Source organism: Hoplias malabaricus, chromosome 6, assembly GCF_029633855.1.
Source record: "Hoplias malabaricus isolate fHopMal1 chromosome 6, fHopMal1.hap1, whole genome shotgun sequence".
Taxonomy (NCBI): Eukaryota; Metazoa; Chordata; class Actinopteri; order Characiformes; family Erythrinidae; genus Hoplias; species Hoplias malabaricus.
The window spans coordinates 23864595-23936683 of NC_089805.1; the positions used below are offsets into that span (position 1 = coordinate 23864595).

The 72089-nt window shown below is 38.4% G+C and overlaps 1 protein-coding gene across 2 annotated transcripts; it reads right to left on the reverse strand.

Annotated features, from left to right (window-relative positions):
- Positions 1-752: 752 nt before the first annotated feature.
- nedd9 (neural precursor cell expressed, developmentally down-regulated 9) lies at positions 753-33879 on the reverse strand. 2 transcript variants are annotated; one of them, XM_066674566.1, is made up of 7 exons: positions 33682-33879; positions 16852-17250; positions 6795-6893; positions 6572-6703; positions 4701-5771; positions 2770-2859; positions 753-1698 (listed from the first exon to the last, which is right to left on the reverse strand). In XM_066674566.1, the coding sequence occupies exons 1-7, from the start codon at positions 33691-33693 to the stop codon at positions 1147-1149; spliced, it is 2355 nt and encodes a 784-aa protein (XP_066530663.1). In that variant the 5' UTR covers positions 33694-33879; the 3' UTR covers positions 753-1146. The 2 variants fall into 2 exon arrangements, with proteins under 2 accessions (XP_066530663.1, XP_066530664.1); XM_066674567.1 differs by lacking the exon at positions 33682-33879 and adding an exon at positions 18354-18372.
- Positions 33880-72089: the final 38210 nt, after the last annotated feature.

A 72089-nucleotide genomic window follows, 5' to 3' on the forward strand; every position in this document is an offset into this window, starting at 1 on the left:
TTTCCAAACCACAGGTGAAATGTTGTAAGCGCTCATGAGTGTGCACCAGGACCAGTATTAGAGGGTCATTAATTTGTCAGTGCCCTGCCAACCAATAATCATGCCCCAATAAACCCACTTTATTTTTTTTAACACAGCCTTCTCTATTGGGTTTGTGGTTTCACTCAAAATACCAACAGTACATTTCTTGCCCAAAGTTTTACTTAGCGGCATTCATTCTCAGATATGAAGTGCCCCATCGGACTGCCTTGTAATTCACACTCGTGTTTAAGGATTGCACCAAAAGGGGCACTATTTCTCACATGCTCGCTTACATTCAGGGACGTATGTTTAAATACAGTGACTGTGTCCTATGTGGATCACTAAGCAACATACCAAAATGTACTCACTTCATATCGTCAGATTATGATCTAAGAGGTAAATAAGGTGCTAGAAAGTAGTGAGAACAGTAGATCTAGGTTTTTTTCTGAACCTTGTCTAGGGGTGTCTTTCAGATGTCTGTGCTCATAGCTGGAGGAGGCACTAGTAAGTTGTTCCCACCCCCAACCTTCCTGTTTGCTACAATTTTTAGAATTTCAGCACAATGTTCACTGTAATCTTTAAAAGAACAAAGCACAGAAAAAATGCATCTAAGTCGTTACAAATGTGGCTTTGTGAGTTGGCTCACTGTCACTGCCACTGTATGCTTAGAGTCTGAACCCAACATTGTTATATAAATGAGAATGAAGAGTAAGTCATGGTCAAGAACAGTATTTTACTTTTATAACCACATTGACTGCAGAACAAAATGCAGCAGAATGCAAGAAATGAAAAGATCTACTTTGATTTCCAGCAGTGGTTGCAGCATTTATCTACAGGTCATGATAACAAACTTATGGGCAATGTATAAGGTGCTCATCAACAAAAGAAGGGAATGTTAACATACTGTTCTTACAAGCAATTTCATGTTCATATATATATATATATATATATTCATAATAGTCTTAATATATAAAACCAATCTAAACAAAAATAGAGCCGAATATTTACAGAGGAGGAGGAAACGGTACTTATTTACAGAACACAGTTTCAGTTGATGTGCCTTACACATATAAATATACACATTTCATAAGGTCTTTGTAAGTTGTTTGGCTCACACTGTTGAGATCACAGTGCTGCCATTTGCAAGAGCTGAGCTTTAAACTGTTGTGCTCGGTGCGAGAGGTCCGTGACGCGATCCACCATTTCCTGCACGGCTGCTGTGTTTGGGTAATGGAGGGCGGCCATCTTGGTGGAGCCCACCACCGTCTTGAGCATATCACAGAGGACGTTACTGGAGTCCATCACTCTGTTGGCCACATCGGGCACAGAGGCCTGGCGTGAAAGAGTGTCCCCGATAAACACCAGCTTGTGTGCGCTGAGGATGACGAACTTGGCGTGAGCCACGAAGATCCGAGGAGGCTGTCCTGCTGCCACGCAGCCAAAAAATGCATCCACGGCATTCAGCAAAGTCACAAAGTGCTGCTCGCACTGATCAGCGTAGAAGCCCAGTAGCTGCCGGTCACGTCCACATGGCGGAGCCCCACCACCCACCGAGGATGTGGAGGAGGAGTCTGAAGGAGAGGAGGAGCCTGTGGAATGCTGATGGGAGATCCACTGTGTGATGTCGTTTTCAACAGGTTTGATCACCTCCTGCTCCAGCTGCTTGAACTGGTTCAACTGTGAGAGAAAGAAGACGAGGAGAATCACATAAATGCAACTCGTACTGATTTTATCAGGTTATCATTGGCAAAAAACACTATGGGCTCTGTAGAATTGTAATATTGTTAAAATATATATAAAAGCATGAATATACACTGAAATCCAAAAGACCCAACTATCATCTAGAGTATTCGTAAACACTCAATGATGGGCAGGTCAGCTGCTGCATACTGTTCAGATTTAAAACATTGACAGTGTATTTTAACAGTAAACCTACACAGTTATCAGATCTCCACATTTTTATAACACCGCTGTGTTTTGCATGACCGTATATCGTCCCTGTCAAAACATGTATCTCCAAAACAGTAACAGGAGAAAAAACCTATAAATGGAAGTCAATATAAAAAAGATTTAATTCCAAGTGATTTTAGAGCATTTTTATTGATCCATTCTTCATGAATCTGTATTTAAATGATGCAGTGAACTTAACACTAACATAAATCTAGATGCGTTTTTCTTTAGACAGCGATGATATATAAAGTTGTAATGATTTTCACAAATATAGAAAACCTAAGTTGGTGTGTATCCTGAGATTGAATATTTGTATTCAACGCTTAGTGACAATGGAAAATGACATTGTGATATTTCACAGCAAAACTGTAACAATATGCATAGTGGAAATTTGAAAATGCATTTTGTAGAATTTCATTATAATCATGCTGTTTGTGCACTGTTTGAACATTAAAGTTTACAAATGCTGAGCACCAATCAACAGCGTACTCCAGTGCTCCTTTAGAGAGCAGTGCAAGCCACATTATTGTAATCATCCTAATATTTATCAAACTGTGGGCAAAAGGTCAGGATACACAATCGTGAGAACCCTGGCATATTCTACAGAGATCACATTAATAACTTGGTTAAGGAAACAGATGTGTCTTTGATGTCTTTACAAACAGCTTCCACCAAATTGAAAGCCATACGTTTCAAAGCCTCTAAAATGACCCCTCTGATGTTATGGTAAAATCGTGTAATGGACAGTTTTACTGTTTTCAACACTCCCTGTGTGTAACAGAGTGTAATGTCATGTACCTGTTCCTGTCCCAGTTGGACTTTGCTCTGCTTCATGATGTTTTCCTTTTCTAAAAGCTCCTTCTGCTGACGCTCGAACTCCTCTTTACCCTTTGAAATAATAACAATGGAAAAAAGTGTCAGCTGGTTAACACATGGAGGGAAACTCTGCAAGATGCAAGCTACTGAAGCATGCGCTGGACATTCAGACAAATCATTTCATATTTTATTAGAAATCCAAGAATAAAATATACTCCAAATAGAGTTTGATGAGTTGTTTTTGTGTGATAAAAAACAATTTTATAAACTGAACGGCACTAAATTCAATTTAACAGAACTAATTAGGTTTTTTCTTTGCAATGAAACATGCAGTGGATCTGGACTAGATTTCCAGCTATCAAGAACCAGCTGGCAGGAACACTGTGATATGTAAGATCCCTTGGGCAAGACTCCTCCTATCGCATTAGCCTATATCTGTAACATGATTAAATCTGTAAGTCACACTGGATAAAATAATGTAAAATCTAAACAGCACTGATGAGCATTTATAAGAACATGTCACTGTTGATTTATAAATGCAAAAAATAATAATTAAACCTATGTGTTTCTTAATGACACTTTTTTAATAATGCAAGTCCAAAGACAATTCATTATTTTTATTTAACTTCCTGTTTCAAACAGCTATGAGAATGAGTCATTGCCCTTTAAACCCAAAAGAATGGCAGTATAAAAAGTTAATATGTGGGTCCTTATCCCCTTAATCTTTGCCTTGAAGTTACACAACTGGAAGGAGAAGTAGGCAGAATGCAGTTAGAGAAAAAAAATGACATTGCAATTTTTTTTGTTTCTGCAATATATATTACAATGTTAAAACATGCACAAACTCCCCTCAGCCCTGTAGATACCCTGCACGCTCACGTAATTTCCGTGTTGTTGTGTGGGGGTGGGATGGGGGTTGTTTGGATTAATACACATTCCGAAACTGCCCTGAACTCCTACGTTCAGCCTATAATGACATGGTCTGTACTAGCAAACTTACGTTTTATGCAATTATTTAAATAAAAAGCAGGTGTGTTTTAGCGGTTTAGCCCTGCAATGCACTGTTCAGGCTGTAGAACAGGAATCTGTAGATTCAGACTTTTTTTTTTACTTTTTCTCAATAAGTCAAGTTGTCTTATGCACACTGAAAAATCATTCATTTATTCACTGTCTGAAACTGCTTATCCAATTCCGGGTCACAGTGGGTCCAGAGCTTACCCAGAATCACTGGGCGCAAGGCACACACATTATATATATATATATATATATATATATATATATATATATATAAATATATATATATATATATATATATATATATATATATATATATATATAAAAGTGCCATGGAATTTAAAGCCGTTCCACAGAAGATGTGAGCAAATCTGCTTACAGTTCTTACTGTAACGTTGCATTTTAATGACTATTTCACTCATGCCGAAGCCTATTCTTCTCTGAGTCTCAAAGATAATTGGGTATGGGTGCTGCAATTCTGAACTGTCACGTGTGCAAACACTGAAATATGAGAATTAACTACATATACTGTGATATTACTGTGAGACCTTATTAACAGAATCTCAAGTTTAGTTAATCAAGTGGCAAGTATTTCAATGTAATAACAAAAGGGATAAGAAGCTGACTGATAGGAAAAAAATCAGTAAACTTTGCGGTATTTGTCACAAATTAGTCAAATACATTCTCTCCCCTTTTTGGCTAGTGATCTCCCTATAGCATTTGTCTATTAATGTAAATCTCTGGTTACATTTGCATTCTTGAGTTTCTGGCTGGTAGTTAAGATGAAGACTAGCAAATAAAATTTGTGTGTTTTCCACCCATTCAGAAGCTGATAATTCCTGAATAAAGCTAGTCAGCAGCTGTTTGAAAAGGAAAACTAAGATTAAACCCATTCTCACCTGCAAATGAACGTAATCGTAATCCTCCATCCAGCTTTTTACGCATTTCTCACTGTCTTGTGGCACAGGGAAAGGTTTTGTCTGACAGCTGTGGTTATCCTCTTCTGCTGGGGAGCAGGTGAAAGGGTGAACAACGCTCTCTACTGGCCCCCTCCGGAACAGCATTTCTGCACTGCCCCCTATCGTCGATGCTAATTGTTTGGCATCGTCTGGCACTGTCCGCGCCACCATAACAAATCGATCGAGCTCATCACTTTTGCCTGGCTGCCTTCCCCCTGCTGCCAGGACATTAAGTGCCCAGCCGCTGTTTTCTAGACTCTGATGAGTCTGCTGCAGGATCTGCTGTGAATCTTCTAGCCTCTGCAGCTGCCGGCGTAGTTTTGAATGCAGCCCCGGGTCGGACAGGGCTGTGGCGTTTGCTGCTGCCCCTCGTCCAAAAGCCAGGATTTCGGCCAGAGTACTACGTACACGCTCCAATATCAGACGCACTTCATTGCCATGGCGTTCCATAAAGCCGTATGTCCGCCAGTTGGGCGAAACCACGAGACTCTGGAGGGCACAGACAGAAGTATCTAAGCCTTGCTGTAATCGTCCAAGTCTCTGCAAGGCTGTGTCCAGGTCCAAAGCTAGACGTCCCTCGGCCGGCGACCCTGCTGAGGAGGAAGAAGTGGACATGCTGCTGCGTGTGCTTCCAGTGCTGGAAAACGAAAGACGGTTCATGCCGTCTGTCACATCAGCCATTGGGCGTGAATCTGTAGGCGGTACGTCGTAGATGCCCTTGTTGCGTTCTCTCTGTGGCAGCCCCTGTGGTATGTCGTAGAGATCCCGGGGTCCTGCCATGGCTTGTTGGCTAGCAGGGACATCGTAGATGCTGTTGTCATTGCTGGCAACCATGCGGTGTTCTGAGACTGGAGGGAAGTCATAATTAGACTGGGAGCACTGGGTAGATTTGGAGATGAAAGATGGTGGAACGTCATATACGCCCTCTGGCTTGTGTTTGTGAGGTTGGGGAAAGTCGTAGTTGCCCTCGTCTTGTTGAGTGTTACTCCTGCAAGGTGGTACTGAATACACCTGCAAGAACATGAGCAACAATAAAACTTTCATTCCCTTAAAAAAATGCAGCAAAAAAAAAATATTATCTGAATTTCAGTCTCCACTTAGCATCTAAAATGTCTTGCTGACAGACTAATATCTACAATCTGATATTTTATATTCTCCCACAAAGCGGATTTGGAATTTTTACAGAATATTTTGACAACCAAGCATTTGAAAACCACTAGACCATTTTGAGCATGCAGTATGCGTCCTGACGTACATGCTGCATACCGTGAGCACACACATCAACCAATAAAAGGCGCATGCTTTAAGTGATTTCTATCAGGCTTGAAATCTGTCTTTTACAGCAAGTTAAATTTTTGCAAACCCATAATTAAATGTGATGTAAATAACAGGTTGCCAGCATACTTTAATTCATTACAAACAAACTCAGATCACTGGACTGTACTGCACACTGTAAAGCAGTGAAATATAAGAGGGCCCTGAAAGTAGTTATTTTAGCCTTTCACATCCCTCACTGCAGAGTTCAGGGCACAGTTCTGGGTCTGACTTGATCTCTCCTGGCAGGCAAAGCTTTAATTAAGTAACCAGGGGAAACTAATAAAAATGACATTATTTATTTTCTGCTACTTGTGACCGTGCAGTTGAAGGAAAAAGTAGCACTGGAGTACAAAGGAGGCATTCAGACATGTTTTCTTCTAAATTGCCAAGCAAAAGCGCACACATGCATTTAACTTAGTTGTTTCTGAATGGAAAACATTTCTAATGAATTTACTTGCATTTCTGAATATGGAGTTAACATGACTACAGCATACCCCTTGTGAAGGTGGGGGGATGTCATACACCCCTTGATTCCTTGTATCCTGAGTTGGAGGAATGTCATATAGTCCCTGGCCATGGGGGCTGATGTGCTTTCCTTTCTGTTTCCCAGGTGGAATATCATAGACCTGTCAAGACAAAACCATAAAACACAGTGTAAGTTCAGAATCCCTCACTGTTTATACTTCATTAAATATGTACATCTAAAAACAAGCCTACCCCCTGCTGTCGTATTGGAGGCACATCATAGAGGTCTTGAGAACTGCTGGGGACAGGGCTGTAGGCATATGACTGACCAACTCGTGTCGGGGTCAGCACCTGGCCAACACATGGAGAGAAAACAAATCCATTAGAGCTTCCAGACCAGAGCCTGTTCAAAGCAATATCCAAATCTCTTTATTGTGGACTTGCTTTAGAGCATCTGTGCAACATGTTTATCTCTGTAATATTCTGAAACAAAAGTGCTAGTGTGCATATAGTAACATCTTAAAGTATTTTCTGTATGTATAGTGAGTTAAAGAACAATTTCTTTGCATAAGGGTGAGATTAATATTGCCATATATCATATATTCATGATGTTGTAATGGCTGTATGTGGCACAAAAATATGCAGAAAAGAAAGATTGCTAGTACCCTAATAATCACCTAAGATAAAAAAAAAAAAAAGCAAATCAGCTAAACACACTGCAGCACACTTGGCGCCAGTGAGAATCTAATATCTTTCCCCAGTGCCATTCTAACTTCATTAAGGGAGCTGCTGGGACCTGCTGCATGTTTGTTTCAGTCCCCGTGTGACCCGGCTCTTTTCTGTTCATCTACAGCTCAAGCATTTCAGACAAACTAGTCCTGACAGAAGTGACGTCTTTGTGTCTCTACAATGCTTTGGCCTGCCTCCGGGTGGGATGGCTTCCAGACTGAGGGAGCATCCTGGGGAAATATGGGGCATGAGACTGCCAATGGAGAGGAGATTGAGCTGGGAGTCTGGGGCTGGGAGATTGGGTCTGGCAATAGTTACGCTGTGACACTCAGGAAGAGTGACAAGTTTGACACCGACAGTGTCAAACTTGATAGTGGGGGAATGTGCTGAGAGAGACACAGAGAATCTGCACTGAGACGTGATGGATGACATGGGTTTGGTTTTCCTTCATTTAAACAAGGCATTTAACTCAGTTGGACCAAATGTGCAGCATTTCCACTTGAATGAGATACATTACATCAACAACAAAACACATTAGTGAGTTTAAACATAAAAATATTTCCTTGCATTTATCTATGAATTTCCATGTTTAAAATAAATTACAGTGGAGTCTGGAAGCAAAAGTCATGTATGTGTTTGTTGGAGTGGTGGGGATCAAAAATGTTCTCAAAATCACCATTATTTGAATGGAAAAGGCCCGTTAGCTCAATATTTACAATCTATCCTGGTTTTCTGTGTTTCTCACTGTGTTGAGCCCTCTGCTGTGTCAGACAGACAGAAGAATGCTCGGAATTCTCCCCCACTCGTTCCCCCTTCTCTCTCTCTCTCTCTCTCTCTCTCTCTCTCTCTCTCTCTCTCTCTCTCTCTCGCTCTCCAACAACACACTACACACACCACTATCACACATACTGGAACAGTCTAGGTTCCATGACAGTGCCTGCAAATTTGAACCATACGTCTGATTTCCTGTCTTCAGCAGAAAATATGTACTCCTCTCTTTCTCTAGATATAATATCAGTAACAAAAGCTTCTTAACTGAGGTTGAAAACTGAGTGCTCATTGATAAATGGCATTGTGTAACGGTACACGCAAAACGGCATATTCTCTATCCTTCTTTCTCAGACACAGCAGTGCAGTAGAGATGAGCTGTCCAGATGGTATTAATAAACTTCATTGTCATGCTCTTGCCTTCGCTGTGTGTGTTTAGGTGCACATCAATGGCATTCCTACATATAAATCATCACTGGGGAATGGCAGGGTCAACACGGATCATCAACAGGCCAAAGCCCCAGGCCTGTTCCCAGAACTCTTAAATCACTCGGTGCCTCTGAGACGGAACCAGGGCGGGACAAAACAAAAACAGTAGACGTCGGAGCTCCGTTCACACCCAAACCTGTGGAGGGATGACTGATCCTACATCTATTCTTAGCGCCATCTTTTCAAATGTTTCATGAACATTATATTCAGCCTTGTGCATCATTTATAATAGCAAGACCAGAGTAGCTCATTGAAAGAACAAATATAAAAAAAAGGCAGAAATTGATTGCTGAATGCAGACAGACAGAAGGCGCTGTTATTAAGACATATATCTTTAATCTCTATTATTATTTATTAAGTAACCTACAATTAATTATTCAGTAAATGCTACAAAACAAAATTTGTGATGTAGTTGTGAAAGTGAGGAACCTACGTGTGGACCCACAAAAGCCCTTAGGGTTTAAGGGGTCAAATCAATAAAAAAAAAGGTCAGTGCTTGTAAACGAGTGGCCACTGATGCAGTAGCATATATTGAAAGAGACAGGAGCTGGCCAGTGAGAAGAGAGAAAGAAAATAAGTGTTTCACTTTGGTTCTCATGGTCTTAAGAAGGTACTGGTCAAAACCACTCAAGCTTTTGTCTGCTGTGCATTCGCTAGGTGCTATGCACAAGTTTAGAGTTGCTACATGACACACACACACACACACGCACGCACGCACGCACGCACACACGCACACACGCACACACACATACACACGATACATATATATAAATTACTGGGGTGGTTTCTCAGACAGAAGCCTAGTCCTGAACTACACAGCATTTTAAATTGTAATCTTCCATTGAATTGTGATCTTCCATTGAAACAAGGATATAGTCCAGGACTAGGCTTAATCCCTGTCTGGGGAACCACCCCATCATAAGAAGTTTTAAGCCTAAACCCAACCTTAAGCCTGGTAACTATTTTTTTTCTATTCCTGAAATTGTGGGGAAGCTCTTCTTTTCTGTTTTACTACAAAGTCATTATTGGCCTAATATTTTTAGCCAAACAACACACTCACAAATACAGACACAATATAAACACACACAAGCACACCAGTCTCTTCACAGGTCTAAGTCCCTTTATTTACCCTGCTTTAGCACGTCTCTGCTATTTGACACTTCTAATAATAAGGGTGGGTAAATATTGACCAGGCTGATGGAGCTGCTGACTGTCGCCGCATTGCGATTAGGAAGTCTGAGCTCAGAGCAGCAGAGGGGACTGTGCAAACCTTCGCCTCCCCTCAGGGGCTGGTGCCACATAAAGCTTTTACTCTGGATGAGGGTGACTAAGAGGAAAGTCAGACTCTGAAGTGAATTGCTGAAGGTGTTGTTTTTTGTGAAAACTAAGTTGACAGGCATTAAATGACTCAAGTTCATTATATTTCATCAGACATTCTTTAGCATATTCAGTTCAGGCTCTTTAAAAGCAGTGATTCAGAAAATGCCCTGAAACACATAACAGCTTGACATAAGGACATACCGTATGACTGTATATTATACAACAGACAGGAGTGCCATTAAATACTAGACCCACAGCTTTATATTAATGATACATGCAAAAATATCAGCTACTGGTCTCAACGCACAATTCTCAAACAGGTGCACTGCTACACAAAATAAATTAAAAATAATATGTAGTGCAGGACTATTCAACAGTAACATATCTCATGTTACAATGGGGCACATCCATCCTCACATCTTTAGTGGTTCAAAATGTAGTAGTAGGTTACATGTGCGAATGAGAAGCTAAACAATTTCTGCTCCTCATGATGCAGACCACAATGCAGTAATTCAAAAGCTCTTTCCAAGGAATGAGTATAAGCTGTGGCTTTGATTCAAGGGAAGTGTGGTTAACGAATGGGATGTGATCACTATATTTGTCTGAAGCTCATTCAAACCTAACAGGCCTCTCTTTTAGTGAAATGGATTAAAACAATAGCTGCTTAATCATTAAAGCCTTTTCTCAGTCAATGAATTCAACTGCTTTGTTGACTGTGTGGTAGGATGAAATTAGACCATGTTAGGCTTTCATGTCCATCCTCACTACCCCTTTTAACACTCACTGTCCTAAATGATGACATGACCACAGGGTTTCCTGGGCAAACCAAATGAATTAATTAGTCCTGATTTAGTTGGAAACTATCTGGTGTCCACCACATCCATTTCGGAAATTAGCCAGAACACTGAGGACACTGATGATTTCGGTGAAGCAGAAATAATTTCTGAAATATTTATAATGAAATATACGAGCTTTTAATCAACATGAATTAATTATAATAATGCTTACTGGTCCTCAAAAGCAGTCATGTTTACTCAACTGTGGTCTTAGTAATACAACCTAAATCCAATATTGAACAATCTTTTAATGGCTACCTAAACCCCCACTGAAAATCAAGTTTGGTCCATAATGAGACCGTTATGAAGAATTCACCAGACAAGGCTTGCACCAGACAATGTAATTATGTGGGTTATTGAAATTTTGTTTATCACTGGATTTTAATATATTCTGCCTCATTATCAGAACAAACATTTCTGTCATGCTGCAGATGCCCTCTGTATGACGCCTTGATCTGGACGGCCTTTGTGAATTTCCTGCCCTCAAACTCATCAGTGCTCTATTTAACGAGGGGGGAGGAACAGCGGTGGTCTATTAATATAACAGGCCCATTAATACAGGCAATTAAGTGCCAAATCTCCAGACACCTCATATGTCTCAGCCATAAAACCAAAAGCACAAAGCCTTCCCTCTGAATTAGGCGCATGAAAAGAAACACATAATTGATTTCCTACTTTATGAATACAGTCACAATCAGTGCTGATTTAAAGCCTTTCTGGATCACTCTTGTTGAATTGCCCGACTGAAGGAGGTGGGGTCTGGTTAGGTTGGGGGTAATTATTTAAATGAACTTATTATGTATTCAGTGACCCCCATTTTAGCACTTCCTCTTCTGATTACTATGAAAATGTATGTGGAATAAAAGGATTTCAATTTGTGAAGACCCGTGTGAGGAGCAAGGAAGATGAGGAAGAATGCACTGGTTGAACTCTCAGTCTGATGGGAATGAGAATAAGAATTACCTTTCAGCCAAGCATTTCCTGTTCCCTCACTTCATCCTGCTTTCTCTTTTGTGAAAGAAGAGACTCAAAAGTGTGCAGGAGTGTGTGCAGAAGACACAAAAGAAGGGCATGACATCGGTTTAATGCTAGCCAGTCGTATCGTACACATATCTGGTGATTTTGTTTTATGATGTATGAGCTGTGTTAAGGGAAAAAAGTGAAATCTCACGATAAGGAGGACAGCAAAGGGGAATTATTCATGTAAGAATTTTATCTATCACTCACTGTCACCAACCAGGGCCACACTTTTAGGAACAATAGGTGTTAAAGGGGTACAACCGCATTTATATTATTTTACTTTAATTCTGGAACACAACATGAAAATGAATTTGTTGTTAGGTTTTTTTTGGCCATTGGCATCCATTTCATACATTTCTTGACTGAAGCACATTGACATTTTGGATTAGGATGAATAGGTGAAAATATGCTGAAGTATTGCAGTAAGTGCTTTGTCCAAATGTATAACAGCAAATTAATCATATTTAGAATCCTGAGTTTATATCAGTTAACATCTCAGTCAATACCCAGAGAACTCATTCATATCAGCAACACTCCCTTTGCTTCTAAAACGACAAGAATTCCAGGTACAAAGCAAGAGTATATATCTCACACTTGTACTGAAAAACACAGAGGTAGACTACCTCAATAGTAATGATGAAACATGAGCAGGCTGCCTAGCCTAGGTTCACATGTTACAACTAAACCTAGACTCAACCACAGTGAGACGGTAATAGTTTTCTTAAGTAAGGTGTGGCTGGTTACTACCTACGCTTTATTGGTCACAAATCTTTATGCTCGCTCCTGGATACGGAAGCACACAAACAATATGCTTTCACAATCTCCCTGACAGGAAGTGAGGAAAAGAGCCAGACCTGGTCTGTGCTGATAATGCTCGACAATCTTTACCTAGCCTTGAAGTGCTACAATGACTCTCAAGCTGACTCACTGGGGTGCTTGCTGAGAAATAGTCACAATTAAGGCTAAATTTAATACTATACTGTTTAAAAATGAATATGAATAAACCTGGCAGGAAGTGTGACAGACTTATAGTTTTAAGATCTTGTATAGTTCCAACCAGTGTGTTTAACATCCATTTTGGATACATGAGCACTGGGGACAGGGCCTACTGTGGTGCAGCTACAATGGGCCGTGAATAGGACAGCTGTGGGTAGCTTTAACACACTGTACACTGGAGGGTCATGGAAGGACAGAGCTTCGAGCAATGTGTACAGAGCCAACTAGACCCAGCCAAGCCTCACAGTGCGTCATATGCCCATCCACTGCACCAATCTGCACTTGAACACTCTGTTCCAACCACTCAGACAAAACCAAATCGCCGTCTAAAGCTCAGCTGCACTTTCTCAAGGCTAATTTATACTTGCCAAGCAAAAACAAAATTGAGATTGTGAAACTGTGCTGTTGTAACATGAACTTTTTGTTTGTGCAGGTATTTTTACACAGATTTAGAATCTCTTGACTAGCAGAAGCCCAACCCATCAAAGTAGCCAAGATCTAGTTCTTAACACAGAAGAGCAGCAAACTCTCTAAGGATGAACAAAATGATTCGTTCTGTGTGCTCATATGTGAATCCCTTATTAAATTATAATCCAATATTATTTTTGACTATAAAATGACTGTCTAATTTAAAACAACAACAACAAAGGTTCCTAAAATTTTTAGGAAAAACACTCATGGGGCCTTTGTATTACGAATAAGTTTTTTGAAAGTGTCCAAACTTTAAATATGTTATTCACACTCACACAGCTCATGTGTCTGCAAAGATTATTTGGGAATCAGTAATGAAGGGCCAGAACTAGCCACCAAGTCTTCTATTCCTTACTTGTATCATTTAAGAACTCTTCACATGTACATATTTTTTCATAAATATATTCAATAATAATCTTTAGAAAATAATAAGCATAGAAATCGTACTGTTATAATGACAGCAACATATAAATTGCATAACAAAACTACTAGATCTAGATCAGCTTTACAAAACTACTAGATCAGCTTTAAAAATATTAACCACACACACACACATAAAAAACCACATTTATAATTAGGGCCATGTGGGTCTGGAAACTGATTAAAGGCATCTTGAACTGCTGCCTTTCAGTTCAATAAACAATAGAGCCTGGGGGAGGTTATTGTTGTATCGTTATTGTGTGCCGCAGGAACATGAAGAGGGAGTACATAGATTTTGCAGGAAATCCTTATTTCAGCTGCACCCTCCTCAAAACCACACCTTCGTAACCCTTCTTGGATTAGCTTAAGATTCAGAGAGGTTCACATAGACATTTACGGCTGGCGACACACCCTCTTACCTCATGCGTACAAGAGCTGGCAAACTGCAGCGCCAGCCTCTGTGGAAAACAGCAAATAAGTGTTCCCTGTCTGCAATTGCAGGCCATTTTTTAGTGGCAGCTTAAACCCCACACACAGCAAAAATAGTAATTTATGCCTGCTACACATGTCTAGCTCAAAAACTCTTGGTGGGAGCTGCAGAATTTGCATATTCAGACCTATAATAATAATGGGAATTATCCATCTTGGTAAAAAAAAAATAATAACAGCAACAAATATCACCTTACACAATATACATGCCATTTTGTCCAAAACCTGAAAAAGCAACCATAATGCTACCACAAGCCATAGGGAACAAGAGTCCACTAGAATTATAGCCAGCGGCACTGCCCATCCTCTAGACCAGTTATTCTCTAGCCTTCTCAACATCTGCAGTGGAGCCTGCGAATTAGAATGAGTAATCACAGGCTTTATATCAGGCTTCAGGCGGTACGTGCTCGGCCGAGCAGGAACACTGTGTGGCTTCACTAGTGATGATAAACACACACTTTGGTGGGTTTCAAGGAAACCAGGGGTTCTATTGAGAGCTCATAGAAAGGGAAAAATTCTGAATTACTGTTTGCCTCCATCATGGCGTGGACTTAGATTCCATTTCCCATGAAATAAAAACTTAAATAGAGAAAACAATGTGGTGGCTGAAAGGTTCGCCATCTTTTTTCTAGTGAAGTGTTCAAGCTGCCTTTTGAATTCTTAAGTGTTTTTTCATTTAACCTAAAATATTCCTCTCCTTGTGGTAAAAAGGGTTACCTTTAAATATCTTACTTTATTCAATTATAATGAATACTTTAGTTATAATTAATCAAAGTCAAATAAGCAGAGCAGATTAACCTAATCTATGGGGCCATAGTGATCTGCAAGATATATTCAATAAAAGAAAAAAAACCCAAAACAATTGGACTCGTTACAAGTCTCATTTTAAATTTAAGCTCATAAATTGGGGGAATAAAAGACCTGCAGACCTGCACCTAAATAATTAGTAACTTAAGGGATACTTCCAGATGGGACCCTATTATTCCTCAGAGACTGAAGACTAAGGCAGATCTTTCCCTGTATGGACACATACTCTCACCCATCTCTGGTCCTTTTGTGGCTATGTGTTCAGACGAATTCAGCTGAGCCCAGAATAAGCTAGCTAAACATAACATGCACTGGCCTGTGGCAAAGGGCAGAGCAAGGCGCGGCCTTGGCCAGATGCAGAGCTCATTTCAATCACAACTATAAAATAACTCTGCCACAAGGGTCACAACATCCGGCCTTAAACAGAACAGCGTCAATGTGAAGCAATTTTCCACAGTAAAATCCATGTGTACCACTGGTCAAATCTCTGTTAATCCCTTGCCATCAGCTGAGCTCAAACTCAATCTGTTGAGAACACTCAAAGCACTGAATCTCTTTTTTTGTCTTCAGTGACTGAAGCATATAGTAGGGGTTGAGCACAGTCTTACCCAGAAGAGCTACAAACCTCATAGCCACTACAGCATGGGGCATTTCGAATATATTTGGAAATGCAAACCATATCATGTTCTGCTATTTAGTACATTTATTTGTAAAGGCTAATTTCTGTGCATATCATTTTTCCTTTAGTGTCATTTTAGTATTCCAGCGTTGGGATATCATGATTGATATAGCACTGGAATCAGATGTGGTCCCATGATGACCTAATTAGTATTCATCAAGAAGTCAATCATTTGTTCTTTACTCTTTTGTAAATACTTCATCCTGATCAGGTTCATTGTAGGGTCAGGAGCCAACTTGGAATCAATGGGCGCCAGAGAGGAACACATTTCGAACGGGGCACCAGACCATCTTAGGGACACCGTCTCTATAGACATTTATGCCCAGCCAATCCACCCATGTTTGGCAACGGAGCACCCAAAAGAAAACATGCAGATATGGGGAGAACACATCAAATCTCTCTCAGTATTTTAAAATTCATTGGGGAAAAAAAACAAACACACTGTCCAGAAAAATTATTTTAAAACTTATAATATATATTATATTATATATATAATATATATATATAATATAATGTATAATTTAAGTTTTATTAAACACCTATGGGGCGGCATGGTGGCGCAGCAGGTAGTGTCACACAGCTCCAGGGACCTGGAGGTTGTGGGTTCCATTCCCGCTCCTGGTGACTGTCTGTGAGGAGTTGGTGTGTTCTCCCCGTGTCCGCGTGGGTTTCCTCCCACAGTCCAAAAACACACGTTGGTAGGTGGATTGGTGACTCAAAAGTGTGAGTGTGTGTGTGTGTGTCTGTGTTGCCCTGTGAAGGACTGGCCCCCCCTCCAGGGTGTATTCCCGCCTTGCGCCCAATGATTCCAGGTAGGCTCTGGACCCACCGCGACCCTGAATTGGATAAGCAGTTACATATAATGAATGAATGAATGAATGAATGAATAAACACCTATGTTAAAACAAGATATTAAGCTTGGACAGATGGTGTTTAGCGTTCCATGATGATGAAGGTTTTGTGAAACAATTTTCAATTTTAAATAATCAGAACTTTGAAAAAAATAAATAAATGATTGGCTCACTATTCAAAGAATATGATTATCTATTTGATTGTCAGCATTTTCAAATCCCAGGCCACAAAATATTTTAAAGTGAAGATATTAATCACAATATAAATTATGAACAATATTGCAAAACAATTAAAGACTCCAGCATCTGTGCAAACCTCTAAAACATTAAGTGCTATTAACTACAAACTGGATTTAGGAATGTCAATGCTCTAATAATGGCTCTATTCCCACCTTGCCTTGCTGTAGTTGTTTGATGTGGGAAGTTTCTCTTACCTTGCTTGGCTTTCCATCGGCAGCCAGGACACTCCTCGGTGGAACCTGGTACAGATCCTGTGAAGGTGGGACCTGGTAGACACTCTGTGCTGAGCCATGGTTGAGCAGGTGAGAAGGGGGCACCTGGTATAGGCCCTGTGGTGTGTGGGGTCTTGGCTGGTGGACCTGGCTTTGTGAAGGTGAGGGGCTGGCTGCCGCTTGGTTTTCGAACATGGGTCCGATGAGCAGTTTGAGGCGATTGCCGGGGGCGATGCCCTGGCGACCGTGTAGTGAACATAGCCACCATCCTTCCAGGCCGCCAGTGTTCTGCTCAATGACTGTCAGGATGTCACCCTTGCGAAAAGCCAGCTCCTCTGCGGATTCTGGGACATTGTCGTACAATGCCTTCGCCATCAGGTTCTGTCAAATCAGAAGCAACCATCATAATCAGTCTCTAACATATTTAGCGGTGAGAAATGTGAAAATAGCATACAATCAAGATGATACATTACATCATTTAGAGCAGTTGTAAGGAAAATTTTGGGTAATACTGGTAAAATTACATGTTAATTAGTGTTGACTGTGAAAGTACACATGCTCTACAGAGAATAGATTTCTACACATTTTAATAGTAGATATTTTGAGAGCAACAACAGTAAACACTACATGCTATTTGCATAAACTTCACAGTATTTACATGGCATAGAGTTAAATATAGCTGCTGAATGACAAGTGTTGAGAACAACTGAATACCACACACAAAAAAGGAAAGAGATTAAAGACACAGTCAGAAATTGCCTAAAAGAGTGATGTGTACATTTTCCGAGTTTGCTAAAGGATGCAGTAAATGTAAACTGCTATACATAGTGTTGCAAAGGGGTGGAAAATTTCAGGTAAATTTCCAGTTAATTACCGGTATCTTTCCATCAACTGTGAGATTACACCTTGATATAATAGTTTCAATAAATGTTTCAATGCAATTACTGTCAATAAAAATTAGTAGTGCTTTGATGGAGGAATGAACAGTGCAGTGGGTGTGGTCTCAATAGCCCTTCAATGTGTAATGTGCCATGTGCCTGGGATTGAGGAGCAGCTTTGCTATTCAACTTTTTTTGTTATCATATCTAATTATTTTAGCCAAGATTATGCTTCAGTATATGTTTTACCAACTACATGTAAGTTTCTCAACTTTATCTTTGAATTTTCCCATTTTATTCCCATTAATTCCTGTTAATTCCCATAATTACCAGTTAACTCTTTGTTAACTTTGAATTTTTCAACTCTGGAATTTTGCAACCCTAGCTTTACATCATGTATGGGTTACAGACATTAGTATGCAAAGTGCATCACAGTCAATATTATTGATCAAATGGAGGAACTGGAGCAAATGGATCAAATTATATCAGCCTTGTGAAACAGCAGGACACCTTGGTGTCTCACTAATATTTAATATGTATTATCCAGTGCTATTAAAATTATCATTGTACGACAGCAGTTTCAAAGCCTGTTGCAAACTCATGTACCTTAAAATGGGACAGTTAGTCCAATGTGCTCGTTCTTTCGAAAGAAAAATGGGCCAGCGGCAGTTGACCTGGATCACACTAAGAAAACAATCATAAAAATGTCTCCAGCACACCACAGCATAGCCATAACATTTCTCTCAAGCCTGTCTTGGCAAATATTTTCTTACTTCATTATTACAAGCACAAGGAGTTGAATCCTGTGCCAGAATTTAGGTCACTAAATCTATCTGGTTAATCTCTTTTCTTCCCAGTCCACTCATATAGAGCTTAGTCAGTTCACATCACATTCTATATTCTGGGTGTTTGTGCTACAAACATATACTACACTGAACCATCAATGGATTAGGAACACTTATCTAGTATCTACATTCACTGTCCATTTCATCAGCTATTGTCTACTGACCACACAGGAGCACTTTGCAGCTCTACAGTTACAGACGGTAGTCCACCTGTTCTTCTGCATATTTTCTTATCCCCATTTCACCCTGCTCTTCAATGATCAGGACCACAGAAATGGTATGATTTGTGTTGTGGATCATTCTTTGCATTGGCCATCCTCTTGTCCTTCATCAGTGGACACAGAATGCTGTTGGCTGGATATTTTTGGTTGGTGAACTAATCTCAGTCCAGCAGTGATACTGAGGGGTTTAAAAAGTCCAGCAACCCTGCTGTGTCTGATCCACTCGTATCAGTGCAACCCACACTAACACAACACCACTATATCAGTCATATCCAAATCATACCTGCTCTGTTGTGGTCCTATGGGGGTCTTGATCACTGAAAAGCAGGGTGAAATGAGGATAAGAATGTATACAGAGGAACAGGTAGACTACAGTCTGTAGTTGTAAAACTATAACATGCTCCTGTACGGTCAGTGGAGCTGAGTGTAGATACAAGGTAGGTGTTCCATTTGTAGGGACACTTTATAATTAGTGATGTTGTCTCCTTTAAAGAGGGGTCATTGTAAATAAAACATTTAATTGTGCACAGGGCTTGTACCTACATTGACAAGCACAATATCAGGACAAGCGACATCTTTGATGAGCGATGTCAGAGAAGACCAGAGACTATACAGGTCAGCATCACAAGACTGAAAAACAGCTTCTTTCCCAGAACTGGCAAGCTGATAAACAGACTATAGGACACTGACACACCCACCCAAACCCAACCACACCTCTGTGTACAATGTCCAGTACCAGTGCTAATCTAGTGCAGTGGTTCTTCAACTTTTTAGACCAAGTACCACCTATTATCAAACCAAAACCTTCAAGTACCACCTATCAATCCTATGATTGAATCAAGCTATTCTAAAATAATTACTAAAAATTATAGAACTAATCAAATAATTAGTCTTAAACTGAATGTTTTAAACACAATTTTATATATACTAGAACATATACAATTTTGGGGATAATAAGCATTTTGAAAGAGATTAGAACATGAAGAGAGATCAATTCAATATGTACTTTATTAGACTACAGGTGAAAACAGCGCAGCGCTTGAAGTAACTGCTCACAGCTGCTCTCAGCACTTGAATCAGTAGGTGAAGGAGGCACGGTGCTGTTAAACAATGTTTTAGGACTCTAATGGTGCGAAGATCGGCCATGTCATTTTCCGTCAGTTAAGTGTTTTCTCTATTTATGCCTCTACATTTAGTCCTTCTGGGCTTAGGAGTATTTCGCGGGATTTGGTCTTGTTTCCACTTTTCTTTTCTTGCAATAAAATTCAAATTACTCATGTCTGTCTCTAGCCTTTGCTTACATTTAGTAAGAAGCTGAAACTGGGCTTTCTTTACATGGATTGTGCAAAATACTAGAAAATTGTGTTCCCTCCCTGGAAAAAAAGAAGCCCTTCCCTTATAGTCATACTGAATTATGGTTTCTTCATAGCCCATGTTTTTTTTTTTCACACAAACTACATTTACAAAAACTAAGGTTAATTATGAAAAATGTGAGACATTATGTAGTTTACACAAACATTTTTCAGTTTCAGATTTTCAGTTATTAATTATTTGTTTAATTAAGTAGTAATTTTTTCGATGTCATGGCGTACCACCACTTGCTGTGTCACAGTTTGAGAACAACTGTACTATGCAATATTCTAGTGCAAAATAATCAGACTAATATTACAATGTTATCCGATAATCGATCCTTGAATACTACTTAGTTTGCTTTTGTTTTCTATTAGTTATTTTTATTATTTGTCACTTAGTTATTATTATTTGTCACTTAGTGTCACAGTTGTGCAGGGTAGATGAGGAGGCAGGCGTACATGCAAGGAAATTTTATTAAACACAGAGAGAAAGAAACAAAACCAGGACACTTGAAACAAAATAGAGAACTACCATGAACCGTTGTGGACATATATACACACATCCACACACAACACCAGACACAGGATCACTGAATCCAAAAGGGTATATATTAGGAGCACAGACAAAAAAGAACTGGGAAAGATAACAAGAGGGCAGGACCACAAAGGAGGCACAAGTGGGAACACTAATGCCAGGGCAGGGCTAAGGTGGAGACTAGGGACAAAACAAAAACAGAGCCATGTGCTCCTGAGCACATGGCAAACAAGAAAACAGAAACAGAGCTTGGAACAAGAAATAGGGCAAAAGTGTGAAACTTAGTAATAATATCTATAATATCTGTTTCTTATTATTATTATTATCATCCATGCTATTATTATTTCTGCTACTTATATTTAATCTTATTTTACTTATTACTATTTATTTTGGTTGTTCTTTTGCACAGGAGTTTTTCCACACAATTTTGTTGTATTGCTTTCACAGTTGTACAATGACAATAAATTTCTCTAATCTAAGAAAAGAAAATAGGAAGCCTTAGTTTTGAGTGATGTAGCGCCTTTTATCACAAAACTGTTGTGATAAAAACTTTTCTGAACTTTCACTGAATTTAGTGCTTCTGTTTGAGCAAAAACCTGTCATCTGGTCACCTGTCAGGAATCACTGAGGTCACTATGATAACTTAATCTCTTCTATGAGCACATGGTTGCTATCAGGAAGATTTTCCTCATGTTGGTGATCTATTTCCAAGTCAACTTTCCCACAGTGTAAGGAGTTAAGCTGTTCCCATGCGAACCTCCCTGTTTGGCAGCATCATTATCTCTGATCGGATGTGTGGTCGCATGGCTATTGTCTCATGCCTGTTGCCTTGGTCACCCGTAACCATGTAGCATAACAACAACCCTCACCCAGGCACCCAATGCTTGCACAGACAGACAACCATGAGCTTGATGGTGACCTCAGGGGTCAGCTTCAACCAATCAGAGCTCTCATGTCAGTCTCACTCACACAGCTAAATGAGCGCAGACAGTAATGCTTGTATGCTTTAAGATTCCTATATAAATGGAAGTTGAACTTTGACCTCAGAATACAAAGTGCACACAAAGCTACACTAATTCAATCTCAGTAGGCATTTGCTGGGACTGTACATGTATGATCACACAACCTTATTTTGAAATTTAAAACATTAAATATTGAAGGGCCTCAGTTAGGAGAAATGAGGTTTAAACTGAAGCATGCTGCTAGAACATGTGAATAGATAATCTCAGATAAACTTCTACACACACTTGTCTTCCCATCATCTTTCACCTACACTCAAGCTATGAAGAAGTGAAAGTATTAAAAAAGCCTCAGTACCCAATTCATCTATCTGAACATTTCATGCAATGCTAAAATGTTCAAATTAGGCAGAAAAATGTATTTTAGAAATAAACAATATTTCGACAAATAATACATTTTAAGCTGTAATACTAAAATGGCATTATGTACGTCAATATTCATTTGTTTTCAAATAAAAATTCATCAGACTGGTTTAGATTTTCACATCATCTCAGCTACAAAAGACTTTGAAGCATAACTTTAATGTAGACATATACCAATGTAACTGTATTATATTAATCTAATTTATGACACTAGTATGTTCATTGTTATGTTGATCATTAACCTTTTTTTTGCAGAATATTGAATTTCCATTTTTAATATGCCTTAAGGCATATGTACTTATTTTTATTTTTATCTTACTTTCACCTATGTAGTCCTTGTTTTAAAGCCTTTAAAGCCTTTACAGAATGATGTTATTATGCTGTATGTGATGTTGCATCTGAACAGTGTGGTTCACTGAAAATATTTCAGCCACAGATACGAAGATTCAAAGTTGGAAAATGAAAAAAAAAAATCACTCTTCAGTTTCACTATACTCTAGAAGCTCCCCATATATAAATATTTATTTATTTTTATATCAAGGTAGAAATTGACCCAAAAATTTGATTGGTTTGTATAGGGTTGGGCAGTATAAGGATAATATTTATACAACGTTATTATCAAAATGAGGGCAGCATTTATGACGTGTGTGTGCTGTGTCAAATTTCTGTTCTGTGCCTTTAAGAACATGGCCAAACATTTTTATGCATTTAAATGAGCCACAGAGAAAGGGCACTGTGGTAGCTCACTAACTGAAGATATGACGGTCTAGAAACTGGTGGATAAATACAAGCCCAGTAGCCCCCCGCAGTTGTAAGTTTAGCCCTGAGCTTGGTCAAGAAAGGAAGAATGATGAAAACAAAATACTCCACTCAATAAAGAACACTTCACTCAACTTTGGGCTCCCAGATATGAGGCTTTATCCTCTAATTATGTGTGTTTTGAACCTCAGTTTACTGGAAAATTGTGTTGTGGTGTGCTATACCCAGTGCCTGTTAGATCCAGCTCTGCTACTAAACAGCGTAGAACCGTTTAGTTAGCTTATTTTTTAACTTACCACTTCCTTCAAAACCTGAAATCGTCAGCACCTATTGGTGTGCTATGTCGGTATGAAAAATGTGGATACCACCCACCCCTAGAGTACTGTATTTTGATTTGATTTCAGAATGATTGTTAGACTAAATCTGAACAAAACATTATTCTTGCACTTTAATTTGTATTACAGTAACATATAGTAATGTGTTCACACTGCTAAATCTATCTGGGTGGCCATATTTGTTTTTCTGTGTTTGCTCTGCATTAATAAATCTCTATAGCTGGACCAGGTGAGTCAGCACAGCAACTGTAGCATACATGTCACTTTCAAAACACAGGCTAATCACTATGAGGCCACTTTTGTGTGTTGATGCCCCAGTAAACACAAATGTTAACCATTAGCCAGTCCTGGAAAGCCCCACTCATAATGTGAGACCACTGATGGGAAATGGTAAACTTTACAGAAGTACGATGAGATGTTAAATAGAGTGTTGGAGAGCATTCCTCCATCTCATCAAAACTGTTAGAAGTGTACCTCTCTGACTGACTCTTAAAATCTTAATCAGTTCCAGTTATGCTTGTCTAAACTGGCTTTATGAGTCTGAGCAACCCAGATGTGTTCAGGTGCATGATTCAGCACTATTATGCAGCTGTAATACTTTGGAGGTGGCAATGTTACCTGTTAAAGATAAAGGTGCCTAACAGGGTTCTTTGTACCTACGCCACAGAGGAACCGCTTGTTGCATAACAGCCTTTGAATATTTATTTAAAAGGACATTTGTGAAAATGTGAGAGCTATTATCTTTTCAAGTTAAATAAAATTCCATACCATTTAATGGTTCTACTCCATTTATTATAGAACCACGACAAGTACCCTTCAGCGCCATCACTCTTGTTACTAAGCATGAAAAACACACACGCATATCCAAGAGAAGCTTCCCGGTCTGCACCTGGAGTTCCAACCCTCTTGTCCCCTCGCTGCCCTCTCTTACTTTTGGGAAGTTCATGACTCATTTGATTCTAAATAAAGAGGTTTTCTTTTACAGCAAGGCATTTGTGCTTGCCCAAAGATCTGTCACCAAAGTGGTGAAATTCATGTCTGGAACACAATTAAAAACGAAACAGAACAAAAAAAAACAACAACAATAAAAAAACCTTAAGTACAACCCTGTGGAAAAAATTGTATGTTCTAAAATGAAGCTCCACACACAGGATTCCTGTGAAATGATGCAGTGTGAAAATTAGGACCAACTCTCTTTAACATATGCCCTGGAGGGGGGGGGGGGGGTGTACAATGGGTGAGCCAGCATGCTACTCGACCTCATTTCACCTGAGTAAATATAGAAAATAATTATGGTAATGATGCTAATGAAGACCTGATGACTTGCCTTGTTGCTGGCTCTGAGTGAGAGAGGAGAAAGGCATTTGAAACAAAATGGGCCATGTGGTAAAACATGCTTCTTGGTTTTAGAGTAAACTTACTGTTTCATTTGACTGCATCTGGTGAACACGGCTTTGTCCTCACAAAGGCCAATTTTGACAGAATTAACTCTGGTTGTTGAACTGGTTTTGTTCGGGATTCTTAAAACCTTGGTACTATCAAGCGAACTGGTCCTTGTTGCACCAGTTTTGATGAGAACCATGTCTGTGTCACTTCACAGAGCTCCTTTTTTTAACCAGGACAATGTCAGAGCCATAGATAAATGGATAAGAAAGTCATGATAAATCCACTGTCTACAGTGTGTTCAGATTGTAGTGATAAATTATTTGAATGTGTAAAAATGCTTAATTTCAAAGTGAGTATTTTGGATTATGGACCCAGAACTTCTGAACAGGAGCAGTAGACAAAAGTAAAAGTGAACACACCTTTACTCTCTCACAGATCATAGCCCCAGAATACAAAAAGACATTTTAAGTGCATTTTGATTGTTTTATTTCCTTGTGATTTTCTAAATCAGAAGTTGGGGTAACAGCTCTGCTGTGCTATAACACTTTAGGCTCTGTGCTCTTTCTTGAGCTTCCTTAGCTTGACAGGCCCACAGACTTCATCATCGTTCATACTAAAAAACTACTAGTGTTTGATTCTGACTGAAAAATTTGTGGTTTGTGTTGTTTAAAATGTGCCAAACAGTATAAAATTAAGTGGGCATCTTGGTATGAAACCATATTAATGGAAACGGACTAAAGTTTTGACCATTAACACCTGACATGCAGCAAGAATCAATCTGCAAAATAAATGCCTGTCCACCTTTAAAATACTCAATGGTTTTTGTATGCTGTAAAAATGTATGTTGTGTGCAAGGTCAAGCATATTTGGCAACCCAATTGAATTAGTAAAGGCCTATCCAAAGGCCTATTAATTTAAGGCCTTTGGATCATGCTAAATAGTCTATGTCTTAAAATGTGTCGACTGAAATGATATCAAGACTCATATGCTGTTCCTCACGAATTGAATTAAACTGGTGTTTTTAAAGTCTTCTTCAAACCATTCTGACCAGTACTGCCAAGCTCTGCAACATTAGTAAAAATTAAATTGAGTAATTCAACTTCTAGATGCATTTATTGTTAGCTGCTCCCTTCCAGCATGTAGACCACCCCAAAGACCAACTTCTGCCCAAGCTCTCCAGAGAGGACTGTGTTTGACTGACTGCCTCTGTGTTTCTGCAATGGTCCCACCCATTTCCTCTGCTCTGAATCAAAGGCCACCCCCACACCAAGCATGGCAACATCCTGATGACATGCGAAAATCCCCCCGCCTACCAGCAGTCTGTACGCAACTAAGCCAGCACTGCGGCCTTACAGACTAAGACCACAGGGTTTCAGTATTCAAGCTACATGATGTTAGCACTGCATCAACCGCAAAGTTTCAAAATGCTTTAACCCCTCTTGTGAAATGGAAGGCACACTTTGTATTTAACACAAATGCTTGCCAGCTATTAAATGGGAATTGAACATGTTCATAATGGCTAAGTAAGCTGTAAATCTGAAAAAATAAGCTTTCTTTGTGTACTACTTACCTCACAACATCTTTTATGGATCTCTTCAACAAAATGGGCAAAACCTTGGCTCATAACCATAAAAAAAACTCAAATACAATGAATTACTGTGAGCAATAGACTGTATCTCTAGAACACACATCTATTCATTCCATATAAATCTACTCTGAATTTAAATATTAAGTATTCAGAAATATTGGTGCTGGAGTTACTCAATATAGAACTGATTTAAATGTTGATTCAAATGGTGTTTTTAACATATTATTTACTCATAAAATGGCCAAGACTAAAACTGGGTTTCTATTGTGATAAAGAACCAAAAAGCTACTTCTATAAAGTGTTCATTGGTTAACCTCTGTAATGTGAACACTAATTAAACACGGCAGTAAAAGTCAAGATCCAAGTCCAGAGACATGAAGAAGGACAGCATGTTCTTCATGTTCTTATTGAGTCAACTGACTAAAGACAAGTTGCAAATCATCAGCCCATTAAAAAGCTCCAACAATAGCCTTTGGTCATACTTGCCTCTTTACAGGTGATTTAACACCCAACAACCACTGAATATTCTGTTCTTTTCTCACCCCAAAAAGGCTTAAACCTTTGCTAAAATAGCCCTGAAAGTTTTAGGCTTTGTGCCACCTTGTGACCCCACCAAAGTACCCCCCACTTTCAGTTCATCACAAACATCCTGCAGACACTCTAACTGAAGACAGATGCTCAAGATATGTCAACAGACAACAAATGTGCTTCTACCATGTGTCAAGTAAACCGGACGCTGATGTGGTGGCAGCAAGTGTTTCGCAATAGCATCCCCATGGTTGTGTTTACTCAATGCTATTTCTGCAAGATGGATAGGGTGTAAGTATAAGGAGGTATCTGATCACATTCGAAGGGGATCAAGTGCAAATGGGGTGAGAGGTTAGAGGTACGGGAATGGAGGAGGGGAGGCTTATCCCATGAAACAGAGCAGGCTAATCGTTTTAAGCCTTTGAGACATAGGCTAATCCCCAAAAGCTAGCAGCTAGGATGAGTGATATATTTATGCCATCTCAGCAGGGGCACGCCTTCACTTCTCAAACAAGAAAAAGCCAAAATGCAGGAAGCTTACAGCAAACGTCCTCTTGATTTCACAGTTTTTTGTGAAGTCCACAGCTGACCAACACTGATAAACATGCAAATTAGTAGAAGGAAGTTGAGGTGAAAACAGAACTTTAAATGTTTGCATTTGCAGTCAGTGGTTAATAACAGAGTAAAAATAGCAATAGTCTTTGTGTAAAGTACACAGATCCTTTCTTTTGATCTGTGAACTTTACACAAAGGCTATTGCTAGTTTTAATCTCTGTCACAGTCTTTGCAGGCAGCTGTCAGAAATCTTCTCATTTGACGTGACCCCGACAGGAACAACCTGACAGGGGCATATTACTCTAAATCAGCTCGGAAAATAGCTGACCTCCCTCATGCGTGAAAGGCAGACCTCTAAGGGAGTTTAAAGGAAATGATGACTTTCATCGCTGCTGATGTTTAAGTCATTTTTTCCGCCCCAAAGTCATAGCCTCACAATAACACTGATTTCTCCCCATGGATGACTTTCAAACAGTAATGTGTCAGCACACTGATGGCCTGTGGCCTATCTATGAGACAGGACAAAAATGACTCATAAATCATAGATCATAACTATCAAATCAAAAGCTCTCTAATCATCTAATAATAATCATCTCTATCACATAATTTTACTTTCTCATTTTCATTCATTCATTCATTCATTCATTCATTCGCCTGTAACCTCTTATCCCATTCAGGGTCGCAGTGGGTCCAGAGCCTACCCGGAATGACTGGGCACAAGGCTGGAACACACCCTGAAGTGGATGCCAGTCCTTCACAGGGCGATGCAAACTCACACATTCACTCACACTCTCACACCTATGGACACATTTGAGTCGCCAATCCACCTACCAACATGGGTTTTTGGACCATGGGAGGAAACTGGAGCACCTGGAGGAAACCCATGTAGACACAGGGAGAACCTTTCTCATTTTCAACAAAGATTAAGTAATATTCATTTCCAATAATATTAACAGAGCAGGTCTCACAGCACAAAATCTGAAATATGGCATGTATTAATGTATATTACTCCAAAACCATTCATTTATTCATCAGCATCTGACCACAGAATTCACTGGAATTTTATTAATGAATTAATGTTCAAAATGTATCTTTTTCTTAAATGTTTAAAATCCATTTTAATACTTTACAAGAAAAGCTGTTCTAACCAATAAAAGTTAAGAAGAGTTTCTACTTCTATGTTTCTGGAGGTAAAGGAAAAGGGCTCACCTTTTTACAAAAAATAATAATAATAAAAAATTTAAAATAATTTAATTAAAGGGGGGGGGGAGTGTCATACAAAATTATTTTACCAAACAATGAGGAATTAGTGAACTAGCCTCACATTGCTTATAAAAATCCAGACAAAGGCAAGCATGCCACACAATATATCAATGGAGCTCTAAACCTCCTTCAGAATGTCGTTTTTGTGTGTTGTGTGTGTGAAGGCCTTTAACAAATGGGGGGACGGTGTGGAGCACTGGTTGAGACCTGCTCTGTGAATAGCTCTTGTTCTCTCACTGGAGAATGTGGGATGCCTGCAGAGAAGTGCTCTTTATGCTCAATACCAAGCACCCCCCCCCCCCCCATCACATACACAGAATAGTCCCTGATCCCAAAGACGTAAAAGAAGAATGTGGGGGGTACTTTAAAAACAAGCAAATTGATCTGTTCCCTTATCTACAATTGAATAAACTCTTTCTGTTTATCCTTATCAGTGCCTGATGAGGTTCAACCCTTCACCCCATAAAACATACACAGCTCTTTCCCTACCCTTGTCACTTAGTTCTCATTTATTCCATATTTTTGTATTTCTCCACCACAGCCCCCCTCTTCTACCTCACAGTCCTTCCCTCCAGTACAATGTCTATCTCCCTCAGCCTTTTTTTAGACCAAGGTCTGGAACTTGAGCCCATACAGACAGAAAGAGGGGGAGAAAAGATTGAGAGACTATGGAAGAGAAGAGGAGAAAAAAAGAACCCCAGAACTCTGGTTCACCTAATCACTCTTCATTGTGGTCGGGAAGCTATTTCTGCCATGGTTACATAAGCCTCAAAAGAGGCTCTGTGAGTCGTCGGGAGAAGTACGGGAAGGAGTATGAGTGGGTCTGTGTGTATATACAGGCGGAGGCCTCCTTTGCTTCAGCTGAAGGAAAAAGTTATGTCAAAACAGTCTGAGAAGCAGCAGATGTCACTTTGTATCGACCAATAAACCTTAAATACAAATTACGAAACCTCTATAGCCTATTTAACAGTCAAAGGGGGCTTTCTGAGTGATGGCTTTAAGGATTAAAGGCAGTAACAGAAAACAGAGGATGACAGGCAGTCTCCACACACCTGCCCACCTGTTAGAATACATAACTCAAATAGGCAGGAGTTGCGTTATAGCTGACACTTGTGGTCCACAACAGCAGATTCCTGACAATGTGAGACGTTAAATGAACATAACTCTTACAAATCAAGAGGTTTTACAAATTTAAATATGAATTTAAATATGAACAGTCTGTGATATATTTTATTATGTAGCTAGTTATGAAATTCAGTACAATTATGTTAGATTTATATTATATTAGATATCAACATTGAATTTGCACTTCCACCTATTCTATTCATTTTGGTTTTAACGACAGAAAAAAACAGATTTCAGCAAAACAAGGCTGTACAGAACAGCAATCATTTTATCTAAATCAAATCATACTATGCACTCTCTTCTTCTTACAAACATAAATGTTGGAAATACTGGAAGAATTTGCTTTTTCAGCTTTCAGAAACCACCAAGCGAGGAACCACTGGTGATAATGATTAAAATCCTTTCTTCTGAGAAAAGCCTACTCTAATAATCAGAATAATCTCACTAAGCCAAGCACCAATATGACAAATATATACAACAGCGGTTCTAACACTGGATCACAGAAACATTCGCTCACAGTAAGCACTTTAAATGCAGACCCAGACCCATTTGTTATAACATTTACACATCTCCAGTGAGGTCACTGGAACCAGTAGATTGACTCACCAGCTGCTGCTGCTGCACTTGAGTAAACTCATCTGTTCTCATTTCAAAAGTGCAAAGGTGGAAAATGACTCAGGCAAAAAATATTTAACTCACTGAACATTATCTCACTCCAGTGAAAGGCAAGTGTGTCTCATGTTTCTGATGCTTCATAGCAACATTAACACTTAAATTGCAGGGGCTACTTAACTGGCCACTTGTCCATGATGAGACTTCTAACTCATTAGCAGTTTCGGATGGGTCGAAGTTATTCCTAGACTGGAGCAGGAATGTGTTTAACCTTCTCGGCAGCTGTGCCCTCCACCCTTGGCGTGCAATATAGATAGGTTATCAGAGCCTACGCTGCCCAAGGCCAGGTTTCTTCCCCTTTGAGTTGTATTGTTGCAAACCAGCAGGTCTGCGTCAGCAACTACGCCAGCACTTCAGCCTGAGGAGGGACAGGCCTGACCAACTCTGATCTCTACAGCACAGTCAGAATTGGTTGGCCACATGTGTTTTGTGTTTCTAATCTGAAGCTTGTTTATATGCTTCTGTAAGGCTTAAGAGTAAAAAAAAAACTGACTAATGCTAGACTGGAGTATGGAGCTACTTCACTGCTCACCTAACAACAGAAAAACAGGCAGTAAACAATGTTTAACTGGAAATTGCTTGTCACTGACTCATGTCAAATTTGGGTAAAATAAATTTATATAGATATATATAACACACATCTGGCATCAGAAGATAAACACACAATATTTTTATGCAGTTCTATCTTTCCATGTTGGTTTTATGTTTGCTTCTTTTTTACCTCCTTTTATAACGTCAAAATTATATTTACTTTTCATAATCACAATTTGTGTACTAAACAGTGCAACAATAAATATAAATTATACATTCAACAGACTGTGTATAATCAATGGTAATATTTTACTTGCCACTGTGAACAAAGCTTGACAGAACAGTTATTTGAGGTATGCATGTGTTTTGCTTTCCTAATATGGTCTGATGACACAGTCTCAGGTCTGAAACACATGTATCTAATAAGAACTTTCAGAGAAAGAAAGGAAGGTGGGAGGGGTGGGGGGCAGAGAATTTGTGAATGTGTAATGCTGTACAGTAGAGGAATCCAAACAACCAGATCTCAGCTAAACTGTCTATCTCCTGCCAAGTGCCCCACATTCCCCAGATAGTGTGAGGCAGACAAAAGCATTCCATTCAAGAGCAGGTCCTGCCTAGCACCATAGTAGGAAACGAAGCTTCCCATCAACTTGAAAAGGCTTAAAGAGCAAAGGGAATGTAAATGATGAGAACACTGCACTCAGAGGCCAAGTTCTGAATGAAAGGGACCTCCTTTCCATAAAGCAAACTTGCACAAAAAGTCCATGGATAAAAAAAAAAGAAAGAAAAAACACTTGGGTGCTTAGGTCTGTTTTCCAACAGCCCCTACAATCAGCACCTGAAATTAGCAGAGAGAGCTTCATATGACAGGGAATGACAGGCAAGGCTAGGGTTTTATTTGGGGGAATTACCTAGTATGTGTTTCCAGTGCTATTACATCTCTGACTGTGATGTTATACGTCTGTGTTTCCATTAGAAAATGTCAGGTATGGAAATCAGTGAAACCATTGTTTAACTTGGCTTGGGCCTGAAAGGTTGGTCAACAGTAAATGTTATGAAAGATATCAGCAGCCTACCACTATTTTATTGTCTCTTCTGTGACCATCAAGCCTGTGGTAACTGTAGAAACAGAGTCTTACACACTTGAATCTGAAGGTTTTGTTTTACTGTTGTTTTGACTATAGAGTGCATTTACTCACGACTAATAAACAGAATAAAAAACCCTGGCAATGTGAAGGTCAAGCTGTTAAAGAAAGAATTGCTTTAGAGAAGAGAAAATGAATGTCCTTGTGTGTTCTAGAGTGGCTCCAAGTAACACGATAGGAGGGGAAGTGTAAATAACATTATTTACTACCTGCTTCTCCACAATGGCGTTCACTGTCAACTCATAGGCATTTGATTACGTATGGTAAATCACGGCTGTCTGCAGCTGGCAGGGAGGGGGTCGATAGTTACACAGTATTTACAGCTCTAATGGCATCAGACTTGCAAGAAGAAGAGGATTTAAAGAGCCATTCTTCACGACTCACACCACAAACGATGCCATTTAGTCTCATCAACAGCTCAGCAGCTCATTCATTGGCATGATGAAATCCCTCACCGTCTCTTTTGGGAGAGTATCAAGTACAGATCTGGAATGATTTTCTCATTTCTTGGAGGAAAAGTATCTCGTATCTTCATCCTCACTCATAAAAAGCTTCAGTGTTAGAGGAGACTGAAGGAAATTCATTGTTTTGGCAAAATTCACACACACACAACACTTGCAAAAAAAGATGGTTCTTCAAGGGCTCTCCGAAAAACAATGGTTCTATTTAGAACCATTACATATAAAGAAGCACTTGCTGATGGAGGTTGTGTTGTATATGGCTCTATATAGCACCAAAGTTTTCTTAGAGATTTCTTAGGTTACTTAAGAGTTCTGTTGGTGCCATAATGAACCATTTTTCAAAAAGGTGTAATGTAATCTCTCAATCTGAAGACCAATTTCACAATGCAAATGGCTCTGTAAATTCTTAAAAAAAATAGGGTTCTTCTGGGGTTCTTTAGTTAATGTGATGGCTCTAGTTAGAACCATGTATTCTATACCACCTCCTATTTTATACCTACTTCCATTCTGAAAAGGTTCTTTCCCTGATGAAAGGGTGCTTCAGACTGATGAAAAAAGTGTTAATATGTTTCTATGTAGCACTTTTTTATGGATGGTTCCCTATAGCACTAAAAGGGGCTATATACCACATTCTCCATGAATCTGAACCATTTCAACATGCAGCTAGTCCTATACAGAACCCATGGTTCTAAGTAGAACCACTGCCTTTACTAAAAACCGTTGAAGAACATTTTTTAAAGAGTGTATGTTTCTGAAAAGCATTGTCAAAATAAAACCATTGCCTTGACTAAATAACACTTTAAGAACTTTAGTTTTATAAAAGGGGACACTTTCGAAAAAGTCACTCAGATATCATCCAGTTATATATTTAATAACTGACAGTAGCACTGACATGTGAGAATATTTAAGACAGTGATATAACACAAAGTTTGTTGCTTTCTGTGTTCAATGTCAATCCCTGAGTTCAGGAAAACGTCTAAAAAAGTTCAGTATTCAAGAGAGATAGGAAAACAAGTTAAACCATCACTGCACTCCAGAAAAATAAATGGAAACCTCTTACATCTCGTGAATTTAACGTTAAATAAAACGTTGCTTTAACACAATATGAATGTTACTCACCGAACAGCTACACACTTCTTATATTAGCGCTGTTATGGGTTTTATATATGTGGTAAACTTGAAGCTGCTGAAAGTGTCAGTTATTCGACCCGTAACTGAGGTCTGCTCTGCCGTGTACCGTTAGTCACTTACTTTGTACTTCATGGCTCGTCCTGCTGCTCTCTGGAGAAAATATCCGAGAAAACACGTTAAAATAAATAAAAAATAAAATGCTGGACAATGCGGACAAACTTCAAAAGACCTGTTAAACAATCATGGTGAGGTAAACGTCTTCACGCCGTTCAGGTTCTGTATAACGTCTCCCGTTCTTTACTAGTGTCGAGTTCGCGCTTCTCCGAACAGCCTCCACTCTGAGCAGCACGCGTACTCAACACAACCATCTCCTCGACTCATTTGCATAGCACGGGTGCTATTGGCCAAGACCGAGCGAGCTCCCGGCCGTGAAGACGTGGCTCAGCCAATGAGCGAAACCAATACATTTACAAACAGGCGGCAAAAAAACTGGACGAATTTCCGGAAATTATGACGTAGGCCGTTTAGTCACCAGCCAAATTTACCCCTCTACACTCACTGCTTCAGTGTAAATACTCCCTGCGAAGTGTATTTAAGCCTTAAATGCTTTTATGGGAGAAGAATTTTAAAAATGGGAGATGAAATGTGAGGACACGTTTATATAGTCTGAAGTTGGTGGACTCCTGTTAACTGTTTGATTCTTTCACTCCTGCCCTTCAAACTGTCGGGTCTGCCACTGGACCTAGTACTATAGTAGCTTTTTTATCCTGTCTACACTCCAGCACTGTTCAGAATGGTTTCAGAGCACGTTCCCTTAAATGATAATGAGCTACAAACAGCTCACACACTGCAATACAAAGAGAGGCAAGAAACAGAAGCTTTAAATTCACTTACTTAAAAAAAAGGTATAATTCAAATACAGCAAACATTCAATTTCTGTTGCCATTTTAATATATTGATATTGGTTGTATTTATTCCCTCTAGTGACATTTTCAATACTGAACTCAGTATTGCACACCTGTAGCTCAAAGGTCCTGTCATTAGAAATGGGATTGTAATGGAATTGGTTCTTTAGCTTTATGAGCTAAGAAACCCTGGCTGTGTGAATCAAAAATCCTATTTGCAGTTTCAGTACAGAAATTCTCAGCCATGGCTGAGCTTATTTCGCTCATGATAAATCATAGCATATAAAAACACACCAAGGACATTTTAACCTGGTTTTACAATTTATTTTAATTACAGGGATATTTTATTATTTCCATTATATATGATATATATAATCAAATCAATGTTGGCTCTTGAATAGGAATGTATTTTCATGAACAAAGAAAATTTCATGGTGTGTTTGTTTTCAATGGGTCACACATTTAGATATAAACTAAATGACCAAAGGTCGGTGATCATTCTGTGCAATAAGTGAATACAGCTATTTTAAGGTGCACTCTTTGCGGACACAGACAATCAGTTGTGCCAACACAACTTGTTTAATCTTCTTAGCAAAATTAAATTAGATAGTCTGCAGCTGATGGTAAAAAAGCTCAATGTTAAGCAAAAAGCCCCTTTAAGAACATTTCAACACTATGAACAAAAAATTTATCATATATCTTCATATATCTTCTGTGCTGTCCTCAAAACAATCCATGTCAATAGTTAGCAATATTTCTAATAATACCTCAAATATGAAAAATATAAATATTAAATTAAGTCATGAAGCTATTGAACTCACCCTTTTCTAGGCATCCACAGGAGCCACACTGCTGTTCTGTAGTCAGAAACTGAAGACAACAATCTGCCAGGAAACAGCATCTCAGAGATGAGAAGAAGCTACACCCATCCGCAGCACGCGAAGGTGTGAGTGCACATTTTCTTATTTACCACAGACACAAATAACACTACATAATGCATTTACAGTCCTCTGTCATATTTGGACCTTTGGATTTTCTAAGTAAAAGTAAGTTAAATCATCCTCTGCATTTTTTTGCACAATTTCTTGTCGCATTCTGCATCTGGAACATAACAGTGTAATGGCAGAGCACGTATTTTGTGTGGGTTGGATGTGTATGCTTAAGGGTATGGTTTGCAGCATGTTGACCAGTGTGTCATTCCTCGTTGTTTAGAGTACGATCAAAAAATTTCTGCTGCTATAAATTCTAGAAATAACAGATAGAAGACGTTAGATACTCATCATCATATGTTAGGATTTTAAAAGTCGTGTAGTGTATCCAAAGTTTTACAAAGTCTCAAGAAATGGAAAGCTTTTCTCAAACCTCACACGTTACACGCATAAACAAGGCTGCTGCCCACAGCCATAACAAATTACAGGTTTTCATGGCAATGAGTCTTTCCATCACAACACCATGCGTCCTGTAGGAAGAGGAAAACAATGGCAGTGAGACAACAAGTAACGAAGTGCTTTCAGTGATTTGGTGCTGAGACTTGGAGCTGAGAGGAGGGCAGAAAGAATGGGCGAACGGGATGTTTCTGTAGGAAACAGGTGCACACCAAACAAAATCACACAATTCCAGGTCACAAAGCTCTTGCTGACGACTCAAGCAATAGACAACAGAGCCCAGCTGTGTGGAGCAGCAACAAGACCTTGTTTTCAGAACTGAGGGCACTGTTGTAATTACAAGACAATGACAACAACTGACAAGCACCATGAAATCATGTGCAAGACACAATTAGAGATTAGAGACGTTGTAAATACGTGATTACAGATCATACCAACCTTTTCTGTACTGCTGTGTTTTATTGTCAAAGGAAAAGAGAAAAGGCTTTTGTGAGAAAATCTCTAGTGAATAAATAGTTGCTTACAATATAAGCTTTTGTAAACAGCTTAAGCTCTACGGATTAAATAGGTCCACATTTCAGAACTAAATTTGTTATATTTTCACAGTCGTTTCTGAGTAAGTTTAGTTTATTCTCATGCCAAAGGTTTTAGATATTTTCTTACATTTGGGCTATTTTATCCATGATTGTGTGACATGTATCATTTCGGCCTGTATTGCTGTAAAATTGTTAAATCAAGGTATAGCTCTGCGGTTTTGGCCCATCAGCAGCATCTTCCGCATTTAAAACCTGGCAAGGATTCCCATTAAATATTATATTATCCATATTGTCTTACACTGCCAACATATTTGTTGGGGTTTCACACTCCACACACTACTGCATATATTCAAAGGCACCTATGGCAAAATTTCTTTTTATGTTGTTTTATGTCTGTGAAGTGAAAATGTGTACATATCCTCGACAGACATCACAGATCTGCACTTTGCAATGCAAAAATACAGTTTATATGCTGTATTTAGCATATTGAAAAAACACATTAAGCTTAAAATCTAGCTAAAATCTAGCTAAACTAGATAGCGTAACCAAGGTAAACATTATGGTTCATTAGAAAAATGTTTTTTTCCTAGTATGGCAAGGAAGTTGTTCTTGTATGTCAGCATTCCGTTCTTTTTGCAGCATTTGGGGATTAGGTACCTGGCTCAAGAGCACTATAGCCACGGTTTGAGGGAGGAGGACTGTGCTAGCAACCTTCCAGTCCCAAGACTGCATCTCTAACAATTAGGCCGTGGCTGCCACTGCCAATGGTGCTGTAGTCAAAAATCAGAAGATATTTTTGAAGTGAGCAAAAGTCACTATATATAGATGTAAGGATGTTATTAGAAATCAAAGACTGTAGACATCAAATTAAATGATTTAATATATTGCTCTTAGTTCTGTCAGGAACACAATAAAAAAAAGTAGAATCCCATTTTGTTTTCAAGTTGACTTATGTAGGCAATTTGATTTCCAACAGAGCAACACAAAATCTACACGCCACAGCCACAGTAAACAGGGTTGAACCCATGTAATGTTGGTTAAGGATAAGCTTAACTGTACCAGATTTGTTTATTTGTAGAGTCAGTGTGGACTGCTACAGTGTAACGGCTTCTGAAGGAGCCCAGTCTTAGCTAACATTCAGCCAATGTTCCAGACCCCTCGGTTTCCATAACGATAATCTCCGCTGCCAGAGAATTCGTGGTTGGGCTGCAGTGAAGTTTATAGTTGCAGAAGCCCACTGATGGCTGCTGGTGATAAAGGCTATTGAGTCTGCAAGCTGCTATAAATATGGTTGACCAAATTGAATACCTCGACTTAAAGCTTAACTGATTTTACCTTTTGAGAAAGTTATTGATTTTGTGTGGTTTAGGAGTGAGACATGTAGCTTAAACTTGTTCTTAAGCAAAAATATTGTAAATTTGTATAAAATAAAGACTAAAGTAGACACAACAGTAGCCTGGCAAAAATATAAAAATAAAATGAGGGATGTTTCAGTATCAGAATCATAGTTAGGTGTTTGTCCTTTGTTTTCAGGATATATTACGTATGACGTAAAAGTGTGTCTGTGAGCCAGAGATTGGTGTTCTGTGGTGGACTGTACAGGCCCCTGTGGACAACAATCCTTCACACTCTTGCAAAACGAAGAGAAAAACAGATTTATGTGCGCTTTCCTGGAGCCTTTCTCTCTCTCTTCCCCCCTCTCTATCTTTACACCCCTCTGACCCTGAGTGACCCTGTGACCAGGCAGTTTTGTGCAGGAATGCCAAACATTTGAAGAGCAGCACAGAGGAAGAAGTTGTTTATGGACTTTAACAAGACCTTCACTCAATGCACATTTGGCAGTGCTTTAATATATCACCACCATCTCACCAATACATCAAGACAAAGCTCTTTAGGGGGTGACTTTTCATTGTTTGGATTTGCCTTATCTGTAATAGCTTTGCCATTTTGTGTAAGGGAGCGCGTTTTCACATGGATTTCCAGACGGCAAAGATCTGTAGCTACTCCTTTAGGAAAAATAATGGCTTTTATATTTAAACAGTCAAATCAAGTAAAGCTTTAACCCTTACATGTCTAGGATTTACAATTATTGTTTTGCTATGCTATTTACGTTTAGTTATAGTTTTATGCAAAATGTTACATAATTGATTCCATTTACATTTAACTGTTATGCTTTATGAGGAGGTCTGAGACTGTATTCTGTCATTTCTGTCTTTCACAGCTTGTGTAATCTGTGTAGAAATGCATGAAATTAAATGAAACTTTCTTGAACAGCTGCACATGAGCTTGTGCTCAGCATGTCCAATGCCAAACATCAGTATTGAGCAGTAGAGCAACTGTAATCCTTGTGGGAATGAAGTATCATTTGGAAAGAGCTGACATTTTGATCCATAGTAATCATCCAACACCTGTTTAAATCAATGTGATTAAATATCACAGCAAAAAGAAAGCATTTTCTTTAATATATGCATTACTTTTGCTATCACACAGATGATACTGGTGTGTGTGTGTGTGTGTGTGTGTGTGTATGTGTGTTTTATATGTGAGTGATGATGCTTGGTAGGGTGTTGACAGTTCCATTTAATAGTGTGAGACACCCTGTGTTCCTAAGATTGAACTGTTTTGAGATCCACCTCTCTCTCTCTCTCTCTCTCTCTCTCTCTCTCTCGCTCTCTCATATAATCCTGTACCCATGTGTAAAGCCCCCCCAAGTGTGACATTAAAGACCTGGAGGAAGAATAGGGTTTGAGCAGATCTATGTAAAATGGAGTAAACTCTTTCAAGGACTTAAAAAAAACAACACCTAGACACACAATACCTAAAGATTTCACACTTAAGAGACAAGAAAATTAAACTCCTCTCTTGGTTCAGATGTGAACAATCTGCAGGGCTGTAGCTCAATAACCAGAACACAATGAATGGATGAATTAACATAACAGTGTTCACTAAAAGAAAAAGCGACAGCCAGAGCAAATTTGTGATACCACATTGAATTTCAGGTCGTTCATGTTGGCAAGTCATGAACTGATGCATCCTCTGTATTTTTCGGAGCGAAAACAATATCCAGGTACTTGAACCCTTCTTGGAGTTCTTGAGTATTGGAACATACCTTTGGCAGTGGAAGATGGTGTCGAGTGAGAATGCATACTGAGAGACGACCCAGGTGTTTTCCACTGCATACATTTCACACTACACTGTCAGAAAAAAGGTTATATAGTTCACCAAAGGTACAGACAGGGTAAATGTACATTCAGGATGTACACTAGTGGTTTTAGAGTCCAGTTGTGTTTCTTTAAAGGTACATTATCTTTTCAAGAAAAAGAGGAATATATTGTCATAATAAATTGTCATAATAGAACTGGAGAGCATTGGGCCGGCCGCTGAGAAAACCACACCATTACTGAAGATGTTTGACACTATGTGGAATATCCAAAGATGAATATAAATATAAATAAAAAGTTTTCCTCTATAAATAAAGTCACAGGTCAGAGATCTGAGATTTGGTTGCTACAGTGACTGTATTGGAAAATTTCAGGGGTGAGATTTTTGGACTACTGTCTGTGTTTGTGGATTCCGGGATGGAGAACAATGCCAGACATCACTGACTCCACACACAAATACGCAATTACATATCTTGCATTCTTTTCTCAGTTGATTGTTTTTGTTTTTATATGTTGGGCAACAGTGATGGATCAGCTCCCTCAATCCCAGAGCGTTCTTGTAAAGGGAGGATTCAAGACTGGCCTGGAGCTCTGAACAAAGGCTGGAGCGATGTGGTTGTAGTCTGACCTCCTGTGGGTTATTTATGGAAAAGATCCATCCAGGCTTTAGTGCTGGGAATGCTGCTCTGTTTGGGGTTTCTAAACAGGACCCATAAACCAGTTCTGTTACATAGGCTGAGCATAGCTGACCACATGGTAAACATAGTACAGCTTCAGAAGTCAGCTTTAATTCAGAGAATTGCTTTTATATTAGCAAGGCCTGGTTTCATACATATGCAATAGGCGAAAAGTGGACTCCTGCTTATCTGATATTTCTTCTAAAAAGTAGTTAATTAAATAGGTTTGTCCCCCTTTGCTGCAGTAACAGCTTTTACTCTTCTAGGAAGAATTAAGACAAATTATTGGAAGGTTTCTGTTTAGATTTATCTGCATTCAGTAACATAAATGTACGTAAGCTCAGATATATATGTTGAATGATTCCACAAACACCACTTAAGATCTCCTAGTGCTTCCTAGTGCATCACTCCAGAAAAAATAGTTCCCTTGTTATACAGCCCAACGCAGCGAGGTTGAATACCTCTCTAGTCTACACTTGACATTGAGCATGGTGACCTTTAATATACATGTATACATAATATACATGGTGACCTTTAATATCTTAGACAAGTTTTAAGACCTACAATGTATTTTCCATTTATGCATTTTGTATCTTTCATATCAAAGCTTTGTAAACTATGTGTAACTACAATAACTACATTTTGTTTAATTTTGCTATCATTTTATATTGTTAATATTTCCAATAGGGATGTTCAAAATGTCACTGTATGTTAATCAGTTTTAAAATAAGGGCATGTTCTTTTCATGGATGAAAAACTCCATTCCACATCATTCCAGTTGATTTGGATGATCATCTAAATGCTAATAAAATTGGATGAATTGACTTCTCACTACATGCATAACTAAATGTTTTCAACATTGTGTTTTTCATCAAGTTCCAGTACATGAAATATGCACACACAGACATTCAAGAAGCCAATCCAGCAGAATTCAGCTAAAAAATCTATAAACCTGCAGCCAGTTCTGCAAGGAATAGATATTAGATGGTCAGTACATATGTGGGCAGTGCATCTGAGAGTAATATAAATCTGAACTCAATTATAGTAACCCATTTTTTTATTATGGAAAAAACAATTGAGGACCATTTTGTGGGTCTTTACACTGAAAGGTCACTCATGTTATTTTTAGTACAAAGACAAACACACACAGACATCAAATCCCACAAACCTAAAACCCCAGAAAGCACTGGGCAGTGTAGGCATATATGGCTTCAGGTTTATTGGTTTTACACACACATACACACTCACACTTTGCCAAAAACTGTTGCCTGACATTGTAAATCCCTGCTCTCTTTTAGATTTGCCATATTGTGTAGACACAAACAGTTCACCATGCTGTGGTGAGCTCACTGACCTACTTTTGCCTGTTTGGCAGTGGCAGTGTGTACATGGTTAAAATTTTGGCTACTGTCTGGAGAACGGTATTTAAAAAAAAAAATTGAGAATCTACCATTGTTGGTTGAAAATGCTTTCTTTTACAAACAATTTTCACCAAATAACAACAACACAGTGATCTCTTCATGCGAAATATAAACACCTTCCAGCAGTAGCACAGATAATGGTCATCTTAGCAATTTAACAACACACCATACGTCTGTGGGTAACTGGACTCTCTTAACAATACAAGCAGCAAAATATTTTGGATGCTCTGGAGAAACCACATGGGTCTAAGGTCACAATGCCCAGTACCAAGCCCCTGCTAGTTCTTTTGAGTATTTTAATGTAAACTTTTATTTACCTATTCTCTTGTTTATTATTAGTTAAATTATTTTTTCTTGTTTTTTGCAATGTACAACATGTGTTAAGATGTTATGGCACCCTTCCAAACAATGAGTGGGAGTACATGAGGTTGAATGGCATTGAAAAAGTTGAAAAAATGGCATTGGTTTTGAATAGATTGTGTTGAACATGTTTGTTCTTGTTGCTGGTATATTCATTGTCAATGCAGATTGTCCTGCTTTCTGAGAACACACCCACAAGGAAGTCCCCAAATTTTGTGTGTGTTAACAGGTTTTGATCACCACAACTTGCAATATTCTTGGCACACACATATGTGTGAACTATTAGCGCAGTGCTCTGCTAAGAAACAGGTGATCACGTTTTTCCATTCCTAAATGAGGCCAATACTTTATGTGGAAAATGGCTCAACGCTACGCTCAGATCCTTTTTGTCTCTTACATTCTCCCCCTTTCCCTGACCCTGAATTTTAGCATGATATAAGACAGGAAAAGTGCATTCTGTGACTTGTGGCTTTTGTGTAAAGAAGATCCAGTCATAATATTGATTACAAGCAAAGCAGATCAACTTTCCGGAGACTTGGTCATGCAACTCTTACCAAGGATAAAAACATGTTCTCAAGGATGTGGCTTGCTGGTACGAATAGCAGCAATGATGAAGAAATATTTGTTGGACTGCTCATGTGGCTGAATTCAATATGAGCTAACCTAACAATGTTAAAGCATTGGCCCTGTAATTGGGAGATCGCTGGTTCAATGCCTGCCAATGCCTTTAGCTATCAGAGTTGGGGAGAGGGAAAGAGAGAGAGAGAGAGAGAGAGAGAGAGAGAGAGAGAGAGAGAGAGAGAGAGAGAGAGAGAGAGAGAGGTACAAGGTTTCTATCAGCTATGACATATGTTATCCCAATAGAACCTAGTCTAATTTTGTACAGTCTAGCACTGATGCCTCTCTATATATGCGATATTAATGAATTTACCATATTACATTCTATATTATATTATCTAATTATTATATATTATATTTACTATATACAATATTAATTATACATGCACATTTCTTTTCAGTTGTACTTTTTAATCATTTGTGAATAGAAGATACTAAATGTTGCCATTGTGGACGGGGAATTATAGCAGATTCAAGCTGTAAACAAGAAGCTGCTCTAAAATCTGTTCAATTAGGCATGGAGTTTCTGGGCAAAGATGTTGTCTTGATGGCAGATTATGTCTCTGCAAAATATTATCTTCATCAAAGCTGACTTCACATATATGTAGATCATCCATCCCATGGCCACTGATGTCCATTTTATAATGCTTCAGTACAACATGACATGGATTTTTAGATAAATTTCCCCTCACATTTTGTCACATCCAAACTTTTTGTTGCAGGCAAAAATGTATATATATATTTAAATTACCAAATAGGACAAGGTTAATTGAAAACACAGAAAAGGTTTTCTTTGTCCCTTTGTCGGTTACAGTTAAGTGAATGAAAAAAAATGAAAAAGATTTTAGTTTTTATTCCATTTTTAGAAAATGTCCCAACTATTCTGTAAATGGGGAATTTGGGTCTTATATTAATGATGCTTCCTGTTACCTCAACATTCCTGTGAAGAACACAGAATGAGTCCTACTGATTGTTCTGATATATGTAACATGTCAAGTTAATTAGTAAGTGGAACAAAAAACATAATACTTACATTGATCTGTACTTTACAGTCTGGAACGGAACACACAAAAAAAGCTGTTTCCCATGTGCAAAGACCATCACGGAAGCCACAGGATTCAAACATGTGTTTGGATTGGCCAAATCCTGCATTTTAAAAACGGAATGCAGCTGGGAATGGATGAAAGTCGGTCATATTTCCATGCTTTTGGTCTGGCGTATGGATGGTTCTTCCTCTCTTCTTACTTTTCATGTGAGCAGTGCCATGTTCACCATATTATGTCTCACAATGCTGTGAAAGATCACAGTACAACAGGCAAAGCTCAAGGAACAAGTGAATATGGATTAATGTGAGTCAAAGTATGTATACACTTGTCATTTCTGTAATTAGCAATTGTACCAAACCAAAGGAAAGATAGCTAACAGAATGAAGGTTGTGAAGCGCTATATATCAGTGAATGTAACATTATTAGCATTAGTTTGAATATATATCCATGTATTGTACAGGGTGGGCCATTTATATGGATACACCTTAATAAAATGGGAATGGTTGATGATATTAACTTCCTGTTTATGGCACATTAGTATATGGGAGGGGGGAAACTTTTAAAGATGGGTGGTGACCAAGGCAGCCATTTTGAAGTCTGCCATTTTGGATCCAACTTTTATTTTTTCCAATGGGAAGAGGGTCATGTGACACCAAACTTATTGGGAATTTTACAAGAAAAACTATGTGTGTGCTTGGTTTTAACGTAAATTTTTTCTTTCATGAGTTATTTACAAGTTTCTGACCACTTATAAAATGTGTTCAAAATGCTGCCCATTGTGCCCATTGTCAATGCAACCCTCTTCTCCCACTCTTCACACACTGATAGCAACACCGCCGGAGAAATGCTAGCACAGGCTTCCAGTATCCATAGTTTCAGGTGCTGCACATCTTGATGGTATGGTGTGGTATATGGGGTACCAAGATAGTGAGGCCATTCTTCATCAATGGAAACCTCAGGGCCATTGGATATGCGAAATTGCTACATGATGATGTGTTTTCCTGTCTATGCACTGAAGCTGGCACGTTCCCTGAGTTTTTCCAGCAAGATGGTGCACCACCACATTATGGGGGTCAGGTCAGAGCATTCCTAGATGAGCATTTTCCTGGAAAGTGGATTGGTCATCGTGGGCTAGTTGAATGGCCCCCAAAGTCTCCCGATCTGACCCCCTTAGAGTTTTATCTTTGAGGTCTTCTGAAGGCAATTGTCTATGCAGTGAATATATGAGATGTGCAGCACCTGAAACTATGGATACAATTTTGTTGAAAAAACAAAAAGTTGAATCCAAAATAGCTGACTTCAAAATGGCTGCCATGGTCACCACCCATCTTGAAAAGTTTCCCCCCTCTCATATACTAATGTGCCTCAAAGAGGAAGTTAATATCACCAACCATTCCCATTTTATGAAGTTGTCTCCATATAAATGACCCACATTGTATATTTGTGTGTTACAGTAATGCACAGTGAATCCTATTGAATAGTGTCAGTGATAGTTGTTAGCATGATTGCTAGTGATAGTTTTAGCATGGTGTCATTAGCCACAACATTATTTTTCATTTGTTATGCAATATATGTCCAAATCTTTTTAGACAACACTAATTAGTGAAACCAACTTCTTTTAAGCATATCCTGAACACATATTTTCAGTTTTGCACCCACACACAGCTTGTATAATCTTAATAGAATAGCATTAGCAATAGCGGGCACAATTGTTTTAACTGAAAAGGACATAATTATTTTCAAAATATCATGCTTTGAACATGGTGTAAATATAATTTTGAACTATTATTTTAAAGGAACACTAGGTAGTATATCACCTTAAAATTACAGTTTTAAAACAATTGGGATTCTTCGCTGACCTGTAAATGGGAGAATAGATTTTAATGTCGTTGCTATTCTGGGATCACTGCAAAAATGGCACTATCTAACTTTTGGAGAATGGTTGGAAACCATGCCCCATTTTACAAACTTCCCTTCGATTTCAGGGCAGTTCTGTAAATATATATTTTCGTTCTTTCGAGGGAGCCCAGACAGGCCTGCTGTAACCACGTGGGGGAGCAGACATTTGACTCACTACTTCTGGATGTATTGGGGTGACATCCCACCACTTTTGGTTCTGTTTAAGGGAATGATTAGGAAAAGAAAAACTCACTTGAAACACTTCAGAGCCACTCCTAGCCCTGACCTTTAGGTGTGAAAAGGCCGATTCTCTAATTCAGAGGCATAAGCAATTAAAAACTTGATTTCATGATTTATGTAAGGACACATAATATTTGCTAAATGGGGAGCATTTCTTGCTGCTTCTAGGAAGTTTACAGGTTGATATCTGAATGGCTTATATGATAGTTATATAATTTCTGCAGAATTCAGTTACTGAGTAAATAAATGTGTTATTATTATAAATGTGTTGAGTGTTTTGGTGTAAAATGGTCAATTGTAGTGACTCAGATCCCTCTACAGTGGTAGTGATACGGACCAGGGGTCGTCATGTCTTCAGCAGAAAAACAGCCATTTTATTTACTGTCTAAATTCAGAGTTTTTCCTGTATTTTTGTTGTGGGGAAAGAATGAGAAATTAAATATCAAAATGAATTCCCTTTCAATGATTCTAAACTTGTTTCAAACTATGCCACAGGGACATGATTCCAGATTTCAGCAACATAAATTTGCACCACCATTTTTGGAAGCATGGTGCCATCACTGAGAGCAGGAGCTCAAATATCCAATCTTATATAGAATTATTTTAAAGGTCACGTTCACAAGTTTAATCAAAAAACACTTTTTTTTAGAAAATTCTGAGGATGTTTCCTCATCATTTTCTGCTTTTCAGTCAGTTTGCGTGCTCAAAACTTCTCTAATGTGTTGACGGAGCCCCAGTGTCAATAAAAGAGTAAAAAGCAGAGGGTCTCCCTCCAGTATGCTAGGCTTTATTTACCTGCTTACAGCAGAGAAATGGCATCAGGAGCTTTTTAGACAACAGAGAGACCTCAAACATTGAAAAGAATGAACTAAGATGAGGATATAGCTCTATTCCTGCTCAATAGGTGGGTAATTAATTAATTAATTAATTCTAAATTTGTGAGAGCATTAACGGCATTTTAAAATACACACTAAATGGTGCTACAGAAGTAAACAACTCGAGTTACAGTTGAGTTTCTGTGGCAATTCAAACAGTGAATAAAACTTATGGACTTCAACCATGTACAAACAACAGTCTTTTATTTCCCCCTCAAACATAAAAGGCACAGAGCTTCTGAATGTAAATAAACAAAGGAACACAAAACACAACTGGAATACAAATGGTGAACTGCTTTATAGTGCTGTAGAACAGTATCTGTTTGCCGCAGGGCTTCAAACACAGGAGCCCAGTAATTTTTGGCATTGTTTACTACTGCAAATCCTCATGCAGAAGCACACGCTTGTCCTACAATCCCAAACCCACCCTCAAATCTCACACAATAGCTTTAGGCCTGAATCTTAGGGGAATGTACACTGCATCCAAACAGTGGAAAACATCCCAAATCAATTTTGTCTGTACCTTGGCTGCAGTAAACAAGCCAAACTGGAAGCTTGGAGGGGAATTGTGGGTTTTCTAAAAACACATTTCATTGTTTATTAGTGTCTTACTCTTGTCTACACAGTATCTTGAAGGAGTGTGGGCTCTTGGCTCCACATCAAGTCCTTTACAGCTCTGTGCCTCACACTGAGAGATTCCAGCTTTGTGTGTTTACACAGCTCTCTTCACCAGGACTGTACACTGCTGCGTGCAGTAGAACAATGGAGTTTATCAGGGAACAAGAGAGCGCTTATGCAACTGTCTATCCAGTCAGACAGAGGGACGATCCAAAGAGGTCACTTGGCGAGCGCTGTTGTCCTTCATACCGGTCATACATGTGGCACAAATAAATCATCACTGACTTGTCCTCATGTTGAAAAAGCAACAAATTCTAAAATATTTCTTAATTATATTATACATTTATATTAAAATGAGATTTGTTTAATTTACAAAATTATCAGAAAATGTAACCCAAGTGTATAGTGTGACCATATTTTGGTTTTCAAAAAATGATGACACATGGTGCAGGCTGGCAGTATGTGGCCTGGAGGTGTGCAGGAGGGTGTAAAAGAAGTTGACAAATGTATGCATAACCATGCAACTATGATGTTGAATTTTAATACTTAAAAAGATGCTCTTTAACAAGACAAGTAACAAATGCCTTTATGGACAGACTCCTTTCCCCTAATATAATATAAAAGGAACAATATATATATATATATAATAAGTGCATCACTGGGAACCAGACATTTGCGTAAAATAATTCCATTTTATATAAAGGCCTGGCTGATAAAACATGCTGCCTCCCTGTTCTGGCTTTAATAATCCGGAGATTCGAGTAAAGATGTAATTTACTGGTCAGATCAGTAACGGTCCGGTGTGTCCGTTTATTCGCGTCCGTTATTCAATATAAAAAGAGGGGACATGACTTTCAGTTTTGTAAAACAGAGCAGAAAGTGAAAGGCTCGTAAGTTATAAAAACGTTTCTAAACACGAAAAAGAGTCTATGATAAATTATCTTAACCACTTTCAACACATTTCTGTTAAATGCTCTAGCGGTAGTAAAACTCTGAACTGTTGAGCGGAGCTCGATGTAAACACATGAAATGCGCATGCGGCGGTGTGTCCAAATTTTTGCTCTCAGCTCCGACTCCTTGAACACTAACGCCCCTTTTACTCACCTTCATCAATGCCATCAAAGTGCACACTTCAAGGAAGGGTTTATGGCTTATGGCAAGAAATGGGACAGAGGAAATATGTGGGTATCACTATATTTTTGGTCATTTGAAATCGTGTTCGGACGCAATTTTTCGATATCAAAAATGTATGTCCTAAGTCACCCTAGTATGTTATCTTACTCTTGTCTTGATTTAAGCATATGACGCATGTTGTTTTCTTCTAGTTGTGAAAAACATTATCGTGAAGTGACTTGGCTACCTCTAATATGTCTTCTGAACATTGATTAAATCACCATTCATCAGTGGGCACGACATTATGAACCTTACTTTTTACTGTGAGAAATACAGAGTACACTCAGAGAAATGGTGTGATCGAAAGGTTTTATTATTATTTCCCAGTTACATAGATTTTAATGAAACAAGATTTAAAATTATTTTATAATGTGAATTAAATTGTGTGTGATAAACAGCATACATCGGTATCTGAATTCACTAATGAATGCTTAACGCTATCAAATCCTTACAGATACGTTCAAACATCTAATGTTCTCTAGTATACTGTCTTCTATGAGGGATAGCAGTTGTGAAAGCAAAGTAAAACCAAAGTGAAACAATCACTTAAAATGAAATCCTTGAGAATATTTTTACTTTTATTTTTATCATTTTGCCACCTCTGTTGAGCTCTAGAAAAATGTTGTTGACTGAGCATTGTTAGCTGGATATTGGCATTATTAATGAGATAATAAAGTATTTTAATCAGAAAAAAAAAATTTACGAACAGAAGATTTAAGCAAAACAAGAGTTTCCAGCTTAACTCATAGCAGCCTATAGATGAACTACAGAGATCTCTTCTTGTGTAAAACTTGTGGAGGCAGAGCAACTTCCAGCTGATGCTATTGTGCAGTGTAAGGTTAAGGTGGCCCAGACACGCCCTTGAATGGCTCTGGAGTTTCACACAAAACACACAAAAGGCTCCTTTATGTTCGCCATGGTACAGGATGTGGTACACTGAGCTATCAGCTCAATCGTTCTTATTTACTTGCAGCCTATCTCTCTCTGGGGCTTGGTTTGAAGCCATGTGCTAATGATCCTCTACACTGTATGAAAAAAAAAGTACAGTACGATACATTTTGGTTCACGGTACAAGGTACAACAGGGCTCTTACATCCAGTCGTGTACCTTAAAGATTACACTATATTCACATAATAGACTAAATAGAAGAATAAAACAAAGTCTCTGCTTTATGACATCAGTGCAGGTTTAAAACATTACACAATTATTGAGCTAATGAAGGTTCATAACATGAAGAAAACAGCTGGGCCAAACTGTCTAGCTTCTGTTCTGGGGCTTATCCATCTCTGGAACAGATGAAAAGAAAACAGGAACAAGGAAAAAGTGAGACAAGGTGCCGTCTGTGAGCAGCGAGGAAAGTGGGTCAATCGGCCCCTGACCGCGAGCTCGATCGAATCTGCCGTCTCTCGGGTGACGGACGCCCTCCAGCCCTGCCGGCCTGTTTCCTTTGGCCAAGGGGCTCTGTGGACCACCACGCTTTGAAATGAATCCCCCCTCCGTGCCATGAAAGTAGGGGAGATTTGTTGAATATTGCCAACCACCACCTCGGTGCACTTTGAAAGCTGAACCACGCAGGCCATCCCGGATGTCGTTCCCCATTTCCTCTTTTATGAGCTCCTTCTTAGCCGCAGCATGGCTAGTCGCTTGGGCTCAGCTGGACGCCTCGGCTGCCAAACCCCAAAGACCTTCTGCAGAGAATATTTCACTCTACCCAAAACCGGGCGAGCCGTCCACATTCAGAGCATGGCCATCGGTCAAACATACTTTTATAACGACGTGTACTGTGCTTTTTTATGATCTAGTAAATGAGACCATATTGAAAACAGAAGAATTCAGGCTGCAGGTCTGAGACAAGAAAGTAGTCTCACATTGACTGCGGGATGGACTCTGGGATCATGTACAGTATGCTGCACGAGTCAGAGACCACTCTTCATTTAATTGCCACTCCAAAAGGAACAAAATCTGTATATTAATTGCTGTAATATAATTAGATCATCTACTTGCAGGAAAAGGGTAGGGTCAAAGGAAAAATGATTTCGAAAACAGATGTTAATAAAGTACTTAAACTCCTAACAACAAGAACTGGTAAACCACCAAATCTGACCACATTAGAGAAAAAGAGAAGCTGCAGAAACTCAAGTTCCACTCCAAGTGGTTTCTGTCAATTCCTCTGGGAGAACTAATCAGTAAAGGTCTGAAGTAATGCCTCATAACGATTGATTGGCCACCCCATAGCCCTGACCTATACATCTTTGAATATGTTTGGGATTACTTAGATCCTGAGAAGCAGAAAATGTAGACAACTCTGAAGGTACGTACAATGTTTCTGTGGATTTGTTTGAAAAGCTGCTGGAAAAGAATGGAAGCTGTATGAAAGACAAGTTAACACCGAAATAATTATATTATATTTAATATGCTGAAGCTTCTGTGTAATATGCATTCTGCATAATCCTGCTTTGTACATTAAGACTATTTTGGATGGGATTTAATTCAGTGACAGTTTCCACATACTCCTGTAAATCAGTGTTTTGAAATGGATCTTAGAGTTGTACATCACCAGTGAGTGATTTATGAAGGACTGATCCTGTGTTTTCCACCACTAGGTTTAGACCAAACCAAGGTCACCTGTCTCTGCAGTGGAAAGAAAACACAAGCCTGTTTCTGTTGCATTCTGGCCTAAAGCACCTTATGCTGTCTGTTTAGGAAACAATAGTAAGCTCTTGTTGTGTAAAGGCTGCTTCTGAACATTGCTCCTCTGTGAAGAACATGTACAAGAAACACGGTCTACTTTGTTCCAGTGATTAATATTGATCTGATTATGGCTTATCCTCATGATTTCAGGGCTGATTCATTTACTGATCAGTTTTGTCCATGTTTGTACCTAGTCTTTCCTGTGACAAAAGCAAAACTCAAAGGACTTAGGGGACAAATGCACAACGTTCTGTTTGGATTTGAACATGTATCTTAAGCAAGACAGCATTCATTGATTTATTCATTCTGTGGATCCGGAGTTGTTGGGGGCAGGAACACACCCTGGACACAGCACCAGTTCATCGCAGTAAGCAGTGAGACTACATAAATCAGACCAAACAGAAAACACACCAACAATAATGGAAGAAAAATTATATTGTGTGCAAGGTTTGTAGTTTGCAGATCTACTACACCAGGGAGGGTTCATATTGATATGAACCATGCAGTTCACACAAGTTCACTCTGGTATTGATCACAGAAGTAGGAAGCTAATGTCAGCTTTGTGGATGTATATCACAGCGGCAAAAGTAAAATATAAAAAAGTAACATAACACCCATTCCTGGGTCCTTGGGTTTGTTATGCATCACTGTAGGTGTTAGTGTGCTCATTGTGCCTAGTGCACTAGTGTGTGTGTGTGTGTGTGTTTACTGCCACAGATGGGTGAAATGCAGAGGCAATGACATATTGCTGTGCAGTGACAAAAGAAAAAGAAGAAAACCTGTTTCAACTGGAACCACACGTCTTAACAGATTTCAATAGATTCACTATTGTGCTGCCGCCAAGTAGGGGAGGAGCTTAGGAGCTCACAGGGGAGCTCTCAGCATGCTCTACGGTTGCCCTTTCTGTTGTTTAGGGGTTATTTTGAGGGCACAAATTTAGTTCTTGTTGTTGTTGGTTTATTTTTAGTTTATGTGGTGTGTGTGTGTTGTGTACATGTGTGTGGACATTGTGTGCAGTAAGATATGTTGTTGTGTGGGGGTTCACCATCCTGAAGAATGGGCTTTTCAGGCATGTGGTGCCCCTGAATCTCATAAAACATAAACATTGCTTTCTTTATCAGTGGCCTTTTAAAAGTTAAATAAAGACAGGCAGTAATGCCTCAGTCTCATTTTTCTCCTCCCAGTGATATCTATAGATACATGTGCCCCAGCTGCTTGGCTTCTCTAATCCTCTCAAATCAGCCTCTGAAGTATCAGAGCATTGGAAAGAAAATTCTGGGAAGGATTTTTCAGAGCCCTGGATAAGTGTTTAATTCTGGGCCTAAAGGGATGGGATCTAGCAAAGTTTGATTATTTCTAAACCTGGTACAGCTGACTCAAGTGTTTTTGAGCCGGCAAGTCACCAAACTGCTGGAACCATGTCCTCCAGGAATACTGCCGGACACCTTGGTGATGCTAAGTTACTGGCAGGCATTACCAGATCACTTGCCTTTGTGTAAATTAGGAATATCATGTGGCAGTGTGAAACCAAAGGTAAATTATCCCATGTTCTGTTATTGGTTCCAGACTGTAGCTTCAGTTTAAGAATACCACTAACCCCTTGGATAAAGTGATTCTCACTAATTGGGCCCAGAAGGTCCTTCATTCACTGCTGGGGTTTACTGCATAACAAAGTGTTATAGACCTGTTGATTGTGTTCCTGGCCTCCTTTGTCACCTCCCCAAAACGCCCAACGGGATTCTATCCGTAAGCTGAATTAACAAGCATTTTTCCCACGTACTCCTCTTTCTTAGAGCATGCACAAGCCAAGAAGAATATGACATACCCCTCTTTATCCTGGTGATCCCAACACAATGACAGTCTATACTAGTCTATTTTTGGAGTGAAAGTGTAGTGGGAAATGGTGCTATGCCGTGTAAGTAGCATTCTGACATTACGCTAATTTGGATACAAGTAGGTCTTAAGTAGGTTAATTTCAACTCTTAAGTCCTGCTAGGTCTAAATAATAAATTTATAAATTAATAATAAGACCTTAAAGAGCAGATATTGCAGTCTGATTGTGAGCTCGTTTAGAAAAATCACAGTGCATCCAACAATAAATGAAGAAACCTTACACATAATTTATTGAGTGATTACTATATTCAAGAAAGTGTAATTATAAAAACTAATGTAACATAAAATTAAATATAACCTGTACTGAATGTAAATTTTATTTTGTTTTTTAATTATTACCCCTCCCCCGCCCGCTTTTATTCCTTTCCCCTTTGTGTATGTAAATGCAATATGTTATATTGTTAATGCTTAATTATTATGTATGCTGTTTTTCTTGCTTTACCTCTGATAGAAAAGAAAAACAACATCAACAAAAATCTTGAAATATACCTATTGAATCAAGTCTCATTTTAAGGTGGACCTTCTCACATACACACAGCTTTTTTTTTTGGACACAGCTTATATTGGTAAGTGTAAAGTGCACATTACTGTACACAGACCAGACGTTCAGTAGTGCACATACAGTTTAAACAATCTCCATAAGCATTGACCAGTAAAACTGCACACTCTGGAGCAGCTTCACATTTAAGGTCATTGAGTTTAAGATCAGCATGTTACGTGTCAAATTTGGGTTAAAGGGGTATTTAGTCTCTCAGACTGGACTGTGCAACAATGTGACTCTGTTCTCTGGAATGATGGAGCATCGGATACTTTTGGGATGGGTTGGAGTGGGAGTGGCAACTAGGATCCAGAACTAATCATTCAGCATCAATATGTGACCCGACGTTAGTGCAAATGTTCCAAAAGCTCTTGTAAAGGCTTCACAGAAGATCAGAATGTGGGACAAACTCCTTGTAAATACTTTTGATTTCAGAAGGAATGTTAAGACATAAGGTAAAGAGAAAAAAATATTATGTCACCTTCCTTGACTTGGAAGCCATAATCTCCAGTAGCTGACAGCAGCTCACAGGAAAAGAGAGTGAAGGTGACTTCTTATGGAAAGAGTCAAATTTCACAGCAGTGTGGCAGGCTAAAGCGTCTCTTCATCTCACTCCCACACAAAAATATGTGAAAGTCTAAGAAGTCTGCCAGATTCTTACAAAGAAACCCCACTTCAGAGCAGTCAAACACACACACACACACACACACACACACACACACACACACACACACAGAGTCTGGTGCTGAATAACAGCCACACACGTCAGTCATGTTTTGGCTTTGTACGGTTAAAAAAAGAAAAGGCACAAAGGAAGAAAAAGAGAAAAACACTCTATTGTGCCCCTGGTCTTCAGCACATTAAGTTCTACTCTTACACCCACAATCAACGGGGTTTAGACCTCTTTCCTTAACTATGAAGGTTAATTAAGTGATAAGATTTTTGTCACTTTACTGATCCTAAAGAAATTGCAGCATTACAGTATTAAGATATATTGCTACTGTAATATATATATATATATATATATATATATATATATATATATATATATATATATATATATATATATATATATATATATATATTAACACAACTAAATTGTGTTGGCAGTTATTTAAGCTTTATGCACTGTGTCCAATTAAGCGAATGAATGGATGCAGAAGGCTGATTTAATAAATCAAAAATCAAAGCATAAAAAAGCACTGAAAAGGCAGGGTTCCAGATACTACTGTCCTGGCCCAGAAACTTTAATAAGAACGGAACGATTACTGGTTGAAATTTTCTTAATGCTGAACATGGATTCTGTCTAACAATAAATCCCATTCTTCAGCATAAAGAGCCAATCAGCTTGCTGTTAATGGATAAAGTCCTGCCTTTAAGCAATAAGAGCCAATCAGATTGCTTGTTATTTAAAAGCAGTAAAGTCAACTGCAACTACAAGTCATCAGGGACTTTATTTAAAATATGCATTTTTTTTGCAAAATCATTTTTTTATTTATCAATTTTACTTGAAACTAGAAAAGGACATTTTATTTAGAGTATTTATTATTTATAATTATTAATGAACATTATATTGAAATGTAATGGAAAGTGTAATTTGACTTGATGGTGATTCTATAATTAAAAGGCAATTTTAATGTACAGGATATGGCATTGATCATAATGCAAATTAAACATTATGTTCTGGCTTGGGAATATTTTCTCTAACGGGACCTTGATGAATTTTAATTAATCACCCCTGATGTACAGCAATAGGGGTATTCCTAGGAGGATCTCTTAAATGTACTTTATTTTGACCTACAGCAAACACAGAAAGGAAAAAAAAAATTCTTTCTTGCAGTTTTATAAATTTAGTGATACCTCCTTGTGCACCACATTTTCACTTAAATCACTTTCTAATCGGTTCCCGCATTTTGTCTATATTTAATCAGTACAGTGATTACATGCAGGGGCGGCATGGTGGTGCAGCAGGTAGTGTCACAGTCACACAGCTCCAGGGGCTTGGAGGTTGTGGGTTCGACTCCCACTCCAGGTGACTTTCTGTGAGGAGTTTGGTTTGTTATCCTTGTGTCTGCGTGGGTTTCCTCCAGGTGCTCCGGTTTCCTCCCACAGTCCAAAAACACACCTTGGTAGGTGGATTGGCGACTCAAATGTGTCCGTAGGTGTGAGTGTGTGTGTGTGTTGCCCTGTAAAGGACTGGCGCCCCCTCCAGGGTGTATTCCCGCCTTGTGCCCAATGATTCCAGGTAGGCTCTGGACCCACTGCGACCCTGAACTGGAAAAGTGGTTATAGATTAAGAATGGAAAAAAAAAAAGTGATTACATGCATTCAGACATACTTTGACAAGTAGATGTGACAATCCTAGGTGGCTGCACACACTACGTAAGCAGCACAAATTTGTTTTATTCCAAGTTTTCTGACTCTGGGACCCCACTATACAAACTGATTGTGTTGTTTCATTTCACAGTTTGGTGTTGGTAGGAGCTACAGATGCCCACGTTAATGTGCTATTGCACTCAAAAAGTGATTTTATTTTCATATGTTCACCTTCATTTCTGTTTTCACTGTATAATGAAATACACTGTATAACAAATATAGTTACTCTCTTCACTAAGAAAAAAAGCTGCATCTCAATTCTTGTCCTGTTCCTTAGTTAGTGCACTTCAGAGAGATCCTCAATATCCTTACAATGTGCTCTACATGGTGCACTTGAGACTGATCGGGAGACATTCATTTATTTATTTATTTTTTCTCCCCAAAACAAACAAATAAATAAATAAATAGAATAAAAGAAAATGGTGTATTAGCATCAACATTTCTTTTCTTAAACAAAACTTCCTTGATACTGCTACACTTACATGCTAGGAGAGTTTGTTACAGCAGCTTTTTTTTTGCCAAAACAAGATGTGTCTTTAAAAAATAAAAGTGTTTTTTTTTTTTTTTTTGTAGCAGTTACAGAAAATCCATGAATGAACAAGGACTAGGATGGAGACCGGCAACCCAAAGCATGTTTAACCCTCTGAAACAGTTCATAGAAAGTTGGGCAGCTCAGTGTTGGTTGTTTAATGTGAATTGGGAATTTGGATATCAGTAACATTACTGTATTTGAATCCATATATAGAAAACAGGGTATTTTATATTCAGAAAATACCCCTTTTCTATAAATTGATACAAATAGAGTAATGAAAACTTGCTGTTGTGTGTCTCTGTGAGATGAAAAAATCTGAACACATCTGACACATTTCTGTCTTTGATTGACATAAAAAAAAAACAACAATAGAAAAGCAGATATGAACTTGTCGCTTCAGAATATAATTGAGATGTAAATGTACAAATGATCCTCCAATAAAAGCTGTGCGTAAGATCTGGATGAAAATAGTTCTGCTGGGTCATTACTGCAGCCATCAGGCTTGTGGCAAAAATAATCAATATTTCTATCCTTCCAACTGTCTTTAAGATGAATAATCAAAGTGTGGGCCATGATCATTAGGACAGCACAATTTATCTGTCAACAAACAACTTCTGGTTTATTACCGTATATGACAAACATGATTTTATACTGAGGCTATTGATGTGAACAAATTTCAGTTGATTTTATGAGGCTTGAGCTGAATTTGGTGTGGTCACAGTGTAGAAAATGAACTCCTGCTGATTTTGGACTTCAGCTCATCCTTGTAGATCACATTCAAGTGCACGCACACATCCACACACACAAACAGCAGTTTAGTCTGAATCAGATGAGAAAAACACCTGTCTTGATGGTTGAGGCTCCTGGGCCCTGGTGAGGAGAGACAGACAGGAAAAGCTGGACCTTTAAATGTATAAAAATGCATGAAACAAGTCAGCTGAGGCCTTTAGAATCTTCTGAAAACAATATCACTCTGTGCTTGCGAAAGACATGTCTGAATATTGCTGAAAATAGAAAATATATTTATACTGTGTCCAATGTAACAATCTCTCAAATTAAGATATTCTAATTTATAATTCATTAAAACTACATTGAAATATTATAATTCATTCATTCATTATCTGTAACCGCTTATCCAGTTCAGGGTCACGGTGGATCTAGAGCCTACCTGGAATCATTGGGCGCAAGGCGGGAATACACCCTGGAGGGGCCGCCAGTCCTTCACAGGGCAACACAGACACACACACACTCACACCTACGGACACTTTTGAGTCACCAATCCACCTACCAACGTGTGATTTTGGACTGTGGGAGGAAACCGGAGCACCCGGAGGAAACCCACGTGGACACGGGGAGAACACACCAACTCCTCACAGACAGTCACCCGGAGCGGGAATCAAACCCAGAACCTCCAGGCCCGCGACACTACCTGCTGTGCCACCGTGCCGCCCCAAATATTGTAATAAACTTAAAAAAGAACCGTTTTCTCTAATCAGTGTCATGAATATAACACTACACATTTATATCCATTCCAAAAAATATAAGAAAAAACTACTTATACTATATACACTTCCAATTTTTTGATCTTACATTGATTATTTTGTTTTACATTCAACCATTCATTATTAATAGCTTCATTTTTAAGAAGGTAATATGAAATTGTGAAATTAAATAGTTTATTATTTTTTAGTCTTTTGATGGACGTAGTACCAATGCACAGAATCACTGAGAATGCGTGCACATAAAAATACATTATCCCATAAGTCTTCATTATGCGTAAAATCTTTCCACACGAATATAGTACATTACATTAACACAACTTATTATGTAATTTATTCGATATATGACATATAATTTTTTATTTTTTTTTTTGGGGGGGGGGGGGGGGGTTTACCCCACAAATTTTAAGTAAGTTAAATGCATCACTTTTTTTAGTGCAAGTATTACATTGTAATGGGGAATCCCCCTACATCCCACCATTAGCTGATGGTGGAGTAGGTGTTCCCACGGGTTTGTGGTTAGCCGCTACACCTCTAGGGCTGAATCTTCTAGAGAGGAAACACAAATACACCTGAAACCTGAGGAGAGAGGGAGAGGGAGAGAGAGAGAGAGAGAGAGAGAGAGAGAGAGAGAGAGAGAGAGAGAGAGAGAGAGAGAGAGAGAGAGAGAGGAATAAAGTTAGAGAGAGAAGAAAGAGAGTGAGAGAAATATAAATCCTGTAGGGAAACTCATCCCTAAAAGCCCAACAGAGAAATGTGTTCAATAGGTGTGTGTGTGTGTGTGTGTGTGTGTGTGTGTGTGTGTGTTTGTGTGCGATGTATTCCACTGTATTTTTGTTTGGGTTTGTGTCACATTGTATGAAACAGGACTTTGGCCCATGGCATAAAGGGTGTTGCATATTAATAACCATCTGCCATAAAAACAGCCATCAGCTGCTATGTCCATATGTATGAATAGTGATCCAGGATGCATAACTCAGTGTTTATTCTGTGGCATAATGAGTGCATTTACACGCACACAAAAAAATATACTAACTACAGAAAATCATATTTTGGCAGTAATCCTCTGAAAATGTTTACAAACACTTCAGTAATATGGTATTAAATTAAAGTCTTAATGAGTCAGTCAGTTATCACTTTTACTAGCCATAGCTCCATGTAAAATTTCTACAGTACAGCACACAATGACAAATTCAAACTGCTTATAAAGATAAGGAATAATATGTCTTTATGGGTTTATATATTTGGTCAACAGTTACCATTTCATGGATGTAGTGGTAAGATTAGCTTTTAGCATTTACTGCTTCCTGGGAAGCTCACCATTATCTGTTCTGTTTCTGCGCATAGACAAAGAAGAGAAATCACAATAAAGGTGGACATGCACTGATGCACCTATTGCTGAGGTAAAATACAGGTCTCTTTAATCGATTTCTTGAAATTTAAAAATGGTTTTAATTTGGAATACGTAATCAGAATATCTTCGCTGTTCAAAGAAAAACTTGCGACTCCAAAATAGTAACTATACCAGAGAAGGAACATACATTCATAACTTTAAATGGAAAGATTTTATTCCAAGTAATTTTTGGAACATTTCTATTGGTTCATTCATCATGACATTTCCCTACAATGTGAATGACAGCTGCTGGGTTCAAATAATATAGTACACTAAAAATAAACAAAAATTGTGATACATGTTTTCTTTGGAGAGTGACGATGTTCATTTGAATAACCAGATAATTGACAAAATCTGACAATGACTATATTATTGGTGCGCATGTAAACACTCTCAGTAATGATAGGGTGCCACCTGCAGAACACAGTGAGTCTGTTTCTCTATGGCTTTTTCACTGCTCACGTTAATAGCGGGTCCTATAAGGTTACACCAAGCCCCTGGCAGAGTCATGAGCCTTTGGAAAAAGCTGCTCACGTCTGTTCAGGGTAAACACAGGTTGTCCAGAGAGAGTGGGTGTAGGTTCTCCAGGCCTCAGGGCACATTTGTGCTTTCGTCAGCTCCACAGAGACACATAGATGAGGCCAAGCTGTGAAGTTCACACTTTTGTGCCGAATCTTGTCTCTCATACAGACACATTTGTTTTTGCTGAGAATTTGACATAGACTTTGTAAGGATTCATCTGAACAACCCTTGTTTAATGACATGGTTCACACTTTTTCTAAGGGAAGAAATATAACACATCACCTATAAAATATAATATGGAATTTGTTTCAGTTTATTGTTGACTTAAATCATTAGGAAAAAACAAAACATTAATATAAATATAAAATATATGGTACTTATATATTAACATTTTTAACACAAATGTTAATCATTGGTTAATAACCCATAATCCCTTTTGAGGACCAGGCACATATTCCGTTTTTTCATTACTCTAGTTACACTTGGTCCCCACAAAGGATGAAATACATGGCACAACATTATATATATTTATTCTGCTGTGAATTTCTTCAAGGTGAGGTCTACAGTCTGCAGGTGTTCCCACCATCAGTAGAACACAGACCCAATCCAGGTTTATATCATCTCTGACAGTGACAGAGGTGTGGTGGGTTTGAACATTCATTGACTGTATAATTTTAATGACATTCAGATGTAGGTGTATAGCCTCATGATGAAAAATGTGACAATTTTGTAATGTAAAGTAATGACAAAATAGTGTTTAAAAAATAAAGTATGTACAATACGCCCATGTTCTTCCAAACATTGTATTTTTTAATGCTAACTGCCAGAAAACATAATGGTCACAATTATTTAGTTTTTCAAAATTATTTTCTATAACATAGTCTATTATAAAGAAGTGAGATGACTTGTGCTGTCTAAATCATAAGTATTTTATTATGTTGGGAACATAGATTAGCCAGTCAGACTTTCAGCAGTCAGCAGTGTCTATGCTCTCAGAAAAAAAGGTATGGTAGAGGTACAATATTGGTCCATAAAGGTACAACAGTGTTTAAAAGTCCAGTTTTGCTCCTTAAAGGTACGTTACATTCTCTGTTCCAGAAGGAGAGATAAATGTTTGCAATCTTTCAGTATAGAACTGTGTCATGTAAAAACCACAATATAGTCCTGGAAATTAAATGGGACATATGAAATCAAAAATCTAATATTATAATAAAATACGATACAATTGTGTTCCCTAATTAAAGGTACAAGTATGTACTCTTGAGGGTACCTCAACAGAGACAGCAAAAGGTACCAGCACAGTGGCAAAGTTTCTGACAGTGTGTGCTTCAAGGCTGCTGGAAGGGCTTACCAAGAGATCCACATGAAGCTGCCTGAATTAATAAAAAGAGTGTGAGGCTGGGTGAAGGCAATAAAAGTCAGAACCTTAGTTCTGTCCAAATGTTTGACTGGTACAATAATTTATTTAACAACGAATGGCAGTTATAACATGGAAGCTACTAGGCTACTCTGGCATAGTCTGGAACCATCTCTCTAATACGAATGCGAAGTGTAAATGTGCCAACTATTCTAAAAGTTAGAGAGAAAGAGCGTAATATAAATAAATAATATAATAATCATGCTGGTTTAATTTCTTCAAGTACTGATGTAATACAAGTATGCCTTTATTTGGATTTGGATGGAAATAAATTGGTAAAATCTTGAAATTATCTCAATAATTTGAATTTATTTGTTTCCCTAAATATGTAAGTAGATAAAGCTAAGTTTGTGCGAGGACTTCAGGAGTTGTACTGAAGGCCTAACATCAAATTGACAATTACCATAATTAGGGTAACACAGTGACATGTGTATTGGATTTATTAAGTCTAACAAATAGGACCACGACCCTGAACTGGATAAGCGGTTAAAGATAATGAATGAATGAATGAATGAATGAATGAACAAACATGTTTTAAAGCATTTCTGGTTTAATATATAATTGTAATTCAAAAATCGAATATTCTCCTTTTTTTTATCATTTCTTGGTAACTGCTGTGTAGTGTTACAACCCAAAAACAACCCAAAATCTGTCACTGCATTCATATGAATTCCATCAAAGAAAACATATGTGCATCAATATGTTTGTGATGGTGAATGTAGCGTATTAATACTTAATTTTTGTTGTTGTTTTTCTTGTTTTTGAATAAAAAATATAATAAAAAATTTAATTTGGTAATAAAAATTTAATTTTAATACCACACAATAATTACTATAAAATGACAAAAGAACTGAAAACATTTGAAATTTTAAAATGCGCAAAAATGCTTTAAAACATATTTGTAGTTTTAATATAATAAAAATCTGTCACATTCTCATTCTAGGCTTTATGGAAGACCTAATTAGCTCAGAAACCATAGGCATCCAGGTTTCAGCAGGTATAGGTATAATTTATATTAATGTTTTATTTTACATGCTTCAAATAAAACTTGGAATGTGTTTTAACAAGCAACAAATGTCTGCATTTAATTTAGCCAAAACATGTGTGTGAATCCCCTTTGAGCCCATAGGGGCACTAGCAGAATATAGCACTGTCATACAGGTGCTGTTTTTTTTCCCCTTGGTTTTGGCCAAGATTAAACATTTGTGGCCTGTATTGAAGGCCTCACCTTGATTGCCATAGTTTGCCACTGGGTATAACTTCATTCTTCTGTGATAGCCTTCTTACAGTCTGGCTCTGATATACATAGGCTAATACTATCCCATATGAGCAATACAAACGACATGTTCAAAAGACTAGCAGGCTACACACACACACAGCTCCTCTTACTACTCTAGACTCTAAGATTCCAGTCAGATAAAGCTTATCCAGACTCAACACTGCATTTTTCCTTTTACGCTATTTCCATTTCTGTATCTGTGACTGTGTCTATACACACTTGTTCTAAGGTTAGTTTAAGGTTAGGATTAGAGTATGTCTTCACGAAATTATGTCAATAATGTCCTGATAATGCATGGAAACAAACAGTTGTGTGCGCGTGTTTGTGTAGGTGTGTTGTTGTGGCGTTCTTTGTGTCCTCGGGCTGTGAATTTAATAGCAGGCTTCACAATGGTGCTGTAGTGTTATGGGAATTCCCACTGCAACCTGAATATCCTGGAACCACAGCACAGGGGCTTATGGGAAAGACAGGATGAAGGATTGAGAGAAGCTGGAAGGTGTGGGCATGCAAAAAAAAACCCTAGACCTTACGCAAGCATACCAGACTTAAACATGGCAAAATAAAGGTATCCAGGAAATGGCTGGATAGGGTTGACATAATTGTTTTGCTTGTGTGTGTGTGGTGTTTTTTCATCTTTCCTCAGAATATTACAACTTTCACTTTCACTCTGCAATACTCAACTAGTCTGGGCTTTATAGCCAGACTCATTTACAGATTTTCTCAGTCAATACCAAATGACAACTGTATGAAACTGTAGCTACATCCCAAAGCCTAAGCTGCAGCCGAGGTAGGATGAACCCTGGTTAGAACTGTCCTCTGAAAACTCTTCTCTAGCAGCCAACAAATGAGTTAAATGAAACTGTATAAAAAGCCTTTGTGTTGACATCTCTGGAACAGTTCAGCCTCCTGTTATCAACTATTTATTTGTTTGCTTGTTTGTTTGCCTTTTATCTTTATTCTCCTCAATTGTAGTTATCTACAATTCAACCAACAAGTGAAAAGTTAACATGAGTGTAAGTGAATTGTATTCTTATAATTGTATACTCTTTTTCTCTCTACCCAGCTGTGCTTCTCAGTTTACAGTTGTTTACTCTCTATAACTGCTCTGATAAAGTCTTCATGCTGTAAATGAGCCCCTCAGGATAGTCTGATAACTGGGAGGAGGGTAGAAATAGAAGGATGAGAGAAGAGAGAGATGGAGAAGGTGATGCTGTCTGAGTCTGTTCCACTGGACCAGGCACGGCCTGAAGCATGTTTTGAACTGCAGAAAGACTTCACAACCAACAGAACAATTTTAGTACGGAATACTAAAGAGAAGCAGAGTAGTCTACCTATACTGAAATAGTCTTAGGTAAGACGTAGAAAATTAAGATCATACATATGTAAAATATAAATATATAATAAAATGCTCCATTAGAATGTACTTTGTCAAAAGTGCTTTGCCTGAATAACAGAACATAATGGTGTGTTTAAATTCTTGTTTTTCTTGGTCGGGACTAGAGAAGAAAGGTTTAAGTTGTTTAGTCCTGGTTTGTGTAGCACTCACATGGAGTTAAAGATACTGAACCAAAAGGCATATGGTTAACATTCAGTGACGTGTGTCTGGTGGCCATCAGTGGGAGCATGCTGTTCTCTGGCTGTAGTTTATATGTTTTACATTTGGTTTGTCTGGTTTAAAGTTATTAGAAAATTCAAGCCGCTGGAATGAAAAAAGTCCAGAAGAGCATTTTTACCTTTACCTTATTTATTTATTTTTGTATTCTCTGAATAAGGTCTTTCGTTATATTTGAACAAAATCTACCAAGGCCATGTCACTGTCACAGTTCCAGGGTCCTGGGGTTCTGTGTTCATGCCCTGCTCCAGGTGACAGTCTGTGAAGAATTCTCTTATGGTGTGTTCTCTCTGTGTCTACAAAAGTGTCCATATGTGTGAGTGAATTTGTCAGTGTGTGGTACCCTGCAATGTCCAGGGTGTGTTCCTATCTCATGCCCAGTGTTTCTAGGCTCAGGACCAACGACGACCCTAAACTGGATATTGGATAAGCGGTTACAGATAATGGATGGATGGATGTAGTTTCTGACACTGTCTCTATAAAGATTATCCGTCTCTCTGTATGATCAAAACATAGTAGTGTCTATAGATGTTGTAGAAATTTTTTGTCTACACCTTGACCATTTTTAAACAGATTGCATTTGATGCAAACGGTAGAATTGTGTAAAGTATCATTTGTATTTATATATTCTGTTGTATATTTATATATTCCACTTCTGCTGTAATATATATTAAATGCTGTTACTGCTGTTATATATATGTTTTTTTTTTTTTTAATGAATTTAGGAGTAATGATGATTTTATAGGTTTGCCCATGGGTGTGAGAGTATGTGTGTGTGTGTTTGTGCAGGTGTTTATGTGTGGGTTTGTTTGCACAGCAGTCTCATTATTTTTGCTTATGGGCACAAACCATACATATTGATGAGTTATTTACCGCAATGATGAAATGCTAATGTGAAAACTCCATTACTGATCTCCAACCTCACCCACTTAACAACACACATTTGCAAGTGAAATCCACTTAATCACACTCATTAACAGACTGTAATCCCTCATCACAAGTGATTATAGCTCCAGCCAAACACTTGCCTACTTTCACATTAAAATATGCTTTTTATAAACATATATTTTAGCCTCCGTGTTCAGAAATGATTTAAATAAACACAAAGAAAACTGCTTTCAGTTCTGTTTAGGTAGATTGGTTAATGTGGAATGGGCCTTTGCTGTCCACCCCTGCTGTCCTCCAAGAGCTCATGCCACAGTCTAATTCAAAATGTATGTCTGGAAAGACACTAGAACTGGCAGCTGTTATGTTTGTGTTAATAATGAAATGTTCAGAAGTGACCAGTTTTAACTGTTTTCAAACTGTTTGATTGCCCAAAACCCATATAATGTGTTTATGTATCTGTAGGATTTTAGACAATGAAGATGTCTCCAAACATTGAAAAGCATGAACCAAGACGAGGATATTGCTCTGTTCCTGCTCCACAGGTGAGTAATATTGACTTATTTTTGCTGTAATTAGAACTGACTCTAAATTCAAGATTGGTATAACCAAATTGGGCTTAGATTTTCAAATACAGCGCCATAAACCTGTAAACGCTTACCTTTGAGCCTTGTGTTTGTCTGCTCTAATAGTGATTTTTCACATGCTTCAAATAGGGAATAGACCATTTAAACTTCAGCCACATGTATGTATAAACATACAAAAACAGCTTTTGTTCTTTCCTGTAAAACATACCATTCCACCTTAAAAAACACAGAACTTCTGAATAAATGAGAGAATAGTGTTTCCCTACAATCATATATGTAACCTTTATGCCAATCTGCAGCTGCTCCAGAGCATCACATTTCCTTTTATTGCTTCTCTATGGAGATATACACATTGTGTTTGCACAATGGTTGCAGCTTAAATGCGCTGAATTAACCAATTATAAAGGGAGGCTAAACTACGTTTTATCTACAGTGGATGGTTATGGTTTGGCTGAATGAATTTTTGAATGAGATTTGTATATGCTCTGGATCAATCTACAAGGACTGTGGTTGTTTTTACTTCTTGCAATATTTGCAGCTAACGGCTTTGAAGGCATTAATCAGCGGAAGGGCTGTTGTTGATATCCACAGCTGTGGTTTCTGGATGAGAGACGGATGAAACTGTTGAGTGATGTTTAAACTTAAACACATTTATCAAAGCCCAGAACCATCTGCAGGTTGCACAGAAAATATTTTAGGCAACATCTTCCTCCCAAAAACCCAAAACACTACCCACAACAAATAACAACCAGAGAAATGTGTCCTTAAATGTGCAATCATTATGTAACATCACTAAAATGAGTAAAGTGTTCACCAAAAGTGATTAAAGTTCAACTCAGATGACAAAAAGAATAAACCACCTTGCAGACCCTGAAAAACCAGTTTATTCTCCATTAAATTGGTCCCCCACATTGTGGTGGCTATGTTTAAAACTGGGTCCGTACAGAATATCTGATACATCCAGACCACTAGGTGTCAGTAAAATACCTGTTTCATAACACAAAGAAGAAGCAGTGGAGAATCACTCCTTAAGTGTATTTCAGTGCATTTTCAACCTGACCTCTCCCATGAGAGAGACCCGCACTATGGACCATAAACTGATTTATCCAGTACATTCTCTCAAAAAAATATGAAGCCCTAAAAGGCCATGATTTTATCATGAAAAAACACTGTTCTCTTTATCATGACAAAAAATGCTTTTCTTTTTTTTAATCAAGGAATCAAATAATTAAAACAGTATTGAGTTTACAACAACAAGGCCTGTTTAAATGACTTGTGTGTAACAGATTATGATGACTTTTTGTAACAATATAATTTGCACACTACAGTCAAGGAGCACTGTAAATCGTTTAGAGTCATGGTTTTCTAATGGCTCTGGGCTGCTCCATCTCTGTGACCCATGGAGGCATGGCTGTCAAACACTAATACAAGTTTGAATGATGTGGCTGATGATTATTTATGCAGCTACAACTGTGGCAGAGGGGGCAGCTCATCCACTGAGTTCATTCTATTTCTGGGGACGCTTAGTCTCTGAAGTAAGTGATGGTTGCACGCAAGATGCGCAACATTTAATGCAACATTAACATTAATAATTATTAATAGCATTAATACATTATATGCCCAAAAGTTTTGGTGATCATCCAAATAAATTCTTCAATTAAAATCTAGCAATGCTACAAAATCTAATAAAAGAGACTTCCCTTGAGAGAAAAAGCAGGATATGAAAATTATACCATGAAACTCTGCTAGTGCCTGTAATGATAGTAGCTGATCATGTCCTTCTTTGTAGGTGCACTCTAAATACTTTTAAAGGATCTATAATTACATTCAGAACTACAGTGAATTCAAAATAGTAATTGCATTCCTTATTTATATAAAAAGAAAATGAAAGTAATAGTCACTTGCATAAACTGTATTTGTAATTCAATTTTGTTATCTATAATCATGCTTAGACGTACAATGAATTCGGAACATAGTTATGTGCTTTATTTGTAAAATGTTTGTAATAACCTGGATAATTTATCCAGTAATAACCACATATATGGCTTCAAAATAGGTTCTAAATTTCTGAGAACCAAAAAACAGAATCCATAACCAATAAATGTAATTTTGTAATTGAGAAAACTGTCATTAATATTCAGAGTTGTAAAAAAAGTGTAAACCGAATATTTCTGTATATAATCGTCTATTTTGAGTTTAATATTCCTTTAGAATATGTCTTCGTTTTCATTTCGCCTTTTCTCAGTTGCGCTTCTCTCAGTCTCGCTTTCACCTCCAGAAGTTTTTCGTTTTTGACTTTTGACGGGGGTCAGGATCTAGACAGTCATTGGCTGCTTAAGTTAAGCCTCGCCCACCCAGCTGATTCTGCACGAAATGAAAACGAAAACTGATTTTTTAAGAATATTAAACTTGAAATAGACTATAGATGAAATAGACAGTCTTTCTCAATTACAAAATGACATTTATTGGTTATGGATGCTGTTTTTTGGTTCTCAGAATTTTAGAACTTATTTTGACGCCATACACATATTTCTAGTATCATACCCTTTACTTATCCAGTAATTTTTTTTTCTTACAGCTTACTTACAAAGTAGTAGAATAGGGAAAGCACTTTCTAAGCACTTCCCATAAGAGACAGTTACTCCCTCAAAAGCAGGACATACTCTTTTTAATATAATTTTTAAAGAAACAATGAATGAGCAGGACAAAATAGTAAATATTCCATTTCATAATTATTGCTTGATACTTTCTGGTGGTGAAACTGACTTATAGTTCTTTAGGCTTCCTGAGCCATCAACAAACAAAATTTGGCGCAATAAAAACTTCCTCTGAGATTTAACTAAAGTCAGAACCATGTGCAGTGCCTAAAACCCTGGGTACCCAGGAAAACCTGCCACTTCAAAGCTATAAACTCAGCAAACAGAACATTACAGCAACCTCTTCCTCCCCAAAACCAAAAACACTGATCTTTTAAAAGCTGTCCTCTGAAGGTCTCCTGTATTTTTGCCAGCTCTGCATCGATTTGTCACCGTCAGCTCTGGCTTAAAACTGATGGATAGCATTCACTGCTCCATTTTTCTTCCTCGTTTTTCAATCTTTAAGCACTTCGCCCCCTGCTGATTCTCAGACTGCTGCAGTGTCTCCTGCTACACACACACACACACACACACACACACACACACACACACACACTAACAGTAGTCCAGTCTAGTTGCCCAGTCTGAGGCCTTAGAGGAGACAGGAACTCTGTGGACAGTTCAGGTGAACATTAATGAGCCAGGAGTCACTGGGTGCACTCTTGAGTCTGTGTGTGTGTGTGTTGTAACACTGAGACTAAAATAGCCTGCTTCATAACAGATGCCCACTAATCAGGACTGTGTTTAATAAACAGGAACACTGGCGCACCAGACCTTTTAGCAGATTGTGTGTCTCTTTTCTTCTCTTTAAAGCAGCTTTTTGTGTTTGTGTGTGTGTGTGTGTGTGTGTGTGTGTGTGTGTGTGTGTGTGTATGTGTGTTTGTGTCTGTACAAGGAATTAAATCATGTTATGGGGCCCAAATCCAGTTTGCACATGTGCATTGTGTGGATTTCTCTTCTTTGTGGAAAGCACAAACAGGTATCCACCACATCAGTCATTATATATTAAGAAGACATGCTTTATGTCTAGTGAAGTGAAGAGCTAAGATTTAAGACTAGGTTAGTTGTAATTATGGGTAGAGTCAAATTTAGGGTTTGGGATAAGGTAAAGGTTGGGTTTAGGTTGGGTAGGGTTTGAGTTATGGTTATAGTTAGGTTAAGTCTCCACTAAATTAATACAAGTAAGTGTAATGATCCCACAATGCATGGAAATAAACAGTGAGCAATAATATTGTTCTTGAAAAGTATTTTTTAAAACATTTGCAGAAATGAATATTAGATTTTCGCTTCGGATTAAGATTCTTATCATAAACACTCTTATCATATACACGGGTTAAAAAAAGTATTCTCTCATCTGCATTCACAAGCATATGAAGTTGAGTGACATCCCATTCTTAATCCATAGGGTTTATTATAATATTGGCCCACGCTTTGCATCTATAACAGCTTCAACTGTTCTGGGAAGGCTTTTCACAAGGTTTAGGAGTGTGTTTGTGAGAATTTTTCACCATTCTTCCAGAAGTGCCTTTGTGAGGTCAGACACTGATGTTGGACATCACTGAGGTCAGGATTGTGCAGATCAGTCAAGCTCTTCCACACCAACCTCATCCATGTCTATGCGGACCTTGCTTTGTGCACTGGAGTACAGTCATGTTGGAACAGGTAGGGGTCATCCCCAAACTTTTCCCACAAAATTGGGAGCGTGAAATTGTCCGAAATCTCTTGGTCTGCTGAACTTTACACTTGGCCCAATGCAGTCAGACAAGTACTATTCTCCTGGCAACCACTAAACCCAGACTCGTTCATCACACTGTTCTTGAGCTCATCTAAAGGGCAACGTGAAGTTTGGAGGTCTCTGCACGCTATGCGTCTCAGCATCCACTGTCCCTGCTCTGTTATTTTACTTGGCCTACCACTGAGTTGATGTCGTTCCCAATCACTTCCACTTTGTTTTAATACAACTGACAGTTGACTGTGGGATATTTAGTAGCGAAGAAATTTCATGACCGGACTTGTTGCACATGTGGCATCCTATCATGACACCACGCTGGAATTCACTCAACTCCTGAGAGCAACCAATTCATTTGTAGAAGCAGTCTGTGTGCCTAGGGGCTTGGTTTTACCTGTGGCCATGGAAGTGATTGGAGCGCCTGAATTCAATAATTTTTCATGGGTGAGTGAATATTTTTAGCAATATAATGTAGGTCGACATGTCTAGAAACACCATTATTCTGTCAGTGCATTAGTTCAAGTTCATTTTAAGATTAGTCATATTAAGATAAGTCAGGTTAAGAAAAGTGTGTGGAGTTATTACATTACAGCTGATTACACGTTTAACAGAAGCCCTAAAAGGCCATGGTTTTATATGTTTTTAATCAAGAAAATGCATTTTCCTCATCATGAATAAAAAAACCTTTTCAGGGAATCAAATCATTCAACCAGTTTAGAGTTTACAACAACAAGGCCTTTTAAATGAGTTGTGTGTAACAGATTATGATGGCTTTTTGTAACAATATAATTTGCACACTACAGTCAAGGAGCACTGTGAATCAAGTTTGAATGAAGTGGCTGATGCTTATTTATGCAGCACAATAAACTCTTTTCTAATACTCTTAATTTCTGAAGAAACAAGGGATGAACAGGAGCCTTAATAATCCCAGTGGAACTATGTGAAGGTCCATTGCTTGAGAGAATGCTGAGGGTTTAGACACTTATAGGTTTGTTTAACCTCACATCAAGAGCATACGATGCACTTTTTTTAATGTATTAATTTTAAAAAGCAGTAGTGGGCAAACCTTTCTAAGCAACAGTACTGCAGAAACTAACGGAAAGCCTTAAACAAAGGAATACAAACGTGTGTGTGGTTTTCTTTTTTAAGTTTTTTAAAAAAAGAGTCCTCTGCCTCAAGAGAACAGAATGTGCTCGAGATTCTTTACAAACCCCAGAGACCACTTAACCTCTCTCTCTCTCCCTCTCTCCCCATTTTCCTTTATTTCTGCATTCATTTCACTTTGTCTCATTTTCCTCTTTCTATATCTTCCCCCCCCCCATTTGTTTGTTTCCTCTCTCTGTTGCTCTTGCTCTAACTTTGTATGTCCCTCTCAACATATTTTATTTTTTTAATATCTCTCTCTCTCTATTCTGGGTAGGCTCTGGACGCACCACAACCCTGAACTGGATAAGTGGTTACAGACAATGTATGTATGTATATATCTCTCCGTCTCCCACTTTCTCCTCTTCACATTTTTTTCTCTATTTGCATGCATCTTCCTTTCTATCCGTTTTTCTGTTTGTTCCATTTTCTTTTACTATTTCTATTTATTTACTCTTTTCTCTGTCTCCTACTCTCTCTTGATTCTTTCTTAGTTATCTCTCTACGAACTTACACAAACATTCACACTCACTTCTTACAGCTACAGCCTCTATGTTTCACTCACTTCCTCTCTCTCTCACTCTCTCCCTCATCTCTCATTGTCACTGAAGCTCTTCTTCAGGCCACATTTCTGCAACATGTCACACTTGAGCTGCTCTCAAAAGAAAAAAAAAAAGCAGCAGTTCTGAGCCTGAGGTTGTTAGTGTTTCACTTCAGAGCATGGGAGAGTTTAAGTGAGTAAAGCCCATAGCTACAGACCTCCTGCAGGCTCTGGCATCTGCCATAGCAGCAGGCGGAGAGAGTTAATGGTAAAGAATGGTTTATCACATATATCTTCTGCGCCTCACACACACACACACACACACACACACACACACACAC

Bases quoted from the DNA above. Each gene is read 5' to 3' on its own strand.
- nedd9 (XM_066674566.1), bottom strand. The intron at 5,772-6,571 runs GTATGCTGTAGT...ATGTTCTTGCAG, and splicing joins TCCCCCCACCTTCACAAGGG to GTGTATTCAGTACCACCTTG. The intron at 1,699-2,769 runs GTACATGACATT...TTTCTCTCACAG, and splicing joins TCCAACTGGGACAGGAACAG to TTGAACCAGTTCAAGCAGCT.